The sequence below is a fragment of the Salmo trutta genome, chromosome 12, assembly GCF_901001165.1.
Source record: "Salmo trutta chromosome 12, fSalTru1.1, whole genome shotgun sequence".
Classification (NCBI taxonomy): Eukaryota; Metazoa; Chordata; class Actinopteri; order Salmoniformes; family Salmonidae; genus Salmo; species Salmo trutta.
The window spans coordinates 20,961,705-21,033,793 of record NC_042968.1 but is presented as its reverse complement, the minus strand read 5'-3'; the positions used below and the strand labels follow the sequence as shown (position 1 = coordinate 21,033,793).

The 72,089-nt window shown below is 45.6% G+C and overlaps 1 protein-coding gene, 1 non-coding gene and 1 pseudogene across 3 annotated transcripts; 1 reads left to right on the top strand and 2 right to left on the bottom strand.

The window, feature by feature from the left end:
* Positions 1-15,436: 15,436 nt before the first annotated feature.
* Positions 15,437-21,941, bottom strand: LOC115203163 (dynein regulatory complex subunit 4-like; annotated as a pseudogene).
* A 2,195-nt stretch (positions 21,942-24,136) lies between these two features.
* trnav-cac (transfer RNA valine (anticodon CAC)) lies at positions 24,137-24,209 on the bottom strand. The gene has a single exon. It is a non-coding gene; the product is annotated as a tRNA-Val (tRNA).
* Positions 24,210-29,464: 5,255 nt separating this feature from the next.
* On the top strand, positions 29,465-71,566 carry LOC115203162 (dysbindin domain-containing protein 1-like). 2 transcript variants are annotated; one of them, XM_029767585.1, is made up of 4 exons: positions 29,465-29,875; positions 37,154-37,309; positions 53,331-53,468; positions 70,416-71,566. In XM_029767585.1, the coding sequence occupies exons 1-4, from the start codon at positions 29,845-29,847 to the stop codon at positions 70,571-70,573; spliced, it is 483 nt and encodes a 160-aa protein (XP_029623445.1). In that variant the 5' UTR covers positions 29,465-29,844; the 3' UTR covers positions 70,574-71,566. The 2 variants fall into 2 exon arrangements, with proteins under 2 accessions (XP_029623445.1, XP_029623446.1); XM_029767586.1 differs by having other exon boundaries at positions 29,466-29,875; positions 37,154-37,297.
* The last annotated feature ends 523 nt before the right edge of the window (positions 71,567-72,089 follow it).

The window sequence follows — 72,089 nt, the reverse complement described above, 5'->3', positions numbered from 1 at the left end:
GGTGTCGTTATGATGACCAGTGAGATATACCTGCTGGAGCGCGTGCTACGGGTGGGTGTTATGGTGACCAGTGAGATATACCTGCTGGAGCGCGTGCTACGGGTGGATGTTATGGTGACCAGTGAGATATACCTGCTGGAGCGCGTGCTACGTGTGGGTGTTATGGTGACCAGTGAGATATACCTGCTGGAGCGCGTGCTACGGGTGGGTGTTATGGTGACCAGTGAGATATACCTGCTGGAGCGCGTGCTACGGGTGGGTGTTATGGTGACCAGTGAGATATACCTGCTGGAGCGCGTGCTACGGGTGGATGTTATGGTGACCAGTGAGATATACCTGCTGGAGTGCGTGCTACGGGTGGGTGTTATGGTGACCAGTGAGATATACCTGCTGGAGCGCGTGCTACGGGTGGGTGTTGTTATGATGACCAGTGAGATATACCTGCTGGAGCGCGTGTTACAGGTGGGTGTTATGGTGACCAGAGAGATATACCTGCTGGAGCGTGTGCTACGGGTGGGTGTTATGGTGACCAGTGAGATATACCTGCTGTAGCGCGTGCTACGGGTGGATGTTATGGTGACCAGTGAGATATACCTGCTGGAGCGTGTGCTACAGGTGGGTGTTATGGTGACCAGTGAGATATACCTGCTGGAGCGCGTGCTACGGGTGGAAGTTATGGTGACCAGTGAGATATACCTGCTGGAGCGCGTGCTACGGGTGGATGTTATGGTGACCAGTGAGATATACCTACTGGAGTGCGTGCTACTGGTGGGTGTTATGGTGACCAGTGAGATATACCTGCTGGAGCGCGTGCTACGGGTGGGTGTTATGGTGACCAGTGAGATATACCTGCTGGAGCGCGTGCTACGGGTGGGTGTTATGGTGACCAGTGAGATATACCTGCTGGAGCGCGTGCTACGGGTGGGTGTTATGGTGACCAGTGAGATATACCTGCTGGAGCGCGTGCTACGGGTGGGTGTTATGGTGACCAGTGAGATATACCTGCTGGAGCGCGTGCTACGTGTGGGTGTCGTTATGATGACCAGTGAGATATACCTGCTGGAGCGCGTGCTACGGGTGGGTGTTATGGTGACCAGTGAGATATACCTGCTGGAGCGCGTGCTACGGGTGGATGTTATGGTGACCAGTGAGATATACCTGCTGGAGCGCGTGCTACGGGTGGGTGTTATGGTGACCAGTGAGATATACCTGCTGGAGCGCGTGCTACGGGTGGGTGTTATGGTGACCAGTGAGATATACCTGCTGGAGTGCGTGCTACGGGTGGGTGTTATGGTGACCAGTGAGATATACCTGCTGTAGCGCGTGCTACGGGTGGATGTTATGGTGACCAGTGAGATATACCTGATGGAGTGCGTGCTACGGGTGGGTGTTATGGTGACCAGTGAGATATACCTGCTGGAGCGTGTGCTACGGGTGGGTGTTATGGTGACCAGTGAGATATACCTGCTGGAGCGCGTGCTACGGGTGGATGTTATGGTGACCAGTGAGATATACCTGCTGGAGCGCGTGCTACGGGTGGATGTTATGGTGACCAGTGAGATATACCTGCTGGAGCGCGTGCTACGGGTGGGTGTTATGGTGACCAGTGAGATATACCTGCTGGAGCGCGTGCTACGGGTGGGTGTTATGGTGACCAGTGAGATATACCTGCTGGAGCGCGTGCTACCGGTGGATGTTATGGTGACCAGTGAGATATACCTGCTGGAGCGTGTGCTACGGGTGGGTGTTATGGTGACCAGTGAGATATACCTGCTGGAGCGCGTGCTACGGGTGGGTGTTATGGTGACCAGTGAGATATACCTGCTGGAGCGCGTGCTACGGGTGGATGTTATGGTGACCAGTGAGATATACCTGCTGGAGCGCGTGCTACGGGTGGGTGTTATGGTGACCAGTGAGATATACCTGCTGGAGCGCGTGCTACGGGTGGATGTTATGGTGACCAGTGAGATATACCTGCTGGAGCGCGTGCTACGGGTGGATGTTATGGTGACCAGTGAGATATACCTGCTGGAGCGTGTGCTACGGGTGGGTGTTATGGTGACCAGAGAGATATACCTTCTGGAGCGTGTGCTACGGGTGGGTGTTATGGTGACCAGTGAGATATACCTGCTGTAGCGCGTGCTACGGGTGGGTGTTATGGTGACCAGTGAGATATACCTGCTGGAGCGTGTGCTACGGGTGGGTGTTATGGTGACCAGTGAGATATACCTGCTGGAGCGCGTGCTACGGGTGGAAGTTATGGTGACCAGTGAGATATACCTGCTGGAGCGCGTGCTACGGGTGGATGTTATGGTGACCAGTGAGATATACCTGCTGGAGCGCGTGCTACGGGTGGGTGTTATGGTGACCAGTGAGATATACCTGCTGGAGCGCGTGCTACGGGTGGGTGTTATGGTGACCAGTGAGATATACCTGCTGGAGCGCGTGCTACGGGTGGGTCTTATGGTGACCAGTGAGATATACCTGCTGGAGCGCGTGCTACGGGTGGGTGTTATGGACCAGTGAGATATACCTGCTGGAGCGCGTGCTACGGGTGGGTGTTATGGTGACCAGTGAGATATACCTGCTGGAGCGCGTGCTACGGGTGGGTGTTGTTATGATGACCAGTGAGATATACCTGCTGGAGCGCGTGCTACAGGTGGATGTTATGGTGACCAGTGAGATATACCTGCTGGAGCGCGTGCTACGGGTGGGTGTTATGGTGACCAGTGAGATATACCTGCTGGAGCGCGTGCTACGGGTGGGTGTTGTTATGATGACCAGTGAGATATACCTGCTGGAGCGCGTGCTACAGGTGGGTGTTATGGTGACCAGTGAGATATACCTGCTGGAGCGTGTGCTACGGGTGGATGTTATGGTGACCAGTGAGATATACCTGCTGGAGCGCGTGCTACGGGTGGATGTTATGGTGACCAGTGAGATATACCTGCTGGAGCGCGTGCTACGGGTGGATGTTAAGGTGACCAGTGAGATATACCTGCTGCAGCGTGTGCTACGGGTGGGTGTTATGGTGACCAGTGAGATATACCTGCTGGAGCACGTGCTACAGGTGGGTGTTATGGTGACCAGAGAGATATACCTGCTGGAGCGTGTGCTACGGGTGGGTGTTATGGTGACCAGAGAGATATACCTGCTGGAGCGTGTGCTACGGGTGGGTGTTATGGTGACCAGTGAGATATACCTGCTGTAGCGCGTGCTACGGGTGGGTGTTATGGTGACCAGTGAGATATACCTGCTGGAGCGTGTGCTACGGGTGGGTGTTATGGTGACCAGTGAGATATACCTGCTGGAGCGCGTGCTACGGGTGGATGTTATGGTGACCAGTGAGATATACCTGCTGGAGCGCGTGCTACGGGTGGATGTTATGGTGACCAGTGAGATATACCTGCTTGAGCGCGTGCTACGGGTGGGTGTTATGGTGACCAGTGAGATATACCTGCTGGAGCGCGTGCTACGGGTGGGTGTTATGGTGACCAGTGAGATATACCTGCTGGAGCGCGTGCTACGGGTGGGTGTTATGGTGACCAGTGAGATATACCTGCTGGAGCGCGTGCTACGGGTGGGTGTTATGGTGACCAGTGAGATATACCTGCTGGAGCGCGTGCTACGGGTGGGTGTTTTGGTGACCAGTGAGATATACCTGCTGGAGCGCGTGCTACGGGTGGGTGTTATGGTGACCAGTGAGATATACCTGCTGGAGCGCGTGCTACGGGTGGATGTTATGGTGACCAGTGAGATATACCTGCTGGAGCGCGTGCTACGGGTGGATGTTATGGTGACCAGTGAGATATACCTGCTGGAGCGCTTGCTACGGGTGGGTGTTATGGTGACCAGTGAGATATACCTGCTGGAGCGCGTGCTACGGGTGGGTGTTATGGTGACCAGTGAGATATACCTGCTGGAGCGCGTGCTACGGGTGGATGTTATGGTGACCAGTGAGATATACCTGCTGGAGCGCGTGCTACGGGTGGATGTTATGGTGACCAGTGAGATATACCTGCTGGAGCGTGTGCTACGGGTGGGTGTTATGGTGACCAGTGAGATATACCTGCTGGAGCACGTGCTACGGGTGGGTGTTATGGTGACCAGAGAGATATACCTGCTGGAGCGTGTGCTACGGGTGGGTGTTATGGTGACCAGTGAGATATACCTGCTGTAGCGCGTGCTACGGGTGGGTGTTATGGTGACCAGTGAGATATACCTGCTGGAGTGTGTGCTACGGGTGGATGTTATGGTGACCAGCTGGAGCGCGCGTGCTACGGGTGGGTGTTATGGTGACCAGTGAGATATACCTGCTGGAGCGCGTGCTACTGATAAGAGAATTATCTATTAAAGGTAAATGAATCAATAAACCATGATGAATTATTAGTCATACAGAATGGTTAATGAATAATCAATGTAATGATCAATGTAGGGATAGATAAGTTTCGATTAGTTCTGGAAAGTTCAGGAACCATGTGATAGGGAAAGGAATGTGTATATGCAATTACGAGGGACACCAGGAGACACATGGTCCTGGGAGTGAAAGCTTCAAAGCATTTCTTATCTTGAGGGAAAGGAACAGGCGAGCTCGGGAGAGTGATAAAGAGTGTGAGAAGTTTGTGGGGGAGGCAGGTCACCAACAGTTTGTGTGTAAATGCATGTTCGTAAGAAAGCAAGAACTATATAATAACTGTTTTGTTATCCTGACCTCAGAACGTTCTCTGAATAAAAGCTACAGATACCTTTTGCAGAAAGCTGAGTCCTTGCCTAATTATTTTAACCCATTGTCTTACAAACCTTGGGCATTAGTCAAGGCGAATTGATTCTTGATTATTATCATCAAAGATATAAAATTCCTTTAACAATTGGTCCTTCGAGACGGATCTCAAACTGCCCCTGTAGTTCCAAGGAGACACCGAAACCGTGCACGGGCGGATGAAAAATCCGTAAATCAAAGACCTGGCCCTTTTCTGTGGGTTCTTTACAGGCCGGTGGCAAACTGGTACGCGACAGAGGTGGTGACGAAATTCAACGAACATTGAAAACCTCAGCTGCAAATGATAAGGTTAGTAGACTTTATTCATGCTTTTGGGGAATAGCACCTGTATGATTACATTAAATAAGGGGTGAGTGAAATACCTATAGGTTTGCATTGCATAGTGATACACCTATAGGTTTGCATTGCATGGGGAAATGAGGAATACACCTGTATGTCTGCATTGCATGATGGAATAAGGGACACAATTGGGTGTTGGCATTTGATGAGAAAACGATTGTTGTGAGTGAAAGACGAAAGCAATTGTTGAGAGTGCAAGGCAAAAGCGATTGGTGTGAGTGAAAGAAAAAAACGATTGTTGAGAGTGTAAGACAAAAACGATTGTTGAGAGAGTAAGGCAAAAACGATTGTTGAGAGTGTAAGACAAAAACGATTGTTGAGAGAGTAAGGCAAAAACGATTGTTGAGAGAGTAAGGCAAAAGCGATTGTTGTGAGTGAAAGGTACTCTGGGTATGAGACGCTGAGATTGATGAATGTTATAGCTGGTGACCTGGGCTCAGAGGTTCGTGCGGAGAAAAATCGGTTTTAAAGGGAATCAAGTATTCTGCGCGAATAGAAGACAGGAATCAGTCGTAAATTCAAAATCTCATTGATGAAGAGGATTTTAATGTACTCTGGGTGTTAGACGCTGAAAGTCGGGGAGGTTGCAGCTGGTGATCTGGCTTCGGAAGTTCGCGTGGAGAAAAATCGGTTTTAAAGGGAATCAAGTATTCTGCGCGAATGGAAGGCAGAAATTAGTTGTAAATCCAAAAGGACGAATTCGAAAACGACGGAGGGTCCGAAATAGACCCTCGGCAACTGTGGCCACTGCATAAAACTAAACTAGGTCTTATGGTGAGAACCTGATAACGTAAAAGGGTTAATAGTCCATAGGGGGATAGTCGGTACCTAAATACGGCTTTGGGTCTGATATCTATGGGTGAGGTGAGACCTAATATGGTGGAGTGAGATACAGGTATTGGTGTCAAGAGTTACATGAAGCAACAGATAAATAGGCTGTTAACTAGGGCTTTACGACCCCTGGAAAGTAGTTTATAGTTGCATACGTATGCGACCTAATGTCTGATCGATAGTCCCCGCTGTAGATAAAGTTTCGAGAGAGATAGAGTGATTATGCTGTTATGAGGGATTGCGTGTGAGGAGAATTCTGTCGATAAATCGCGAGGAAAAGACAGACAGTAAAACCTAAATATAAAACGGGTTGCAGTGTTTGCCTATGAGCGAGATAAAGACCGGGTTAGGATAGATACGTATAAATCATTCTAGCAGAACTACTCTATAATTGAAAAGAAGGTTAATAACGAAAACATATTGTTAGAATCAACAGTCGCAAGAAAAAAGCCGTTTGTTCTTTTTGAGCGATGAGATAGAAGCAATTTGTAATATAGAATAATTATTCCCCAAATTGAATAGTTAATAACGAAAACATATTGTTAGAATCAACAGTCGCAAGAAAAAAGCCGTTTGTTCTTTTTGAGCGATGAGATAGAAGCAATTTGTAATATAGAATAATTATTCCCCAAATTGAATAGTTAATAACGAAAACATATTGTTAGAATCAACAGTCGCAAGAAAAAAAACGTTAGTTCTTTTTGAGCGATGAGATAGAAGCAATTTGTAATATAGAACGATTATTCCCCAAATTCTAGGTTAATAACGGTAAAATAGCATACACCTAAAGATTAACAACGAGTAGACACTGATCGTATTTGGTTCGGAGTTGTATAAATTAAAGCACATAGTTTAAGGTTCTTACGAATAATATTTCTAAAACTCTAGATTGGGAGAAGAAACAGAATAAATACGAGTGTACTTTAACAACATGGGTAGTAAATCCTCTAAGGAGATCCCGGTATTGACGGGAGTTGAACGTTTTATGCTGGGAAAAGATAAAAGGAACATTTATTTTGGGCCGAAATGGAGGAAGAAATACGATTTTGATGGATGTTTGAATGTTGAAAGATTGGAATTAATGTAAAACAAATACATAAGGTCAGCGGGGGTAAGACGGAGAAGCAGCGCACAGAGGGGCTTGACACCGCTCGGGTTTGGCTGGCAGAAGCTAGAAAGAGAGCGGAGGGGGCCAAAAGTAAGGGAGTTACTAAAATGAATGTTTGGGTAGCCAGGAGCAGACAGAGAGGAAAACAGGATTTAGCAAACTTATTGAGAAAAGTGGATAGAGACACTGTAGACAGAAGGGGAAAAACAGGGAGACGCGCTGACAAAGACGGAGAGAAGAGGTGTTTTAATTGCGATAGAACATGACATTTCGCCAGAGACTGTGAACATTGTAACCGAGCAGGAAAGTACTACCGAAATTGTAAATATGAGCAATAGCATTGTGGTTCAGTGGTAGAGTTCTTGCCTGCCATGCGGGGGACCCGTGTTCGGATCCCAGCCCATGCACCATGGAACTAAAATTAAATGTAATTATTGTTATGTTTTGACTGGAACGATACGGTTGTTAGTGTTTGTTTAAGATAGAAACCGAATGTTTTGATAGCTTGTTTAAATAGGAAGACAGATTCTTTCAAAATAATAGCGGAGCGAATTCGATAAAGTACGTTGTTTGTGGTCTAAATGGCCTGCTTAAATGATTTATAGAGAGAATGGGAGTTGTAATTGAAGGACGGAATCAAGGAAAAGGCAGTTACTTGAATCTAATGAATTATAAGGAGCGGAAATTAATACTTGCGACAGAATTGTGGCGATATACATGATATTTTTAAACCCTTGGACATTTCATAAGACTATAAACCAATACCTAGAGAGATTAAAGGACGTGTCCAACGCTAATATTGGGTTAATAGAACCCACGGTAGTGGATGGATTTGAAGCCCCGTATTATCAGCAATTAAAAATTGCTTTCCTCAGTGGAATGCGTCCCGCGATAAATCGTGCCACCAAACAGAACCTCGTAGGGTGGGGGCTAGCAGATCTGAGGGAAGTAAGAGAGGCCAGAGAGGGGGTCGAGACAAATACAGAGAGAAGGTCAGGCGCCCACAGAAAGGCATGTTCAATCACATAAACCATTGAGAAAGTTTAAAACTAATGATTGGGGGGAGTACAATGGAATTTTAAGTATTATTAGGTTTTGTTTATAGTCAACTTTTGGGTTTTTCAATCAGTGTGACAGGATGAAATGCTGACCAAGTGGTTATTTTATGGAAAAAGAAGCGCTTAGAGCTCTTTGGGAAAAGGAAATAAATAAAAAATTCCTAGGGACATGATATCTTAAAGGGGTATACACACATGGCATTTTGGAAGTTTTGTTTTCAGAGTTTTAATAAACACATTAAATTATTTTGATAAGGGATGTTCTGGGAACCTGGGATACAAATGTAGATAAAGTTCTTAGCTTTAATTTGTTTAATGTAGTAAGGAACACGGTTCTGAAAGGGTGGTATGACTTGTTGACCCCTCTGGTGACTTTTCCTGTGTGGTCTGATCAGCCACATTGAAAAGCCATTTGGATGGTGAATTAAGGTCATTGGTGATATTGATTTTAAGGGAATTTGGAGAACTGAGGGAGTTAAAGTTCTTAGACACAATTGACAATTTGAACCAATGAGAAGACTAAAAGGGCAAAGCCTTAGACTAAGGGTAGGCTTCCTTAAGTCTATTTTACTAGAACAATAAGGGTAAAATAATTTTTCTTGGTGGAGTAAATCAGATTAGTCATTTTGATCTGATTATGTGATTTGAAAATATTTTGACCAGTAGCAGGGGTATTTTTTTACATGATCTAGATACGTTTATTTTCCCTTAGGAAGTCAGCTGTTGTTGAATTCAGTGTAAGAGATTTAACACAACAAGGCTGTGGAATTGATATACTAGTATTACTATATTTTGTTGTGAAGAAGTTTAATAATGGTAGACTTATGTCAACAGGACAGGGATACATGACATCTTTAGGTGATCCAGGATTATTGAGGGTATCGAGATAAATTTAAGTAGATATACTTTCTGTTATGAGAAAAAGCTGGAGACAGATAGAAGGGCAGACAGAGAGATCCTCCCCTGCACTGCTGAAACCTTGAGCGTTGGGGAGTGGCCGGAAGAAAGAAGGGGGGCCAGCAGGAGTAGATAGGAAGAGAATTTGGTTCACTTAGCTTTAGGATATTAATTCATGGAGAGACTATCGGCTCCATTGGCAGGCATGTATTTTAGTTTTGATTTTAAGTTTATGTTTGGTAAAATCGCTAGGAGGAGATATGATCATTTTGTTGAAAGTAATTGTTACCCTAACTAAAAGAGCAATGAAAGCTTAGTTGGTTTCAGGGGGTAGACTATGAACCATTGCCCAGACACTATTCTGCACAGTAAGCCGAAATAGTAGCATTGACTAGAACCGGTGAAATAAGAAAGGAGAGATAAGTTACTATTTACACAGACAAGCACATAGACATTTAAAACCATACAAAGCAGCATAGATAAATCTTAAAGACGATAAGAAACTAGACAGAGAATTTTTACAGAATAGCCGAGGATGAAGGCCCCAGGGAGAATTGGACATGTGGAAAATGAAATGGGGCATCCTACAAGAGAAGATCTGACATAAGGATAATTTACTTATCCTACCAAAGAAATTGTATGGATACGCAGCAATATTGATACATAGGCTAAGCAATGTATCAAGGGGAAGGGAGTATAGTAGAGTAGTTAGGAAAGAGTGATGGCCTAGAGGATAATTACTTAAACACATTTTTTTTGTAAGAAGCTCCATTCCAACATTTGGAATTGGACTTATTGAAATATTCCGAAAGGAGGGGAAGAAGGGGTGTTTAACAAGAATAGATAAGTATAGCAAATGGGTAGAAGCGTTCCCAACTTACTTGGTGGACATGATTATGGTAGCTAAAATATTAAGTCAAGATATTATCCCTAGAGTTGGTTTACTAGGAGCCATCTCTTTAAATGATGGATGACAGTTTAGCTAATCAGGTAGAGCCTATAGAATGACAGAGTTAGAAATACCAGAACTGGTAGACATAGAAGTTGAAGAAATACTAGCAGAGCACATGAGAAGACTGTTTGTTAACCAAACCTGTATGTCCAAGATTTTGTGTCCAACAGGTGAATTACAGGAGAAGGTGATTCACTCAATCCAACTAGGAGACTGGGTGTGGATCCAGTCCCTGAGGAAACTGGAAGCAGTCCCGTTGGGAAGGCCCATACCAGGTTCTGTTAAACCACTGCCTTTGCCATTACAAAAGCTGAGAGAGTCACTTGGGTCCACGTTACCCACTGCAAGGAGGTATGTACACATATGAACACTGTTGATCACACAGAGAGTTAGGAGAAGAACCGATACCAACAGGGTCCGGGGGTTACCTCCTTAACGAAGATTTCCTATCCCGACCGTTCATCACTGTGTGTGCTCCTAGAGGTGTGAGTATGGGGTGGTACCTAGCAGAGAGACTAAGGGCAGGAGAGGGTTGGCGGTTTTTGGGAGGAGTAGAGACTCTGAGCTGCATCATAGTCTAATCTGACTGATACATTCAGATCCACCACCTTCTGGCACTAATCATACGATACCGTTGTCATTGTGAAGAAGTAGAAGATAAACTATATAATACACTGATGAGTGACATACAGAATAAGGAATCAAAGAAGAGCAAGATGTAGAATTTAAGGTAAACATTAAACAATTTCCTGGGGAAGCAGACGACTGTACAGGAATTGTGGTTGGCCAGATTGAAGTACTCAGCCAACCCACCTCGGTTCACCTAAATTCCGGATGAATACCAGTGTTATAGATACAAGAATGGCACCGAGAACTTTTATGATTTTAATGACTGAAAGGTAATTGGTAATGTGACTGACTTAGGTTTGAGAGATGAATAGAACATTCTTAACCTCACAGCACCTATAACTGATGTAGGGTGGGCTAGTACCAGCAAAAGACGCATACGACGGAAATTACCACAAAGGGTGGTTAGGAACTTGCGCCCTGGGGTTATAGGTCCAACCAGTTCAAGTTAGTCATCAGAGGCCAGTTAGAGGAGGCTAAAGTAGGCACAGAAGGAGTTTTGACCAGGATGGGAGTAGCTTTGTCTAGATGGATGCTATTGGCATCCTCAGGGAAGTTCCAGATGAATACAAAGCTATTAATCAAATATGTGAAGGCTTTAACACTACATTATTTTGGTGGTTGACAATAAATAAAAATGTGGATTGGATTAATAACATATTTTATAATCAACAGAGATTCATGAATGAAAACGGGGATGCAGTAGAGGTTCTCTGATCAATTATCCGTCACCTCCCTCATGACCTGGTAAAATAGACTGACTCTCGATACGTTATTGGCAGAAGAGGGCAGTGTAGGTAGAATGATTAGGTTCAGCGCTAAACGTACATTCTTGAAAACACATCCCATGTTTGGGAAATGGAAAAGTGTTGTAAGAACTGTATTATGGGCTGCTTTCACCTGTATGAGTGTGCTTGTGTTGTGTGGATGTTGTCTCGTCCCATGTGTGAGAGGTTTAATCACCAGGACTCTAGAGAGATCGATGACGCAGCAGATGGTGAGATATGGACCTATTCCGAGCTCCGATCAGTGGGATGGCGATTGCGGGCCTCCAGGCCAGGGAGATGATTCCGTCTCTTTCGACAACGAGGAGCCAATGTTTGATGAAACAATTTTCAACATTTAGATACACTGTTCCTTAAATGAAAATGATGATGAAAATCCTAAACAGAAGTGTCATAATTGGAAATAGGCCTAGGACAGTAATGGATGAATATGAGGAATATTCATGTATTGGACTTGTTTAAATCATTGTAGTGTGATGTATTGTATTTCCATATAGCGTGTGATGTATTGTATTTCCATATAGTGTGTGATGTATTTCCATGTAGCGAGTGATTATTGCATTTACATATAGCGTGTGATTAGTATGGTTCTCATATAGCATCTGATCAAATCATGGTGAATTATTGAATCATTTAAGGGTGGAATTGATAAGAGAATTATCTATTAAAGGTAAATGAATCAATAGACCATGATGAATTATTAGTCATACAGAATGGTTAATGAATAATCAATGTAATGATCAATGTAGGGATAGATAAGTTTCGATTAGTTCTGGAAAGTTCAGGAACCATGTGATAGGGAAAGGAATGTGTATATGCAATTACGAGGGACACCAGGAGACAGATGGTCCTGGGAGTGAAAGCTTCAAAGCATTTCTTATCTTGAGGGAAAGGAACAGGCGAGCTCGGGAGAGTGATAAAGAGTGTGAGAAGTTTGTGGGGGAGGCAGGTCACCAACAGTTTGTGTGTAAATGCATGTTCGTAAGAAAGCAAGAACTATATAATGACTGTTTTGTTATCCTGACCTCAGAACGTTCTCTGAATAAAAGCTACAGATACCTTTTGCAGAAAGCTGAGTCCTTGCCTAATTATTTTAACCCATTGTCTTACAAACCTTGGGCATTAGTCAAGGCGAATTGATTCTTGATTATTATCATCAGATATAAAATTCCTTTAACAGCTACGGGTGGGTGTTGTTATGATGACCAGTGAGATATACCTGCTGGAGCGCGTGCTACGGGTGGATGTTATGGTGACCAGTGAGATATACCTGCTGGAGCGCGTGCTACGGGTGGGTGTTATGGTGACCAGTGAGATATACCTGCTGGAGCGCGTGCTACGGGTGGGTGTTATTGTGACCAGTGAGATATACCTGCTGGAGCGTGTGCTACGGGTGGATGTTATGGTGACCAGTGAGATATACCTGCTGGAGCGCGTGCTACGGGTGGGTGTTATGGTGACCAGTGAGATATACCTGCTGGAGCGCGTGCTACGGGTGGGTGTTATGGTGACCAGTGAGATATACCTGCTGGAGCGCGTGCTACGGGTGGATGTTATGGTGACCAGTGAGATATACCTGCTGGAGCGCGTGCTACGGGTGGGTGTTATGGTGACCAGTGAGATATACCTGCTGGAGCGCGTGCTACGGGTGGGTGTTATGGTGACCAGTGAGATATACCTGCTGGAGCGCGTGCTACGGGTGGGTGTTATGGTGACCAGTGAGATATACCTGCTGGAGCGCGTGCTACGGGTGGGTGTTATGGTGACCAGTGAGATATACCTGCTGGAGCGCGTGCTACGGGTGGATGTTATGGTGACCAGTGAGATATACCTGCTGGAGCGCGTGCTACGGGTGGGTGTTATGGTGACCAGTGAGATATACCTGCTGGAGCGCGTGCTACGGGTGGGTGTTATGGTGACCAGTGAGATATACCTGCTGGAGCGCGTGCTACGGGTGGATGTTATGGTGACCAGTGAGATATACCTGCTGGAGCGCGTGCTACGGGTGGATGTTATGGTGACCAGAGAGATATACCTGCTGGAGCGCGTGCTACGGGTGGGTGTTATGGTGACCCTGCTGGAGCGCGTGCTACGGGTGGGTGTTATGGTGACCAGTGAGATATACCTGCTGGAGCGCGTGCTACGGGTGGATGTTATGGTGACCAGTGAGATATACCTGCTGGAGCGCGTGCTACGGGTGGATGTTATGGTGACCAGAGAGATATACCTGCTGGAGCGCGTGCTACGGGTGGGTGTTATGGTGACCAGTGAGATATACCTGCTGGAGCGCGTGCTACGGGTGGATGTTATGGTGACCAGAGAGATATACCTGCTGGAGCGCGTGCTACGGGTGGGTGTTATGGTGACCAGTGAGATATACCTGCTGGAGCGCGTGCTACGGGTGGGTGTTATGGTGACCAGTGAGATACACCTGCTGGAGCGCGTGCTACGGGTGGAAGTTATGGTGACCAGTGAGATATACCTGCTGGAGCGCGTGCTACGGGTGGATGTTATGGTGACCAGTGAGATATACCTGCTGGAGCGCGTGCTACGGGTGGGTGTTATGGTGACCAGTGAGATATACCTGCTGGAGCGCGTGCTACGGGTGGGTGTTATGGTGACCAGTGAGATATACCTGCTGGAGCGCGTGCTACGGGTGGATGTTATGGTGACCAGTGAGATATACCTGCTGGAGCGTGTGCTACGGGTGGGTGTTATGGTGACCAGTGAGATATACCTGCTGGAGCACGTGCTACAGGTAGGTGTTATGGTGACCAGTGAGATATACCTGCTGGAGCGCGTGCTACGGGTGGGTGTTATGGTGACCAGTGAGATATACCTGCTGGAGCGCGTGCTACGGGTGGAAGCTATGGTGACCAGTGAGATATACCTGCTGGAGCGCGTGCTACGGGTGGATGTTATGGTGACCAGTGAGATATACCTGCTGGAGCGCGTGCTACGGGTGGGTGTTATGGTGACCAGTGAGATATACCTGCTGGAGCGCGTGCTACGGGTGGGTGTTATGGTGACCAGTGAGATATACCTGCTGGAGCGCGTGCTACGGGTGGATGTTATGGTGACCAGTGAGATATACCTGCTGGAGCGCGTGCTACGGGTGGGTGTTATGGTGACCAGTGAGATATACCTGCTGGAGCGCGTGCTACGGGTGGGTGTTGTTATGATGACCAGTGAGATATACCTGCTGGAGCGCGTGCTACGGGTGGGTGTTATGGTGACCAGTGAGATATACCTGCTGGAGCGCGTGCTACGGGTGGGTGTTGTTATGATGACCAGTGAGATATACCTGCTGGAGCGCGTGCTACGGGTGGATGTTATGGTGACCAGTGAGATATACCTGCTGGAGCGCGTGCTACGGGTGGGTGTTATGGTGACCAGTGAGATATACCTGCTGGAGCGTGTGCTACGGGTGGGTGTTATGGTGACCAGTGAGATATACCTGCTGGAGCGCGTGCTACGGGTGGGTGTTATGGTGACCAGTGAGATATACCTGCTGGAGCGCGTGCTACGGGTGGGTGTTGTTATGATGACCAGTGAGATATACCTGCTGGAGCGTGTGCTACGGGTGGGTGTTATGGTGACCAGTGAGATATACCTGCTGGAGCGCGTGCTACGGGTGGGTGTTATGGTGACCAGTGAGATATACCTGCTGGAGCGTGTGCTACGGGTGGATGTTATATTGACCAGTGAGCTGAGATAAGGCAGAGGTTTACCTAAATAATTTAAAGCACTGTTTCTCAAATAAAAAGCCTACTGAGATAAAATTATTAAAAGCGTCACTTATCCAATTCTTCTCGGTTATGATGCCAGTCAGACAGAACTTGCTTAGGCAAGGAAGAAAAGGAATTTGTACGCTTTAGTCCATTTACTGTTTTCCAAAAATGTAGAAAGATCACAGGAGTCAGAGCTTAAAAAGTAGCTGATTTAGCTTTCTCACTTACATGTGTTACGTACCCCTCCTGGAGGAACACCCTGCTACATCTCAACTCCTTGTGGAGTGAAAAAGTATGTGATTGTAGGTGCAAGGAAGGATGACAAAAATACCATTTACAGGGAATGTATTATTCCTTAACACGGTAAGGTGGGGAAAAGGGGCTGGATGGAACCAAAGCAAAGAAGGTATAAGTTAGAGACCCCTCTCCTACCATACCACTACTTCCCTAACCTTTAGCATCACCTGGCACGCTAACCAAAATACTGGGGGTGGTCCACCCAGGTCTTACCTAGTGTGCATAGACAGATTAAATACTATGGGTTATGTATTCCTGCAGTCCTCTTGCCTAAACACTCCCAAGGTGCGTTCCCCTCCCCCCCCCCAGGAACAAATGAAACAGAATAATTACTTATACTTAGTGTTTTTGGTTATTGAAATTGTTCACTAAATCCTATTGGCATACACATACCTCAGAAGGAGCGGCTACAAAATAATATCCACAAAAGTTTTACTGACCGCCACAACAATCACCACAGGACATAAAAAGAAGCTCTCTTCTGACAAAGGAAACCAAGCTGGAGAAGGAGTTGGTAATTGAAGCTGTTTCCCCTAACGAGAGGGAGGGGTCAGAGGTCCAATCAGCGATGGGGCCGACCAATCAGTTGCTTTAGGATTCCAGGAAGCCATTTCCTGAAATACACACACATACAAACCCACAACACAGAAACTGGGGAACATGAGAATAAAAAAAACTGAGGTAGAAAGAAGAGTCACATTAGCACTGCAGTAAGTGATCGTCTGTGTGGGTCAGGGGAGTGTTTGTGTCTCTGATCCCAGCCTGGGGGCCTCTCATGTGGGGGCAGACACCAGGCCTGCAGGGCCCTGGCCCAGGGAGTGTCCAGCCACACTGCTCTCCAGGGGCTTGAAGCCCAGCTCCTCCATAGGGATCCCAAAGGCCTGCAGCTTGGCCTCATAGGTTCTCAGTAGGTCATTATGGGCCTGCCAATCAGACAGAGATGTTAACATTTTTATTGACAGACGCTATTATCACTTTTGCCTATAAAGATGAGAATGTATTGATTTTGGATTGGTTAGTTATTCTATTACATAGTTATAATCCTGTTGTTTTGCCCTTAATGTACAAAACTAAATAGGGTTCAGAACCAAAAGGCAATGTATTCAGCCAACATCCTCACCTTACAAACCCGCGCCAACTCGTACTGCAAGTCTTTGATCGCAATGTTCTTGGAGTCCAAAACTTCCTGCAAGGAAAAAACAAATATAGTTGTTTGGCTGCAGAATAGTCTACCGTAAGCTTCCACAAGTAACTACGCTCACAGGCAAGGTTTACAATTTGATGTGGTTGAAGCCACTTGATAATCAGCTTCTAGGACAGTAGAGTAGAGAAACCTGATAGCAAGGACTTAGCAACAGAAAACATACTCGCACGATGGAATGCGAGTGTTAAGAACACGTCTCTGTTTTAATCTTCAATGACAACTTGGCTTGTATCCAGTATCCACCACAAAGCAGGACTGGTGAGGTGTGGTGCTAGTTGTTTTCACAACTCTAAAGTGACAGCACCTTGTTGAACTGAGCCTCCTTCTCCAGGGTGTTTGTCAGAGCCCCCAGTTTCCTCTCCAACAGGAGGTTCTTAAAGCCACTCTTCTGCTGCACCTCCTGGATGAACTTCTTATACAGGTCATCAACGCTCCACCTGGACCTGCAGCACACAAACAAAAGGATTGGCTCAGCTCAGTTAGAAACACAGATCAGTTAGGCATAGATCAATTTGATAGAATTACATTTGATTCAATTCTGTTCCATTTTTTTGGGTGTGTGAGTGCATAACAGAGGGACTGTCCTTCAATAGTAGCCATTGTATGGGTGAAAAGTGTCCAGTTACTAGGAGGTTTTTAGTCAGCCTAATAAACGGTCTGTGTAGTTAGTTTGTGCTGTGGTCTCAGAAAAAGACCTGTACACAGGGTAAAAGGGCAGAAGGACTCATCCTTGAACTCCTCTGTAATCACGTCAAAGGAAACAATGGTGGGAAACTCCCCAATTTTTTTATAAGATTGGAACACAGATTTCAGTGTAGATGCCTTTTTAGTTCTAACCCTTAATCTCATAAACATAGTGCCAATTATTTTCTCAGATTCTTCCCTGTCCCAAATTTCAAAAGGCTAAACTTTCTGTTTGGCATGGGTCCACAAATCCTTAAAAGGTTCTACAGCTGCACCATGCGAGAGTATCCTGACTGGTTGCATCACTGCCTGGTATGGCAACTGTTCGGCCTCCGACCGCAAAGCACTACAGAGGGTAGCGCGTACGGCCCAGTACATCACAGGGGCCAAGCTTCCTGCCATCCAGGACCTCTATATCAGGCGGTGTCAGAGGAAGGCCCTAAAAATTGTCAAAGACTCCAGCCACCCTAGTAATAGACTGTTCTCTCTGCTACCGCATGGCAAGCGATACTGGAGCGTCAAGTCAAGGTCCAAAAGGCTTCTTAACAGCTTCTACTCCCAAGCCATAAGACTCCTGAACAGCTAATCAAAGGGCTATCCAGACCCCTCTCTTACGCTGCTGCTACTCTCTGTTTATAATCTATGCATAGTCACTTTAACTCTACCTACATGTACATATTACCTCGACTAACCGGTGCCCCCACACATTAACTCTGTACCGGTACCCCCTGTATATAGCCTCGCTTGTTATTTTACTGCTGCTGTTTAATTATTTGTTACTTTTATTTTCACATTTTTTCTTAACACTTTTTTTCTTAACTTCTTAAAGCATTGTTGGTTAAGGGCTTGTAAGTAAGCATTTCACTGTAAGGTCTACACCGATTGTATTCGGCGCATGTGACAAATAACATTTGATTTGATTCAATCAAGTGACAACAATTTATGTAACATGTGAGGACAAAAGCCTTTGTCATTACAAACCAGAGTTTGTGTGCATGTGTGTGTGCACGCTTGTACGTGTGTATGTGTGTGTGTAACTGTCGCTTCTCACCTTACTAAACCTCTGTTCCAGCACTTCGTGTTCCCACTTCAGGTCTTTCATTTCCTTCAGATGTGCTTTGGCCCCCTGTCAAGACAGGCACCATCACTCCTGTTTACTTTCACCAAGTACCCTACTACATTTCTATTCACTCTCAGATACACCCAACACAAACCATTCATCATAGAACATTTGAGTGAATTTTACTTTTCCATGTTGCTATATGAATATTTTTTATGCATATCTGTCATACTGCTACATTGTTGCTTTTTGCCATAAATCTTCTCTATAATTACCATATAACCAGATATCATGTATTCTATGTTTGTGTGTGTAACCCACCGCCAGTGAGGTCTTGTCCTTCTCGTAGTTGGCCAGTTGTTTCTGCAGCTCGGCCACCTCCTCCTTGGCCCTCTGCAGGGGCTCCGTCAGGCGCTTGTTCTGCAGCAGCACCTCTGCCAAGTCCTTCTCCAGACGCTCCTCCTTCCTCTTCATCTCCTCCATTTGTTCCTGACAGACACACACAGGCCATGTAAACAACTGGTTACTAGCTTGTATTGGATTGATGTTGATCTGGCTGTGTAACAAACAGTTTGCCCTCCAGGGCTCCAAACCTTGGCCACTGTCAGTCAGGCACACCACATAGTGAACCCTTCTGCTAAAGATCAGGACCTATCAGTAATCATACACCTCTCTGTTATTGTCTTGTAATACACAAGTGAGTTGTGAGTTGATGAAGCATAGGTTAGGTTAGATGATATTGTACGTTGAGGAATTTCTAATACTCAGTTAGTTGATTGGTCCTAGGTTATTGTTATTGAGTAGAACAAATACCTTGGTTATTAGCTGATATTGTTGTGGTATTGCTAACCTTAAGTGAGTTGATGAGGGCCAGGTTGTTGAGGGTGATGTCGTTGTAGTTGTTCTTGATGTCGCTGAAAGCCTTCTCGTGGTTCTTCATCAGCGTGTTGATCTGGCTGTTCTTCCTCTCCTCGATCTCGTGGATCTCGGTCTTCCTCCTCAGGTCCTGCTCCTGACGCAGCATCTGCATCTTCTTCTCATACTTGGCCTCAATTTCTACTCAGCAGGTCAGTCAAATGGCAATAGACAGAGAGAGATGGCTATGGTTCATATTTTGGGTATATGTACGCATGTGAGTACAGTTTAACGGCAACACAGGCACAGGCATAATCACCTTGCACTTGTCCCTCAAAGTCATTTCTCATTTTGGTAATTTCCTGGTCGTTGTTCTGTTGAAACAGAAATTGAAAGAATTTACAATCAATGCAATGTCACCATAGACGTGTGTGGAAAGCAAATATGATAAAATGGCAGAACATTGATCTGGATGCTGAGAAGCGCATATTGACAGAAAGAGCGAGGAGGCCACGCACCAGTTTGAGGCCCTTGATGAGGTTCTCGTTGGAGAGCTCCTGCTCCTTAATGTCCACTTTGAGGGTGCACATGCCCTTGCAGAGCTCGTTCTCCAGCTCGGCATGCTCTTTCTGCATCAGCTTGTTAGAGACCACGCCCTCTCCCTTCAGCTCTGAGATGCTGTTCTGGTGCTCATACAGGAGATGCTTCATTTTCTGCTTGTACACCTGAGGAACAGAACAGTAACAGTAAGGCCCCTGATAACTATTCTAATGTGGTTAAACACTGTTTGTGTGTCTGTTACTGTATGTGTGTGTAGGTGTGTGTGTACTATACCTTGATCTCAACTTGGTGGCGCTCCTCAGCCTCTTCCAGTCTCTGTTCCTCAGGTCTGCCTTCCTCTCGTCCAGGTGTCTCTTGGTGATCTCCCAGAAGGTGTGGATCTTGTCCCTCTCCAGCTGGAAGTAGTTCCTCTCCTCCCTCTGCCTGTCCAGCTCCTCCCGCAGCCGCACAATGTGCTCCTCCAGCTGACACAGAGAACATCATCATGTAGATTCAGATAAATATATGCTATGCAGCATAACCCATGGATTATCAAGCAAATAGTTGATTTGATACACCCTATCGGCAGGACAGAACAGCCTCTGGTAAGACACGGGGCGGGGGCCTATGCATATATGTAAACAATAGCTGGTGCACAATATCTAAGGAAGTCTCAAGGTTTTGCTCACCTGAGGTAGAGTATCTCATGATAAGCTGTAGACCACACTACCTACCTAGAGATTTAATCTGTATTTTTCGTAGCTGTCTACATACCACCAGACTGACGCTGGCACTAAAACCACACTCAATGAGCTGTATTCCGCAATAAGCAAACAGGAAAACACTCATCCAGAGCCAGCGCTCCTAGTGGCCGGGGACTTTAATGCAGGGAAACAAATTAGTTTTACCTCATTTCTATCAGCATGTTAAATGTGCAACCAGAGGGAAAGAAATTCTACACCACCTTTACTCCACACACAGAGATGCTTACAAAGCTCTCCATCGCCCTCCATTTGGCAAATCTGACCATAACCCTATCCTCCTGATTCCTGCTTACAAGCAAAAATGAAAGCAGGAAGCACCAGTGGCTCGGTCTATAAAAAAGTGTTCAGATAAAGCAGATGCTAAACTACAGGACTGTTTTGCTAGCACAGACTGGAATATGTTCCGGGATTCTTCCGATGGCATTGAGGAGTACACCACATCAGTCACTGGCTTTATCAATAAGTGCATTGAGGACCTCGTCCCCACAGTGACTGTACGTACATACCCCAATCAGAATCCATGGATTACAGGCAACATTCGCACTGAGCTAAAGGGTAGAGCTGCCGCTTTCAAGGAGCGGGAGTCTAACCCAGAAACTTATAAGAAATCCTGCTATGCCCTTCGACGAACCATCAAACAGGCAAAGCGTCAATACAGGACTAAGATCGAATCTTTCTACACCGGCTCCCATGCTCGTTGGATGTGGCTGGGCTTGTAGACTACAGACTACAAAGGGAAGCACAGCAAAGAGCTGCCCTGTGACACAAGCCTACCAGACGAGCTAAATAACTTTTATGCTCGCTTCGAGGCAAGTAACACTGAAACATGCATGAGAGCATCAGCTGTTCCGGATGACTGTGTGATCACGCTCTCCGCAGCCGATGCGAGTAAGACCTTTAAACAGGTCAACATTCACAAGGCCGCAGGGCCAGACGGATTACTAGGATGTGTACTACGAGCATGCACTGACCAATTATCAAGTGTCTTCACTGACATTTTCAATCTCTCCTTGTCAGAGTCTGTAATACCAACATGTTTCAAGCAGACCACCACAGTCCCTGTGCCCAAGAACTGCCTAAATGACTACCGACCCGTAGCACTCACGTCTGTAGCCATGAAATGCTTTGAAAGGGTGGTCATGGCTCACATCAACACCATTATCCCAGAAACAGATGCACAGATGACACAATCTCTATTGCACGCCACACTGCCCTTTCCCACCTGGACAAAAGGAACACCTATGTGAGAATGCTATTCATTGATTACAACTCTGCGTATGTAGAGGTGCATGAAATAACACCTACCTGCTCCTTCGACATCTCCTCCGTGGAAAGGCCATCTACTACTGTGGGCGTCTTCCCTTTGGCAGACTTGGCGGCGACCTTCTTTTTGGGTGGTTGCAATGCAACGAAATCTACAATTTTTACTTCTAACTACCGAGCTAGCTAAAATGTAGCGGATTAAAACCGCTCTGGGGTATGTGGGACGATTCAGCTACTGAAATTCCAGTGGCGCGATTTTTGAATCGTTAGAAATACTATTACTTCAATTTCTCAAACATATGACTATTTTACAGCTATTTAAAGACAAGAATCTCGTTAATCTAACCCCACTGTCCGATTTCAAAAAGGCTTTACAACGAAAGCAAAACATTAGATTATGTCAGCAGAGTGCCCAGCCAGAAAAAATCAGACAGCCATTTTTCAAGCTAGCATATAATGTCACACAAACCCAAACCATAGCTAAATGCAGCACTAACCTTTGATGATCTTCATCAGATGACACACCTAGGACATTGTGTTATACAATACATGCATGTCTGTTCAATCAAGTTCATATTTATATCAAAAAACAGCTTTTTGCATTAGCATGTGACGTTCAGAAAACGCATAACCCCCGGCAAACTTCCGTTGAATTTACTAACAGTTTGCTAAATTACTCACGATAAACGTTCACAAAAAGCATAACAATTATTTTAAGAATTATAGATACATTACTCCTCTATGCACTCGATATGTCCGATTTTAAAATAGCTTTTCGGATGAAGCACATTTTGCAATAATCTAAGTACATAGCCCGGCATTACAGGGCTAGCTATTTAGATACCCACCCAGGTCAGCCTCCACCAAAATCACATTTCCTATAAGAAAAATGTTCTTACCTTGCTTGTTCTTCATCAGAATACACTGCCAGGACTTCTACTTCAATAACAAATGTTGGTTTGGTCCCAAATAATCCATCGTTATATCCAAACAGCGACGTTTTGTTCGTGAGTTCTAGAATGCTTCTTCACGGTCCCGCGCATGGCGCATTGGCGTGTCAAAAATGTCTAAATATTCCATTACCGTACTTCGAAGCATGTCAACCGCTGTTTAAAACCAATTTTTATGCCATTTATGTCGTAGAGAAGTGATAATATTCCGACCGGGAGTATGCATTGAGCCTAAACAGCCGAATAAAATTTCTCCTCGGGAGCGACTCGTGCACGCGCCTCATTCAAAGGTCCTCTGAGCATCCACTTACAAAAGGCGATAATCTGTTTCAACCTGAGGCTCCCTAGTAAACCTTCAGGTTTTTCGCGGGCTCTGAGAGCCTATTGGAGCCCTGGGAATTGTCACGTTACAGCTAAGATCCTTACTTTTCAATAAAAAGATGCAAGACGCACGACTCCTTGTCAGACAGGGTATTTCCTGCTTGAAACCTTGTCAGGTTTTTGCCTGCCATAGGAGTTCTGTTATACTCACAGACACCATTCAAACAGTTTTAGAAAATTCAGAGTGTTTTCTATCCAAACCTGAACAATAATATGCATATTCTAGCTTCTGAGTTGGTGTAGGAGGCAGTTAAAAATGGGAACATATTTTTTCCAAAATTCTCAATACTGCCCCCTAGCCCAGACAGGTTAAAAGTCCTAACTAGCTAACGTTACATCGATTTGCTCAAGGTCAATAACGTTAACAGTAACGTTAGTTAAAAAATGAAACGCCCACATTGTACCTATGTTTTTCCTCTGACGTTTCGTGCCTTTCTTTGCTGAAATACATACTTTTTCAATAAACGTTAATCAAATACAACCGCCGACTGGTCTCGGCTCCACTCCGTGGTGAAGTTAATTCTAAACTTCCTTCACCATTGAGTGGAGTTCAGTCCGTTTACGTTAGCTAGCTACAATGCAGACATTGCATGTATTCATGAAGCTAGATTAACATTACAGTACTAGTAACGTTAGCTGGCTAACGTTACCACACTGCACTGTAGTGAGTCTAACTGTAACGCTTTATTATATTGTTGAAAATAGAATACACGTACTTACTATTCTGAAATACTGCTACCACGCACAGATATAGCTGAAAAGGGACTATCTTTGAAAAAGTAAACAGCTAGCACGCTGCCTAGCTAAACACGTCCATCTGCGATAGCTCGAACGACAACAAAGTATCGTCATGGTAACGTTGATGACCATCTCGCGAGACTGCTCTTTAACGTATCTTTTCGTTTGGATACTTTTGTAATATCTCTCAAGATTGCTTTTCCACTATGTTTTAGATGATCAGGTAATGTAACGTTGTCCGAATAAATTAAACCATTGAATTTTGTACCGATATGCATTAGAGCTAAAAATATGTTTCCGCCCGGTTTCGAACCGGGGACCTTTCGCGTGTGAGGCGAACGTGATAACCACTACACTACGGAAACAGTTATCATAACTTTAGCTTAATTCTCTTTTCATGGTTCCTCCTGTATTCTCTCACATCCAATGTGTTTATAGAAAGAGGCATGGAGGGAGGATGTGAAGAATCAAGGGACATAATTTGAGATTCACCCATGGACTGACTGAGGTATATCAGAAATCTGCACATAATGGCCAGGTGCTCATGTCTCCGCCCTGACAATGCGAGTCGTTAAGCGTCAGTGTAGATCTGCTTAAACCCATAGCCCATAGAAACGCATTGGGTTTATTTTAGGAAGATTTTTGTCGAGAGATAGCTAACCCTCTCGCTTCGCCTCTTCCTCTCAAGGTATTCTATTGACGATGGTAAATTCAGTTTTCAATGTAAATTCTAACTAAAATAATTCTAACAGATTAGGTTTCCATTGGCATGATGATGGGGGCTAAAATATTACACTTTTTTAATCAACATGACAAATAAATACTTGAACTTTATCTATATCGTCAACATCGACTTCGCAATGTGTGTTGAGAAATAATTCATTTAAGTTAGAATATTTGTAACATTTTGGCCTTACCCAGGAGGACCTCCTTTAAGGCTCCATAATGTTTCATATGTAAGTGCTACAAAGCAACAATTGGTGACATATGACGTTTACCTCTGTAAATATGAGTATTATTTTGATTTAAAAAAAAATATCTTACATTAATTGATGAATATTGAAAATATATCATCCTGAATATAAAAAATACTAAATTGGTGTGAATATATTGTTGAACATAATATACTCTACGGGAGTATCAAAGTTCCAGACGGGGATGTATGCAGAGAAAATATGATAATGGTTCAGAATGGTCGCCCTCTGCTGGTGATTTGCAGGACGTGCAATGACACAAGTAAAAGGAAGGTATATTATACTGAACAAAAATATAAACGCAACATGCAACAATTTCAAAGATTTTGCTGAGTTACAGTTCATATGAGGAAATTACTCATAGGCCCACCCGCTGGGGAGCCAGGCCCAGCCAATCAGAATGAGTTTTTCCCCACAAAAGGGCTTTATTACAGACAGAAATAAAATGTTATTTTTTCAATATTTATGTATTTCACTATATTTCTAAATTAATTAACGATTTCTTAATTGAAGTCAAAATACTACTAATATTACCGAGCAAACGGTAAAGCTTCATATGACTCACATTTCTGTTTTGTAGGACCTTGTAAGACATTATGGTCTTAAAGGATGTCTGCGTTTACACAGACATCCCGATATATTATTTTCTCTAATTGGTCTTTTAACCAATCATAACATCTCTGAAAAATATCTGATGTGAAAAGATCTGATGTGATCTGTCAAAAGACCAATTAGTGGAAAACATATCAGAATTGGGCTTCCTGTGTAAATGCAGCCAACTAGCGTTGGGGCGGCTCCGGTGCGGGACGTAGCACCCGCTCAGACCACAGATCCGGCCATGGAGCCGTGCTGAACGCCGTGCCCGGACTGGGCACCGGCGCAGAGGAAGGCTCCGGCAATGGAGCTAGACTGGACGCCGTGCTTGGACTGGGCACCGGCGCAGAGGAAGGTTCCGGTCATGGAGCGGGACTGGACGCCGTGCCTGGACTGGGCACCGGCGCAGGGGAAGGCACCGGCCATGGAGCGGGACTGGACGCCGTGCCTGGACTGAGCACCGGCGCAGAGGAAGGCTCCGGCCATGGAGCAGGACTGGACGCCGTGCCTGGACTGGGCACCGGCACAGAGGAAGTCTCCGGACCGTGAACCGTCACTGGAGGCTCTGAAATGTGAACCGTCGCTGGAGGTTCTGGGCTGTAGACCGTCGCTGGAGGTTCTGGGCTGTAGACCGTCGCTGGAGACTGGGCTGTACACATGCACTGGTGGACGAGTGCGGGGAGCCGGCACAGGTTTCACCGGACTGATGACACGCTCTTCAGGGTGCCTGTGCTGCAGAATACACCTAACCAACATCTCTCTCCAATATCCCTCCTCCAACTGCTCCATCGACTCCCAGACGGTCTCTGGCTCTCTCCTCGGCCGACCGCCCCTTGTGCCCCCCCCCAAAAAAAAATCTGTGGCCGTGGACCCCGGCGTCGTTGCTGTCCTCCTTTACTCCTCGGCGACCCTCCGCCAAGGAAGGGTCTCGCATCCACCTAGTGTCTCTTCCCATGTCCAACTCTCCTTCACCTCCGGGCACGCTGCTTGGTCCTGTAATGGTGGGATATTCTGTCACGACCGTCGTATGAATAATTAGACCAAGGCGCAGCGTGAGTAGAGTTCCACATTTTAATAATAGTGAAACTTAAAAAAAAAACAAAAATATAATGATCGTGAACCACGTAGCGCACATAGGCACTCACACAAAACAATATCCCACATAGCAGGTGGGAAAAAGGACACACTAAGTATGATCCTCAATTAGAGGTAACGATTATCAGCTGCCTCCAATTGGGAACCATACACACGCACACCAACATAGAAACACAATACCTAGAAACCCCCTCAGTCATGCCCTGACCTAAAACACCATAGAGAACCCCGAGGGCTCTCTATGGTCAGGGCGTGACAGGATTACATTTTGTGAAAATGCCCAAAAGCATGGTCTTTTTTTGTTCTAGTTAATCACCAATTAGCTTGCAACCCATAATAGGTAACATTAAAAAGCAAAACCCTCTGACCATAGCTTCATCTGTTATAAACATCTTCATTTGAAGCAAACTCGTTTTATTTGAATACTTCCTATAGAAGCATTAAAGCTACTCCTTGCATTTACCTACCTCACTTCTTCTTCTTTGGTATCATGGCATTCCCACATTTAGTTTGTGCATGTGTTGTGTGTGGTCAATCGCGTTACATTTTTGAACCAAAAATAAAAAGGAAGAGGTGAAAAGGAAAACATTGCACCATCAACTAATCCTCCACCTTTAAACCACTATTACATACCACCACTATTACCTACTCACTGACGAATTCTCACAAAACACCCAGACCTGCGTTAAAGAAAAAATCTTTGTCCAGTTCGAGGTGAGTAATCGTTGTTCTGATATCTAGAAGCTCTTTTCGGTCATAAGAAACGGTGGCAGAAATATTATGTTCAAAATAAGTTACAAACAATGCGAAAAAACACACAATATAGCACAGTTGGTCAGGAGCCCGTAAAACGGCAGCAACTCCTCCGGCACCATTCTATTATCCCTGGCAACTTCAGCCTATGTGAGAATCCTGTTCATTCCATTCAACACCATAGTGCCCTCCAAGCTCATCACTAAGCTCAGGACCCTGGGACTGAACACCTCCCTCTGCAACTGGATCCAGGTAGTGAGGGTAGGCAACAACACATCTACCACACTGACCTTCAATACGGGGCCCCTCAGGGGTGTGTGCTTAGTTTGGACACACCTACTCATTCAAGGGTTTTCTTTATTTTGACTATTTTCCACATTGTAGAATAATAGTGAAGACATCAAAACTATGAAATAACACATATGGAATCATGCAGTAACCCAAAAAGTGTTAAACAAAGATTCCTCAATGTTGCCACCCTTTGCCTTGATGACAGCGTTCCACACTCTTGACATTCTCTCAACCAGCTTCACCTGGAATGCTTTTTCAACAGTCTTGAAGGAGTTTCCACATATACTGAGCACTTGTTGGCTGTTTTTCCTTCACTCTGCGGTCCAACTCATCCCAAACCATCTTAGTTGGGTTGAGGTCGAGTGATTGTGGAGGCCAGGTCATCTGATGCAGCACTCCGTCACTCTCCTTGATCAAATAGCCCTTACACAGCCTGGAGGTGTGTTGGGTCATTGTCCTGTTGAAAAACAAATGATAGTCCCACTAAGCGCAAACCAGATGAATTGAGTAATGAGTAGGTGTGTCCAAACTTTTGAAAGGTACTGTATGTTAGAGAGTGATGTACAGATGTAGGATCTTAATTTGAGCCAGTTAGCTACAGCAGGAAAATAATCTTGCAGCAAAAGGAAATGTGAATTATTATGTGGATTATAATAAATTGACCTTTTTGTAGGGATTTATACAGTTTTTGTAAGGGAAAATCAAGTCTGAAATTTCTAAATGGAAATTACAAACTTCAGAAGCCTTTTCAAACCTCAAATACACAAAACGTTTTATAATTCCTACATTGCAGTGAAGTTCTCCTGCAACAGGGTGATTAAATGAAGATCTTACATCTGTATCCACATTTTCAAAGGTGAATGGGTATAGAGTCATCTCTCTCTGCCCCGTCCCTCTACTAGAGTAAATCATTTTCAGTACTGTTGTCCTGTGCTTATCATCCTATTTTTATGCTGCTGTGGGACAAGGCTTAAAACTGGAGTGTTAAGACGTTTACCTAATAAGGTGTATGGACATTCACATACACCAGTGGAGAACGACTGCCCCTCTCATTGAAGCCGCGGTTGTTCAAGGCCAACTGCGGTACTACAGGCATTGTTAGCAGAAAAATGGGAATCTTCGTGGTCAATCTTCGTGTAAAAAATAAATAAAAATGGATGACAATCATGGTACCAATAGTTGCCTTTAACACACAAGATGTACAGTATGTCCTTGAACCGATTATTTTAAAATCACACAGAGAAGAAAGTATAATTTAGTTGCTAATGGCAGCCTGCAGTCAGCCTGCAACTTAAGTTTCTCTTTTTTTTATTTAACCAGGCAAGTCAGTTCAGAACAAATTCTTATTTACAATGACGGCCTACACCGGCCAAACCCAGACAATGCTGGGCCAATTGTGCCACACCCTATGGGACTCCCAATCACAGCCAGTTGTGATACAACCTGGATTCAAACCAGGGTGTCTGTAGTGATGCCTCTAGCACTGAGATGCAGTGCCTTAGACCGCTGCACCACTCGGGAGCCCATTTAAAAGGGACAGCACTGAGTTAGCTGGAGTAGCTCAAACTGCACGTGTTATGTCTCCATGATACACCATCTTAACCCACTTCATTTGGCTATTGAGTCTTCACATAGGAATACATGGTGTCATGTGATCAGTGACTTCGTCCACTCATATATATAGTCATTGGCACACACAGACACACGCTCACACACATAGTGACTCTGTGATACTTCTCCACCACCCATGTGGTGTATCCAACTCTCCCCTTCCCTTTATCCAAATCCCCACCAACACCCCTCCTACAGCCCCCCCTCTCTCTCTCTCAATCTGGGCAGTCTGCCAGTGTGCCCATCCTGCTCTCTCTCACTTTCTCTCTATCCCCCTTTTTTGCTCCCTCTCTCTCTAGATCTCTCTGTATTCTGCATTCGCTGAGCTCTTTCACAATGTTATTATAGAACAAAGTGGTTCTGGGTTTTGCTGTGTTCTCTCTCTCTCTCTCTCTCTCTCTCTCTCTCTGTGAGGCAGGCAGGGCAGCAGAGCGGTGAACTCACTGTGTTCTCACGTCTGTATTGGGCAGGCTGGTGAGTGTGTGAGAGAGCACTGAGCAGGGATGAGCACCAGGCAGTGAGGAAGAGAACGACAGAGTAAAAAAGGAGTGCAGCTGGAGTCGGATGCTGTGGAGAACGAGAGCTGGCATACCTCTCTCTCTCCCTCCGTCTCACTCTCTCAGTCTTTCTCCCCACTCCCATGCTGTTGTGATAGACAGTACGGCACTCTCGGCTCGGCTGCATGGAGGCACAGGGAGGGGCAGGGAGCCCAGGTAGGTGCAGCTTCACATTATTCACTGTTAGCATAGAATCCATCAGCCTAGACCAGACTGTTCATCACCATGTCTTTCCAGACTGACTCTATGTTATGTCTATTCCATGGTAGTCTATCATACCAGCCTCTTTCACTCTATTGTCACATTTAAATTCTCTGTTAGCCCAGACTTGGTTTCTGAGAATAGGTGCTCTGTTTTCCCCCAGACATATACTCTAGCAGCCTAGATGGTTATGTTAGTTAAGTCATGTACTCTGCCAGCTTTGACTGTATATTAGTATATTAGTGTAGTAAATTCTCTTATCAGTGGTTTCTGTTAATCTATTAGCCCACATGCAGTGCACATCAGTGGACTGCGGATGATACTGTAGAGTAGAGGAAACAGTAGCCAATATTAAGGATGGAAATAAGATAGAGGTGTTAATGAATCCATACTATTCTTAGTATGTTTAGACTAAATGCATATGAAATATGTGTTGAATGCTTACATGTTGATGACATGGTTGGGAAAGAAAGGAAGAGGAACACATGTTCATGTTGCTGTTTTCAGATATGGAGGATGTTGTTGTGTGTAGAGCTATTTCAGTACCCTGTGTTGACACAATGTAGTTAATAAGATGTGATAAACAAGATATGATTCGTATGGTATCAATTAGACACAATACCTTAATGACATTGATATAACAGATCATAGCAACATCATTTCCTGTAGGATGGATTGTTATCTGTGATAAAGGGAAAAAGGATGGATGTTAGAAGAGAGAAATAACAGTGTGGTGGGAGAAGGGTGTGGAGAGACTTACTTCCTGTTGCCTTTACTGTTGAGAGAAGATTGATTTTATTGAACCGATATGTTGGGTTTGATTAAACTATTGTGGTGAATGCAATCACTGTGTGTGTGTGTGTGTGTGTGTGTGTGTGTGTGTGTGTGTGTGTGTGTGTGTGTGTGTGTGTGTGTGTGTGTGTGTGTGTGTGTGTGTGTGTGTGTGTGTGTGTGTGTGTGTGTGTGTGTGTGAACCGGATTCAGAGGAAGTCCTGCGTGATTGCTAGGAGCAGTGTGAGCCGAAACCTGACACAGCAGCCTTTCAAACAGCACACGCCAGTCCTTTCACTGTTGGCTGGTGGTATGTTCACCATGTTCCATTAAACACACTGTGTACGGATGGTCTGCTCATGACACACACACACACTGAGTGCTCAGTCAGTAGGCATTTACAGTAGGGCACACTGGGTCAAGAGGAGCATGAGGTAGTGTCAGCTCATTCATCACATTCAATGACCTATTAGAGACTGTCCTTGTGAATAAGACCACATCCAATTACTCATTTGATATGGCTTGGTTATACCAGAGATCTCTGCAGTAGGCTAGGTTAAGTTTATTGCTTTCATATGATCCGTAGGATTGTACATTAAGCCATTGCAGAGCATTGGGAAACAGATTAACAGTCCTCTCTTTTGAAAAGTGTCTCAGGTTGGGGGCACGTTAGGTGGCTAGGCTAGCTACCTGACTCACTGACACATTTACCCTAGACCATGTAGGACTGATACTTATTCATCTAGGATTTATGTCTGACCCACTAAGGATGAAGACACATGCAGCCTCAGTCCCCAGAGCCACATATGTATAGTAGCTGGTTTAGTCAATGAGTCTCCTCATATGTCACTATCACTGCACTACCTAGCAGATCCATCTCATTCTAGAGCATTCTTTACAGTACACATATTTACAGTATCAACATTGACATGTGCCATGTATAGTAATCCTTGGTGGCTTACAAAATAATGGAAGCAAGGCATTACATACTGTGATGTGCCTTTCATACTCTGATGTGCCTTTGTGTAATGGGAATATTTAAGATGTTTATGCTGGCTAACACATAAGATTTCCAGTGTTCTAATTCAGACACTCATTTGTGTATGGTTTGATGGTCACTAGACCTGATCCAGAATATTATGGATTGTTCTCATATCTGTTGATAGTGATTGACGCCAGACTGGAGGTACAAGGACAGAGTACACTGACTGTTATTGTATTCTGTGACACTGTGTGATCCTGTAGCAGCTGATTTTGTGACTTCCTACAAGCCTCTCAGTGGGTGTTTACGGAAAATTGGTGCTGTGAGATTAGAATATGTTATCTGCTTCTGTTCTGAAAGAGTTGTGTTAAACCAGATTGATTTTGATTGACGTCATCTGTGACTGCTCTTCTTTTTTATTCACCTTGAAAAATCCCTAGTACACTTTGATTGAATACTATGTGTGTGTCTATGTATGTAAAACATGATTGGCAATTGATTTAAGGTGTAAACCACAGGAGGTTGGTGGCACCTTAATTGGGGAGGATGGGCTCATGGTAATAGCTGGGGTGGAATGGGTGGAATGCTATCAAATACATCAAACACATGGCTTCCATGTGTTTGATGCCACTCCATTCACTCTGTTCCATCCATTATTGTGAGCCATCCTCCCCTCAGCAGCCTCCAGTGGTGTAAACATTAATTGTGTGACTATGAGGCAGATTGACAGACAGAGGGGGGTAACAGACATCGGAAATGAAGCAGCAAACGGTAAATAGTATCACCACCTCATTATAGAGAAGGGAAAGTGGAGCTGTATTCTCTCAGCTTGTTTGGACCCTCGCTGCAAAAATAAATCGATAGCCAACAGCAAGCCTTGTATCCAGGGTGAAATGGGAATCCATCATGTTTAGTCTGTAACTTGCTTTGCCAACCCTTTGAAATGCCACACCCTTCTCTGTGTGTGACACACACACACACACACACACCATCTGTGCCAAAGATGCCCTTCTCCATTCCTAAGGACATGGATGTTTCCACAGTGATTGTGCAGTCTGAGGGACAACATGATGATGATGTCCAACAGAGGGCTTGGGGAGGGCAGCCCAGCATGGAGGATGTTAACCTCTAGAACGCTCCTGCTGCTACTTTCTCATCTATCTATTCTAATCTCTTTCCTCTTTTCACCCACACCTTCATTCCGCTCTCCATCTCCATCCCCCTCTCCTCCCTGTCTGCTGTGTTCTGCTCTAACGCTTGTTGCTGCAGAGTCAGTGAGGTAGCAATGTGCCGCATGACTCAGAGGAATCTGGAGATCAAATCCATTTTTATTCCGAATATAATATAATATAACAGGTTGCCTTACAGTGCAATGCTTACTTACACGCCCTTAATGAACAATGCAGTTTTAAGAAAAATAGGTGTTATAAAGTTAAAAAAAATAGATAAGTAAAAAGACCAAATTGTTTTTTTTTTTTATTAAAGAGCAGCAGTAAAATAACAGTACAGGGGTACTGGTACAGAGTCAATGTGCAGGGGGACATGTTAGTCCCGGTAATATGTACATGTAGGTAGAGTTAAAGTGACTATGCATAGATTATAAACAGAGAGTAGCAGCAGCGTAAAAGGGGGGGATGCAAATAGCCATTTGGGTAGCCATTTGATTAGCTGCTCAGCAGTCTTATGGCTTGGGAGTAGAAGCTGTTAAGAAGCCTTTTGGATGGGCTAGAGTTAGTACAGGACACCACCCTGAGAAGTGTGTGTGTGTGTGTGTGTGTGTGTGTGTGTGTGTGTGTGTGTGTGTGTGTGTGTGTGTGTGTGTGACAGTTTGATCAAGTGTGTATGGATTTCTACTAGAGTGGGGTGTGTGCTTTCTACTAGAGTGGGGTGTTCGCGTGTACACTTACATGTGTGAAAATGTGCATGTGTGTGTGAATGTGTGACAGTTTGATCAAGTGTGTATGGATTTCTACTAGAGTGGGGAGTGTGCTCTGTAGATGACAGTGCATATGAGTATACTGAATGTTCAGGTGTATATAGGTATGAGAGAGACTAGAGGTCTCTGTATGTGGCTGTATGTTGGTTTGTGAGTCTTCAAAGATACACCTCAGCTCCCTGGATAATATTCCGTGACTCAGAGCCTGGTGGAATGTGGTCTTCCTCCAAGGAATATGTTGTCTCAGAACATCAGATGAGACAGCCGTTTTCAATTTAAACCTAATTGAATGTCCACCTCAGCCTAGTACACAAGCACATCCACATAAGTCTTTCCATCACTGTCTGTACATGACTCACACACACTGGAGGAGATCTAAATTACCTTTACACACAACTCCATACATTCAAACACACAGAACATAGATACTGTGCATACTACATTTATTTCTAGATATTTTTTTATTTGATTTATTTCACCTTTATTTAACTAGGTAGGCTAGTTGAGAACAAGTTCTCATTTGCAACTGCAACCTGGCCAAGATAAAGCGTAGCAATTTGACACATACAACACCACAGAGTTACACAAGAAATAAACAAAAACATACATTCAATAATACAGTAGAACAAAAGAAAACAAAAAAGTCTACATACAGTGAGTGCAAACGAGGTAAGTTAAGGCAATAAATAGGCCTTGGTGGCGAAGTAATTACAATATAGCAATTAAAACACTGGAATGGTAGATGTGCAGAAGATGAATGTGCAAGTAGAGATACTGGGGTGCAAAGGAGCAAGATAAATAAATAAATACAGTATGGGGATGAGGTAGGTAGATAGATGGTCTGTTTACAGATGGGCTATGTACAGGTGCAGTGATCTGTGAGCTGCTCTGACAGCTGGTGCTTAAAACTAGTGAGGGAGATATGAGTCTCCAGCTTCAGAGATTTTTGCAGTTCGTTCCAGTCATTGGCAGCAGAGAACTGGAAGGAAAGACGACCAAAGGAGGAATTGGCTTTGGGGGTGACCAGTGAGATATACCTGCTGGAGCGCGTGCTACGATTGGGTGCTGCTATGGTGACCAATGAGCTGAGATAAGGCGCGGCTTTACCTAGCAGAGACTTGTAGATAACCTGTAGCCAGTGGGTTTGGCGACGAGTATGAAGCGAGGGCCAACCGACGAGAGCGTACAGGTCGCAATGGTGGGTAGTGTATGGGGCTTTGGTGACAAAACGGATGGCACTGTGATAGACTGGATCCAGTTTGTTGAGTAGAGTGTTGGAGGCTATTTTATAGATGACATCACCGAAGTCGAGGATCGGTAGGATGGTCAGTTTTACGAGGTTGTGTTTGGCAGCATGAGTGAAGGATGCTTTGTTGCGATATAGGAAGCTGATTCTAGATTTAATTTTGGATTGGAGATGCTTAATGTGAGTCTGGAAGGAGAGTTTACAGTCTAACCAGACACCCAGGTATTTGTAGTTGTCCACGTGTTGTAAGTCAGAACCGTCCAGAGTAGTGATGCTCGACGGGCGAGCAGGTGCAGGCAGTGATCGATTGAATAGCATGCATTTAGTTTTACCTGCGTTTAAGAGCAGTTGGAGGCCACGGAAGGAGAGTTGTATGGCATTGAAGCTCATCTGGAGGTTAGTTAACACAGTGTCCAAAGAGGGGCCAGAAGTATACAGAATGGTGTTGTCTGCGTAGAGGTGGATCAGAGAATCACCAGCAGCAAGAGCAACATCATTGATGTATACAGAGAAGAGAGTCGGCCCGAGAATTGAGCCCTGTGGCACACCCATAGAGACTGCCAGAGGTCCGGACAACAGGCCCTCCGATTTGACACACTGAACTCTATCAGAGAAGTAGTTGGTAAACCAGGCGAGGCTATCATTTGAGAAACCAAGGCTGTCGAGTCTGCCAATAAGAATGTGGTGATTGACAGAGTCGAAAGCCTTGGCCAGGTCGATGAATACGGCTGCACAGTAATGTCTCTTATCGATGGTGGTTATGATGTCGTATGATGTCACCCATGACCAGCTCTGAAACCAGATTGCATAGCGGGGAAGGTACAGTGGGATTCGAAATGGTCGGTAATCTGTTTGTTAACTTGGCTTTCGAAGACCTTAGAAAGACAGGGTAGGATAGATATAGGTCTGTAGCAGTTTGGGTCTAGAGTGTCACCCCCTTTGAAGAGGGGGATGACCACGGCAGCTTTCCAATCTAAAACAGGGAGTGTATGTGTAAACCTGTCTATGGTAAAACCCACAGCATGCAGTGTTAAGGAAAAGGAACAGAGTTATTCAGGGGTTAATGTAGATACAGTAGATGATGTAATAACCTGGGGATTAATGTTACTGTAGATTATCATCAGTACTCATGGTTAACCTTCTGTTCAACCCCTCCTATTACACTAAATATTACACTAGATGCGAGGGAGTTATTCAATAGAAAGTGTCTCATTTAACTGTGTGAGCCTGGTAGAAGAGTAATATGAACTTTGATAATCTCATTTTGGTTCCATTTCATCCCTTAGCCTCTTTGAAAAGCTACACAGAATGACGGCCCTGTGGTAATTGTAGTCCAAAGGGATAAAAACCTCAACTCTGAAATGAGAGGGGAAATAAAGGGATAGAGAGCCACAGTAAAAAGGTTTAGTGAAGTGGATGAAATGAGAGTTTCAGAGTTTTAACTCTTTAAATAAAACATGTGAGTGAGTCTAGGGAGGCTCTGAGGCGGTGGTTCATTGAAACGGAGGTAGTGAAACTGAAACAGTAGAGCTACTGTCACAGGACAACCTTTTACATAACAACACACAATCTCTCTTTTCCCTGTGAGCAAAGCACAGCACAGGACAGTGAAACAGGCTCTGTAGAAAGACAGGAGCACCAAGATATCTGAAAATAGAACAAGTAAGACAAACGCTTTCTCATCTGACAGTTGAAATGCTATAAAAACAGAATTCTCCACTTTGATATGTACACTGTGGGGTTCCATTGCAGAAAACGTAATAATTATTGCTTTTTCAACACATTTTGAGATTCTAGATTGGTGGCTATACGCTTTCTGTTGCAACCCAAATGCCAATACTGGTATTTTATGCAGTGTTTATTTAGACTGTGTGTGTGCGTGTGTGTGCGTGTTTATTCATGTATGTGTGCACGTATGTGTGCAAGTGTGTGTGTCAGTGTTATACAGCATTGTGCACAGCAGGGTGGGTCCGTAAACAAATGTCACACAAGATGTCCTCAGGAGAAGATGGATGGGCATGGTCACCCAGAATAGCCTGCTAGTCACTCACTGTTTCCTGAGGCGAGACGCATAGTGGCTAAATATGATTACCAGCACACAGCGTAAATGCATCACAAAACACACCTGCCAAACATGAATACAATGAGATCATGGATGCAGGAAGGGCTAGACAATGACAACGAACACTCACTCTTACCTGTCTCATTTGCTCGCTCCCACTGTTCCTGTGTGTGTGCGTACGTGTGTACTTACATGTGTGTGCATGTGTGTATGTGTGTGTGTGTTTGCCACCACAGAGCCCAATAAAGACATCCAGAAGTTGCTGAAGCCTTCCAGCTCAGGGGACCTTTCCAAGGAGTTGTACCATCACCCAGTGGGGGAAGAGGAGGGAGGGCTTCCAGGACACACCGCTGGCCTGCTGCACGTCACCGAGAGGAGACGTGAGTACCGGGGTAAGGGGAGCGATGGAGGAGTGGTGGATGGATGGATGGAGGGTGGATTGGATGGATAGAAAAAAGGAATGGGGGATGATGGGAGGATAGTAATTAAGGAATGGCTAAAGGATGGTAGTGGGATGGCATTTCGGATGGAATTTTAACAATATAATATGGCTAGTAAACCAGAATAATGGAATTTTAACAATATAATATGGCTAGTAAACCAGAATAATGGAATTTTAACAATATAATATGGCTAGTAAACCAGAATAATGGAATTTTAACAATATAATATGGCTAGTAAGCCAAAATAATGGAATTTTAACAATATAATATGGCTAGTAAACCAGAATAATGGAATTTTAACAATATAATATGGCTAGTAAACCAGAATAATGGAATTTTAACAATATAATATGGCTAGTAAACCAGAATAATGGAATTTGAACAATATAATATGGCTAGTAAACCAGAATAATGGAATTTTAACAATATAATATGGCTAGTAAGCCAAAATAATGGAATTTTAACAATATAATATGGCTAGTAAACCAGAATAATGGAATTTTAACAATATAATATGGCTAGTAAACCAGAATAAGGGAATTTTAACAATATAATATGGCTAGTAAACCAGAATAATGGAATTTTAACAATATAATATGGCTAGTAAACCAGAATAATGGAATTTTAACAATATAATATGGCTAGTAAACCAGAATAATGGAATTTTAACAATATAATATGGCTAGTAAAACAGAATAATGGAATTTTAACAATATAATATGGCTAGTAAACCAGAATAATGGAATTTTAACAATATAATATGGCTAGTAAACCAGAATAATGGAATTTTAACAATATAATATGGCTAGTAAACCAGAATAATGGAATTTTAACAATATAATATGGCTAGTAAACCAGAATAATGGAATTTTAACAATATAATATGGCTAGTAAACCAGAATAATGGAATTTTAACAATATAATATGGCTAGTAAACCAGAATAATGGAATTTTAACAATATAATATGGCTAGTAAGCCAAAATAATGGAATTTTAACAATATAATATGGCTAGTAAACCAGAATAATGGAATTTTAACAATATAATATGGCTAGTAAACCAGAATAAAAACCACGCTACGGTTCAACAAAGAACCTTGAGATTGAGAAAGGTCCTTTTTTGTTGCTACTGTATATATAATTTTTTTTAATGGTTCTATATGAAACCTTAGGAAAGGGTTCTTTATAGCACCATGCAGGTTCCACTTAGAACCTTATGAGCATGGTTCTTTATAGAAACTTTTTTTAAAAAGGGTTCCGCTATGGTTACAACCCTTGGTTGGTTCTATAAAGAACTTTTCTCAATCTAAAGGTTCTGTGTAGAACCCTACAGGTTTTTTTTATTCTGGTTTACTAGCCATATTATATTGTTAAAATTCCATTATTCTGGTTTACTAGCCATATTATATTGTTAAAATTCCATTATTCTGGTTTACTAGCCATATTATATTGTTAAAATTCCATTATTCTGGTTTACTAGCCATATTATATTGTTAAAATTCCATTATTCTGGTTTACTAGCTATATTATATTGTTAAAATTCCATTATTCTGGTTTACTAGCCATATTATATTGTTAAAATTCCATTATTCTGGTTTACTAGCCATATTATATTGTTAAAATTCCATTGCAGTTATTATTGTGTTTTATTAACAAGTTAAATCAGGTGCACCAGCTCTGGAATGGCTGTGGGTCCCTGAGGAGATTATTGATAACTACTGATTTAGTCAATCATTCTGAATTGACACAAGGCCATATGTGAATGTTTCACAAGACAACATCACTGGCCGTAGTCATAAATAATATTTAATAGCGTAACACAACAGATTAGAACAACTGGAATTACACCCTCACTCAAAAAAGATCCCAAAAAGAGCTGTGAATAAACCACGCCCCAAAATATTTCAATGAGCCGCCGCAGGTACATTTTAATTATCACTAAAATAAAATAAAATTGAGCTGCAAAGAACCATTGAAAGACGCAAAGGGTTCTTTGGGTCAGGATGGTTCCATATAGAACCATCCCCCTTCCCATAGAACCCTTGAGAAACCTTCATTTTTCTTGTGTGTAAGAGGTGGGTCGTTTTTTTAGTTTGGCGTTGTGGCACAGGTGTACACTGTGGTCAGTTCATCACTTCCTCTGGGGTTAAATTGAGATACATTGCACCCATCTTCCCAGTTCCACTAACCCGACTTCCACCTTGTCCTGTACCCATCCCCACTTCCAATCCCCCAGCTAAAAGCCCTGTGTCACTGTATCTATCTACACCAGGCCCAGGGCTGAGCCAGAGGCCACAGACACGCACACACAGACACACAGACAGACACAGGCCTCACAAGGAAGTCTTTATCTACCCAACGACTAAACACCCATTCAGGGAGACGGCCACTACAGCCCAGTATCTGTGTACTTCTGCCTTAATGAGACACCTGGGGCACAGTTACCCTACAGACAGAGAGAGAAACCCTTTAGTTACATCATAAAACTAGTACATTTATTTTATACAACAGTTTATGTATTGTGGGCAGCGAATAACAATGGGATAAAGTTGTTAATAATAGCCCTTTTGCTGAGTTTGGCTGGACCCAATGACTTTATGTTACCTCTAGATAAGGTCAAGTCCAGTTTACTGGCTTTGAGCCAGCCAAGCATCACACTGTGCACTATAACCAATCCTACTGAGACACAGTGGAAGCCCCTGTTAAAGCCTGAGTGTATGAGAGTGTTTGGGAATCATTATAGCCTCATTACAGGCTGTTTGTTGAGACTGGCTGATCTATACTGTGCTCATTGTTTTGCTGAAGGGGGAGACCCTTACAACTGTCTTTCTAGCTTACCCCGTCACCCCCCTCGATCCTCATTATAGGCTGCTCTGGCTAGGCTAATGATCAGTGAGCCATGGGGTGGCTGGGGGGCCTTGGGGGGGGTCAGATACAGAGGTATTCTACTTTTTGATGGAGCCCCCAGTCTCTCCACCGCTCCCCTCAGCCAGACTACTGCTATAGACAGCCCAGCCTACCAGGCAATTATCTCAGTCTTCACTAAGGCAGATTAACCCTCTTCTCCCTCATCTTTCTCTCCCCAGATTTGTTATCCCAAACTCTTTCTTATCTCTCACTCGCTCTCAATTTTTCTTTCCAATTGAGTTTGTCCGTTCCTGTTTTCCATTACATGTATATTCTTCCCTCTCCCCTTATCTTACATTCTATTACATTTTCAATATACAGTACATCCTGGCAGAGAGGACAGACAGACAGACAGACAGACAGACAGACAGACAGACAGACAGACAGACAGACAGACAGACAGACAGGCAGGCAGGCAGGCAGGCAGGCAGGCAGCAGGCAGGCAGGCAGGCAGGCAGGCAGGCAGGCAGGCAGGCAGGCAGACAGACAGACAGACAGACAGACAGACAGACAGACAGACAGACAGACAGACAGACAGACAGACAGACAGACAGACAGACAGACAGACAGACAGACAGACAGACAGACAGACAGACAGACAGATCCCTGAGTACAACCACAGAGAGAACAGAGAGTGAAGGGCAGTGAGAGAAGGCAGAGACGAGAGAAGAAGGGAAAAGAACAATAACAAGGAAATACCTGAGGCTGCATTTAAGAAGGGGCCAAAAGCCAAAGAAAGAGCCAAAGTCATTTCTAAGTCCTCTTTATTTTTCTAATTTTCAATTTGTAACCGTCAGCCAAAAACAGCAGGAGGGGTCAGGACAACAAGGACAAGTGGTTGGTTGGTTTGTGTGTGTGTGTGCTTCACACGTGGGCTACTGCTTAGTATCCTTTAAACAGCTGCCATACAAGTCTAATGTATGAATGACACCTTTCATTCTCAATGTGAATGTACTATGGGTCTAGTCCCGCCAATGGGCTCCCAGAGAGACACTTCATGGGTTGAGAGAGAGCAACAACCGTTTCTCTCCAGCTCTCTCACCAACCTTGCTGGGAGGGAAAATGTGTTACTGATCAATTATTCAAGGAGAAGTGGGGGTGGGAGAAGACAGGAGAGGAGGAGTAGAGAGGGGTTAGAGGAGAGTAGAGGAGGAGTAGAGAGGGGTTAGAGGAGAGTAGAGAGGGGTTAGAGGAGAGTAGAGGAGGAGTAGAGAGGGGTTAGAGGAGAGTAGAGGAGGGGTAGAGGAGGGGTTAGAGGAGAGTAGAGGAGGGGTTAGAGGAGAGTAGAGGAGGGGTAGAGGAGGGGTAGAGGAGGGGTAGAGAGGGGTTAGAGGAGGGTAGAGGAGGGGTAGAGGAGGGGTTAGAGGAGAGTAGAGGAGGGGTTAGAGGAGAGTAGAGGAGGGGTAGAGGAGGGGTTAGAGGAGAGTAGAGGAGGGGTAGAGGAGGGGTTAGAGGAGAGTAGAGGAGGGGTAGAGGAGAGTAGAGGAGGGGTAGAGGAGAGTAGAGGAGGGGTAGAGGAGGAGTAGAGGAGAGTAGAGGAGGGGTAGAGGAGGGGTTAGAGGAGAGTAGAGGAGGGGTAGAGGAGGGGTTAGAGGAGGAGTAGAGGAGGGGTAGAGGAGAGTAGAGGAGGGGTAGAGGAGGGGTTAGAGGAGAGTAGAGGAGGGGTAGAGGAGGAGTAGAGGAGGGGTAGAGGAGGGGTAGAGGAGAGTAGATGAGGGGTAGAGGAGGGGTTAGAGGAGAGTAGAGGAGGGGTAGAGGAGGAGTAGAGGAGAGTAGAGGAGGGGTAGAGGAGGGGTTAGAGGAGAGTAGAGGAGGGGTAGAGGAGAGTAGAGGAGGGGTAGAGGAGGGGTTAGAGGAGAGTAGAGGAGGGGTAGAGGAGGGGTTAGAGGAGAGTAGAGGAGGGGTAGAGGAGGGGTTAGAGGAGGAGTAGAGGAGGGGTAGAGGAGAGTAGAGGAGGGGTAGAGGAGGGGTTAGAGGAGAGTAGAGGAGGGGTAGAGGAGGAGTAGAGGAGGGGTAGAGGAGGGGTAGAGGAGGGGTAGAGGAGAGTAGATGAGGGGTAGAGGAGGGGTTAGAGGAGAGTAGAGGAGGGGTAGAGGAGGGGTTAGAGGAGGGGTTAGAGGAGAGTAGAGGAGGGGTAGAGGAGGGGTAGAGGAGGGGTAGAGAGGGGTTAGAGGAGAGTAGAGGAGGAGTAGAGGAGAGTAGAGGAGGGGTAGAGGAGGAGTAGAGGAGGGTTAGAGGAGAGTAGAGGAGGGGTAGAGGAGGGGTTAGAGGAGAGTAGAGGAGGGGTAGAGGAGGGGTTAGAGGAGAGTAGAGGAGAGTAGAGGAGGAGTAGAGAGGGGTTAGAGGAGAGTAGAGGAGAGTAGAGGAGGGGTAGAGGAGGAGTAGAGGAGGGGTAGAGGAGAGTAGAGGAGGGGTAGAGGAGGAGTAGAGAGGGGTTAGAGGAGAGTAGAGGAGGGGTAGAGGAGAGTAGAGGAGGGGTAGAGGAGAGTAGAGGAGGGGTAGAGGAGAGTAGAGGAGGAGTAGAGAGGGGTTAGAGGAGAGTAGAGGAGGGGTTAGAGGAGAGTAGAGGAGGGGTAGAGGAGGGGTAGAGGAGAGTAGAGGAGGGGTAGAGGAGGAGTAGAGGAGGGGTAGAGGAGGGGTTAGAGGAGAGTAGAGGAGGGGTAGAGGGGGTTAGAGGAGGGGGGGTAGAGGAGGGGTTAGAGGAGAGTAGAGGAGGGGTAGAGGAGGGGTAGAGGAGAGTAGAGGAGGGGTAGAGGAGAGTAGAGGAGGGGTAGAGGAGAGTAGAGGAGGGGTAGAGGAGGAGTAGAGGAGGGGTAGAGGAGGGGTAGAGGAGGGGTAGAGGAGAGTAGAGGAGGGGTAGAGGAGGAGTAGAGGAGGGTAGAGGAGGGGTAGAGGAGGGGTTAGAGGAGAGTAGAGGAGGGGTAGAGGAGAGTAGAGGAGGGGTAGAGGAGAGTAGAGGAGGGGTAGAGGAGGGGTTAGAGGAGAGTAGAGGAGGGGTAGAGGAGGGGTTAGAGGAGAGTAGAGGAGGGGTAGAGGAGAGTAGAGGAGGGGTAGAGGAGGGGTTAGAGGAGAGTAGAGGAGGGGTTAGAGGAGAGTAGAGGAGGGGTAGAGGAGGGGTAGAGGAGAGTAGAGGAGGGGTAGAGGAGGGGTTAGAGGAGAGTAGAGGAGGGGTAGAGGAGGAGTAGAGGAGGGGTAGAGGAGAGTAGAGGAGGGGTAGAGGAGGGGTTAGAGGAGAGTAGAGGAGGGGTAGAGGAGGGGTTAGAGGAGAGTAGAGGAGGGGTAGAGGAGGAGTAGAGAGGGGTTAGAGGAGAGTAGAGGAGGGGTAGAGGAGGAGTAGAGAGGGGTTAGAGGAGAGTAGAGGAGGGGTAGAGGAGGAGTAGAGAGGGGTTAGAGGAGAGTAGAGGAGGGGTAGAGGAGGAGTAGAGAGGGTTAGAGGAGAGTAGAGGAGGGGTAGAGGAGGGGTTAGAGGAGAGTAGAGGAGGGGTTAGAGGAGGAGTAGAGAGGGGTTAGAGGAGGAGTAGAGAGGGGTTAGAGGAGAGTAGAGGAGGGGTAGAGGAGGGGTAGAGGAGAGTAGAGGAGGGGTAGAGGAGGGGTTAGAGGAGAGTAGAGGAGGGGTTAGAGGAGGAGTAGAGAGGGGTTAGAGGAGAGTAGAGGAGGGGTAGAGGAGGGGTTAGAGGAGAGTAGAGGAGGGGTTAGAGGAGGAGTAGAGAGGGGTTAGAGGAGAGTAGAGGAGGGGTAGAGGAGGAGTAGAGAGGGGTTAGAGGAGAGTAGAGGAGGGGTAGAGGAGGAGTAGAGAGGGGTTAGAGGAGAGTAGAGGAGGGGTAGAGGAGGAGTAGAGAGGGGTTAGAGGAGAGTAGAGGAGGGGTAGAGGAGGAGTAGAGAGGGGTTAGAGGAGAGTAGAGGAGGGGTAGAGGAGGGGTTAGAGGAGAGTAGAGGAGGGGTTAGAGGAGGAGTAGAGAGGGGTTAGAGGAGGAGTAGAGAGGGGTTAGAGGAGAGTAGAGGAGGGGTAGAGGAGGGGTAGAGGAGAGTAGAGGAGGGGTAGAGGAGGGGTTAGAGGAGAGTAGAGGAGGGGTTAGAGGAGGAGTAGAGAGGGGTTAGAGGAGAGTAGAGGAGGGGTAGAGGAGGGGTTAGAGGAGAGTAGAGGAGGGGTTAGAGGAGGAGTAGAGAGGGGTTAGAGGAGAGTAGAGGAGGGGTAGAGGAGGAGTAGAGAGGGGTTAGAGGAGAGTAGAGGAGGGGTAGAGGAGGAGTAGAGAGGGGTTAGAGGAGAGTAGAGGAGGGGTAGAGGAGGAGTAGAGAGGGGTTAGAGGAGAGTAGAGGAGAGTAGAGGAGGGGTTAGAGGAGAGTAGAGGAGAGTAGAGGAGGGGTTAGAGGAGAGTAGAGGAGGGGTAGAGGAGGGTAGAGGAGAGTAGAGGAGGGGTAGAGGAGAGTAGAGGAGAGTAGAGGAGGGGTTAGAGGAGAGTAGAGGAGAGTAGAGGAGGGGTTAGAGGAGAGTAGAGGAGAGTAGAGGAGGGGTTAGAGGAGAGTAGAGGAGGGGTAGAGGAGGGTAGAGGAGGGGTAGAGGAGGGGTAGAGGAGGGTAGAGGAGGGGTTAGAGGAGGGGTAGAGGAGGGTAGAGGAGGGGTAGAGGAGGGGTAGAGGAGGGTAGAGGAGGGTAGAGGAGGGGTTAGAGGAGGGGTAGAGGAGGGTAGAGGAGGGGTAGAGGAGGGGTAGAGGAGGGTAGAGGAGGGGTAGAGGAGGGTAGAGGAGGGTAGAGGAGGGGTTAGAGGAGGGGTAGAGGAGGGTAGAGGAGGGGTAGAGGAGGGTAGAGGAGGGGTTAGAGGAGGGTAGAGGAGGGGTAGAGGAGGGTAGAGGAGGGTAGAGGAGAGTAGAGGAGGAGTAGAGAGGGGTTAGAGGAGAGTAGAGGAGGAGTAGAGAGGGGTTAGAGGAGAGTAGAGGAGGAGTAGAGAGGGGTTAGAGGAGAGTAGAGAGGGGTTAGAGGAGAGTAGAGAGGGGTTAGAGGAGAGTAGAGGAGGGGTAGAGGAAAGAAATGAACAAAGGGGACTGGGATGACTGTAACTAGTTTAGAGAGAGAAAAAAAAGAGCTATAGGAGATGGAATTTATTTATAACCCCTTTCTGTCTTCATCTCCCCTCCCTCCCTCTTTCTCCTAACTAATTTTAACTACTTCTCTTCCATCCATCCCTCCTCTCTCTCTTTCTCTCTCCTTCTCTTGCTGGGAGATTCAAAGAGGCAGACAGCCGTGGGCAAGCCTATTCCGGGCCTCTGGGGAGAACTAATCCAGTAGAAGCTATTCTCACAGTCTGATCTTAGTCCCCCCCCCCCCCCCCACACACACACACTGTACCCTACATTCTTCTTCCATATTCACACTTTCCCTCCATCCCTCAATACATTCTTAAACCAAAATAATTTTGTCAGGGAGGGGTTGCACCTGACGCAAGCCCTGAGGGTGTGTCGGCTTAGAGGATTGATGAAGTAGAATATAGTATGGGGTTATTAGAGTAGGACAGCACCCCCCATATAATAGATTTTGTAGATTTATTAAAATATGCATGGGCACATTTCATTATCCAGCTTGCTCATGGTCTAGTCTAATGGCTAGAATATAGCCTAAACCATGGAACATACCAGGGCTTCATTCACAATCAGAGCTGTTCTGCTGCTGTGTGAGACTGCTGACAGCTGTGGACACAGGCTCTTTCATTCCCCCCATCAAAACCAATATGGGGCAGGTGTTGCTTCTTTCAGGTCCGTTACTATGGCTATCATGACCCTGTTAACAGGGTAACTAAGGTTATCACCGCGTGTAGCTCAGTTGGTAGAGCATGGTGTTTGCAACGCCAGGGTTGTGGGTTCGATTCCCACGGGGGACCAGTACGGAGAAAAAAAATGTATGAAATGTATGCATTGACTACCGTAAGTCGCTCTGGATAAGAGCATCTGCTAAATGACGTAAATGTAAAATGTGTGGCTCAGTTGGTAGAGCATGGTGTTTGCAACGCCAGGGTTGTGGGCTCGTTTCCCACGGGGGGCCAGTATGGAATTTATTTTTAATAATAAAAAAATGTATGAAATGTATGCATTCACTACTGTAAGTTGCTCTGGATAAGAGTGTCTGCTAAATGACGTAAATGTAAATCATGACCCTTTAACCTTGTGTTGTCTCAGCCCCAGAGTCTGAGCGAGGCTAATGTCATGCTGTTACGCCTGACAGACTAGGGTAATGCCTTTTATTAGAGTCGTAACGTGGGTGACCGGACCAGCTTTATATCTGGTGAGGTAGTTGAAGAGACTGGCCTGCACAGATTTAATGGCTCTACTTACAGTTATTTACAATCGCTAGGACCCATTTCTCAATACTTAGGCCACTTTTCAAAACTCTTCACACAGTGAACACAACAGTAGTCTATGTGGGCTGAACTGTGGATCATTTTTCATTGCTTTGGCACAAAATGCATTCAATGACTAAGTCTTTCAAATTTCATGAATTATTTTCTCACCCACCAAAACTCTATGTACCTACAGGCCAATTTGCACGTTTACATACTCTTTTCAAAACTGTTAAACTTAAGTTCAAAACCTAACATAACACAAAATTGAATAAGACAGCAATATGCTGCATTTCTACAGTAATACCGTATTTAAATATATTCCAAATCTAAAAAATGAAATACTATCAAAACAATTAGACCAACCACAGCTGATTCCCATTGTAGCTGAACACCTGCCCAGGTGTTAGTCTGTCAATTACATTACCATCTATACAAAAGGGGACATCTTAGGAATAATGCTGTACTGTAATGTAAACATGGACCCAGCCAGAGATAGAGAAGTGGCTGACAGAGGAAGAAGAGTGGCTGGGAGAGGGAGAGGAGTACGTATACATGGTGGAAGAAGACTGAGAGGAAGATCAAGAGCTGTAGTCTGAGATGAGATTACTATAATTGATCATGTAATAAATCATGGTCTATCAATGAGAGAGGCTGGTCTGAGAGCGCAGCCAAATCTGCAACGCTCAACAGTGGCATCTATTGTGAGAAATTTCCGGCAAAACAACAGGTAAGATGTGCATTCTGCAAGGGCATCTGACTGAACTGCACATTACAGAAGTAAATTGAGCAAAGCCTCCAAACCCACTTGTGTGTAATTGTTTTTGTATTTCTGCTTAGGACCCAACAGTTACCTACCACTGGCAGGAGAGGTAGGATTTTCACTGCTGTGCAGGAAACTGCAATCGTTGATATGGTCATCATAAACAATGGCATAAAACTCACAGAGATTCGGGACAGTGTTGGCAGACAACATTACATTTGGAAATATTCACAATGTAAGCATAACAACTATTTCTAGAGTCCTGAAACAACATCAAGTCAGGATGAAGCAGTTGTACGCTGTCCCCTTTGAGAGGAACTCTGAACGAGTCAAGCAACTCAGGAACCAATATGTTCAGGTAAGATGTCTATAAAATACAGAACTGGTTTTGAACAAAACCAAGCAGAGGCACACAATGGCATGTTTTTAGGTATAATGTAAACTACCATAATAGCCTAACTCTTATGTTGTCTTGTGGATTTATTTTAGAGAGTCATGGAGATTGAAGCCAGGCAAACAACCCACATATTCATCTTTGTGGATGAGGCTGGTTTCAACGTGGCCAAAACACGGCGGCGAGGAAGGAATGTGTTTGGGAAAAGAGCCACAGTGGATGTCCCGGGCCAGAGGGGTGCCAACATCACAATGTGCGCAGCAATATCCTCTGATGGATTGCTGTTTCACAAACCGCTAATTGGGCCATACAACACCGAGTGTCTCATTTCATTTTTGGGTGACCTCTATGGAAGGGTTGTGCCAGGTGAGGAAAGGGTTGCAGTGAAGCGAAATCGGCCAACGTTTGTAATTGTATGGGACAATGTGGCATATTCACCACTCCCGTGCAGTCACAGAGTAGTTTGCAGCCCATCCTAGGATGGTGTCACTTTTCCTCCCACCTTACTCTCCATTCCTCAACCCCATGGAGGAATTATGATCAAATGTCCCTCCTGGACGCAGTGAATGCTGGATGCCTGGACATTTCTGCAGAAGATTGCCAGGGATGGACCAGACATGCCAGAATATTCTTTCCTAGGTGTACTGCCCAAGATGACATAAGATGTGATGTGAATGAGAACCTGTGGCCAAATGCAGAAGACAGGGTTGACAAGCAAATCAAAATCAAATCAAATGTATTTGTCACATACACATGGTTAGCAGGTGTTAATGCAAGTGTAGCGAAATGCTTGTGCTTCTAGTTCTGACCATGCAGTAATATCTAACAAGTAATATAACCTAACAATTTCACAACAACTACCTTGTACACAGAAGTGTAAAGGAATGAATACGAATATGTACATAAAAATATATAAATGAGTGATGGCCGAACGACATAGGCAAGATGCAGTAGATGGTATAGAGTACAGTATATACATATGAGATGAGTAATGTAGGGTATGAAAACATTATATAAAGTAGCATTGTTTAAAGTGACTAGTGATACATTACATCAAGATGGCAAGATGCAGTAGATGGTATAGAGTACAGTATATACATATGAGATGAGTAATGTAGGGTATGATGAGTAATGTAGGGTAAGCATTGCTACTGTCTCTGTATTGGTAGATGGTGTATATACAAATGATTGTATTTTGGAATCTCTCAATGCCAAAAAATGACATAAAACATATTGAGTCATATTGCATCATGTCTGATTCATTCCTGTAACATATACTGCAGTGAATTCTAAACAGTAGAGAGGTTTCATTATTGTTTTGTAAAGAAATTTAACAATAGAAAACATTGTGTAATGCTACCTGTTGGTAATGTTGTTTAGGTCATTGTTTTATGAGTGACAAAGTGTGCTTGTTGGGTGACAACCTTTGCTAGTGTTATGGAAGAATCAGTTGATTTGAGACATGTATGAAGTGTTTTGGTAGTTTTAGTGCATTTTGGATGTGAAATTAACTGCTGTGCCAAGCTAAAAGTTGGTTTGAAGAACTGTGTGAAGAGTTTGGAAAAAGTGACTTAAGTATTGAGAAATCGGTCCTAGCGATTGTAAAAAAAACTGCAATACGGTCGTGTCCAATTCAATTCCCTGTGTACCGTGTTTACGCTAGGCTAGTCAAACCATTTCACACCATTATACCAAATTGACCTTATAAGCCCATGTCATCCACGCTGGTAAATATTGCTACATTAATGCATGTCACAACCAGCTAAATACTAAAGATTGTTTACAGAGATGAGCTTTTTTTGATGCAGTGCATCTGAAGCATGGTAAATGGATTCCGTTGATTAATAATATATTTATTTTATATAGCGCTTTTCAAACAATCTCGCTTCAAAAAAATATTAAAAATAATTTAGGGAGCTGGCAGTTCATTGAGCGCTTCATCAGGCAGCTCTGTCTCTGAAGTTCAAATCTACTCCTCCTGTGGGTAGGCTGGAACAGATCCACCGCCCAAAAGTGTAGCACTCACCTGGGTGTAAGCACCTGAGTAACCACCACACCTCAGCAGTAATCAGCAACAGCCTCCTACGAGGCGAGCCTCTGTCATCCCCTCACACCACAGTCTACATACTTCTGGAAACCAGGTGGAACAAACAGCCGGTGAATCATTCAAATTTAGATTGGCTAAGTGAACCAAGCAGGCCTGTAGAGATTTGCTCTAAGGGAGGAAACAGCTAGCACACCATGGAGACAGAGCTCTTGACATCCCATAATGCTAATCAGGCCTTTATCACTGCATATGGTTCAGCTGATGCTGTGGAGTTCAGTTAACCCCTCAGACACACACTGACTGACCCGCAGTCTCCCCATCTGTACAGAGATCTGTACAGCAGGCTAGCCCAAAGCCCTAGGGAGGTAGAAGTTGCCCTTAACCAAAGATTGAGGATCAGCTTAACCTCCCCAAATCCTGGCCTTCACCATTAAGGTTGGATAATGTAAAACTAACCTTAGATCAGTGTCTAGTGGCAACTTCCTCCCATTCAGTGAGGGAGGAGTAGTGCAATGGGGCAGCCTGAGCCTCCCACGTCGTTAAATGAGTGGCTCATTAAGCGAAGGTGAGAAAGGAGTGTCTGTTTCTCTGTCTCTGATCCTCTACGGCTGCAGTTGTCTCATTAGAAGACTTTAAACGACAGCGGAATGTCAACCCGCAATATCTTTACCTTCCTCTCCTCTCAACTCTCTCCTCACTGGCGTTCCTCTCCTCTCAACTCTCTCCTCACTGGCGTTCCTCTCCTCTCAACTCTCTCCTCACTGGCGTTCCTCTCCTCTCAACTCTCTCCTCACTGGCGTTCCTCTCCTCTCAACTCTCTCCTCACTGGCGTTCCTCTCCTCTCAACTCTCTCCTCACTGGCGTTCCTCTCCTCTCAACTCTCTCCTCACTGGCGTTCCTCTCCTCTCAACTCTCTCCTCACTGGCGTTCCTCTCCTCTCAACTCTCTCCTCACTGGCGTTCCTCTCCTCTCAACTCTCTCCTCACTGGCGTTCCTCTCCTCTCAACTCTCTCCTCACTGGCGTTCCTCTCCTCTCAACTCTCTCCTCACTGGCGTTCCTCTCCTCTCAACTCTCTCCTCACTGGCGTTCCTCTCATCTTGACTGTCTCCCACTCCTTCTCCTCTCCTCTCTCGTTCCACTTGTCCCCTCACATCTCCTCTCATCTTGACTGTCTCCCACTCCTTCTCCTCTCCTCTCTCGTTCCACTTGTCCCCTCACATCTCCTCTCATCTTGACTGTCTCCCACTCCTTCTCCTCTCCTCTCTCGTTCCACTTGTCCCCTCACATCTCCTCTCATCTTGACTGTCTCCCACTCCTTCTCCTCTCCTCTCTCGTTCCACTTGTCCCCTCACATCTCCTCTCATGGGAGCTAGTGCCTGGAACACACAGGCAGATGTAATCAGTATTTATACTGTCTGTGGACAGGTCTGGTACAGAGGAACAAGACAATAGAGATTGATGGTGGATTTTTTATTGTACTTTTCCGCAAGTACTGTACAAAATGTCTCTTGTTGTAGACGTGTGTTGTTGTGAGTAGAAAGGTATCCCAGGCAAAGCAAGGCCACCACTCACTGTAAGAGCCAAAGGTATACAGAGTTTGGCAAACCATCATCCATGTTGGCACCAAGCATTCAGTGACAATAATACAGTAATCCACAGAAGGGCTTACCAGGAAGAGCTTCCAAATTCAAGGCGGAAAGGAGTTGGAGCAGAGATTGATTTATTTGAGCTCACTTTAATCCATTGTCAGGACAATTGTAAAATTCAATTGGCTGGGAACTTCTAGCACCCAATGAAATTCTCCGTCTCAAATCGTCAGTGTAACTCTGCCCATGTCTCCTCACAATGTGTGAAATACAGCAGCGCCACCACCAGGATTATGATTTAGCATGATTATCAACTCTCTCTGACTTATAATAATATGGTTAAAGGTTTTTATCTTCTTAAATCAATGTCTGTGCTATATTTATCAGGAGAGTGAGAGAACAGCGAGAGAATGGGGCTGTGCAGCAGCGGAACAAAGGAGTGTTGAGGAGAGGGCTGTGATCCACCCTGTGGCAGTATACTGCCTGGCTGGTAGAGAGAAATTAGCTGGGAAACGGTATCCTTAAAAACCATCCACCCCCGCTCTCTCTCTACACTCAGACACAGCTATATACACCCACTCACAAGCCAAATATACTGGAAAAGTGTTCACAGAGATATGCCTCCACAGCACATACATAAACACACACACATACATGAAGTACATACAGTCCCTTACTATTAACACCACATAGAGCACACGGTCAGCCGTTATGCCTCACCCATGATTGCTAAAGAGTGCCAGCTCCACCCAGCCCAAAGCATTGTGTCAGACAAGCATGGGGCTGTAACACTCCATAGATGCTTAGCAAAGCATGAGTGACGCAAATATACATTTAACTGCCATACTGCATGAATGCTGCCAGTGTGGAATGTTGGGACTGTCATGGTCTTATTTTAACGTGAATAAAAACGGTACATGTTAACGGCACAGTCGTGCCGCTCTGGTGTATCAATAGACATTGGAGCAGGGTCTGGGGTATCGGTGACTTTTGGAATCAAGAACAGGTGCCATACACTCAGGACAGAGGGCGAGGAGAAGGAACAGTCTAACCATGTTGTTTTAATACCCTCTATTTCTAGCTTCTCTGGCCCTTGTCCTGATGCTCCAGTCAAACATTGGCACAGAGACCCATATCTCTTCCAAAGGACAGTTCAGCACACCAAGCCAAGCTGTCTCTCTGTGAAACAGATAAAAGAGAGCCTTTCTTTTTATCTTTCTATTACAGTATGGCACAGAGCATCAACACAACACGAGAGATAACTTCCATACCAGGCGTACTGAGAATGAGAGGGAGGGTCAAGAGGGTGTGGAGGGTTGTGTATGTGTGTGTGGGGGAGGGGGTGTTCTGGGTGAGTTGTGTAGACAACATTGAGTTGTAGTGAGATATTAAAACATCTACTGGGTTATTATTGAGTTTATCATAAAACCCACCAGCTGCTCCATATCAGTCTGTAACGGCCGTCGTATGAAATGGACCAAGGCGCAGCGGGTTGAGTGCTCATTTTAACTTTTATTTAGAACACTAAATAAACAAAACAAGAAAACATACGAACGAACAGTATTGCAGGCTAACACAGCAGTGCAACAACAACTTCCCACCAGGGACAGGTGAAAACAGGGCTACCTAAGTATGACTCTCAATCAGCAACAACGATGTACAGCTGTTCCTGATTGAGAGCCATACCAGGCCAACACAAAGAAATACACAACATAGATAGAGCATCGAAATACACAACATAGAACATAACCAAAACCCCGGAATACTCTAAACAAACACCCCTCTACATAAACACATATATCAACAAACCCTGAACCACATAAAACAAACACCCCCCTGCCACGTCCTGACCAAACTACAATAACAAATAACCCCTTTACTGGTCAGGACGTGACACAGTCCATAACAATGACCTTACTAATTTCCTCTCTCTCTGACCCCGCAGAGCCTCTGAGCAGCGTGTCCTCCCTGGAGGTGCACTTTGACCTCCTGGACCTGACAGAGCTAACCGACATGTCTGACCAGGAGCTGGCTGAGGTGTTCGCTGACTCTGATGAGGAGAACCACAACGAGTCCCCAGCAGGTTAGACCATTTTCAGATACTCAAGATACTCAGATGGCCGCCTCGCTTCGCGTTCCTAGGAAACTATGCAGTATTTTGTTTGTTTATGTGTTATTTCTTATATTGTTACCCCAGGAAATCTTAGGTTTTATTACATAGAGTCGGGAAGAACTATTGGATATAAGATCAACGTCAACTTATCAACATTACGACCAGGAATACGACTTTCCCGAAGAGGATCCTCTGTTTGGTCCACCACCCAGGACAATGGATCAGATCCCAGCCGGTGACCCAAAACAACGGCGCTGCAGAAGGGGCAGACAGAGCGGTCTTCTGGTCAGGCTCCGTAGACGGGCACATCGCGCACCGCTCCCGAGCATACTACTCACCAATGTCCAGTCTCTTGACAACAAGGTAGACGAAATCCGAGCAAGGGTTGCCTTCCAGAGAGACATCAGAGATTGTAACGTTCTTTGTTTCACGGAAACATGGCTCACTCGGGATACGTCATCAGAGTCGGTACAGCCACCTGGTTTCTCCATGCATCGCGCCAACAGAAACAAACATCTCTCTGGTAAGAAGAAGGGCGGGGGTGTATGCCTTATGACTAACAAGACGTGGTGTGATCATAACAACATACAGGAACTCAAGTCCTTTTGTTCACCTGACCTAGAATTCCTTACAATCAAATGCCGACCGCATTATCTACCAAGAGAATTCTCTTCGATCATAATCACAGTCGTGTATATCCCCCCCAAGCAGACACATCGACGGCCCTGAAAGAACTTCATTTGACTCTATGTAAACTGGAAACCACATATCCTGAGGCTGCATTTAGGCTAATCTGAAAACAAGGCTCCCTAAATTCTATCAGCATATCGAATGCGCAACCCGGGCTGGCAAAACCCTGGATCATTGTTATTCTAACTTACGCGACGCATATATAGCCCTCCTGTCACAACTTCCGCCGAAGTCGGTCCCTCTCCTAGTTCAGGCAGCGTTCGGCGGTCGACGTCACCGGCCTTCTAGCCATCGCCGATCCACCTTTCATTTTCCAATGGTTTTGTCTTGTCTTCCTTCACACCTGGTTTCAATTCCATCAATTACATGTTGTGTATTTAACCCTCTGTTCCCCCCATGTCCTTGTCCAGAATTGTTTCTTGTAGTGCTTGTGTACGTTATGCTGGTGGATACCGGGTTTTGTTTGACCCATTCATTTGATTGTTCTGTTTACGGTGGTTTTTATGTTTAGTAAACGACACCGTTGTAAATCAGTTTTCGCTCTCCTGCGCTTGACTTTTCTGCCGCCAGTACGCACCCCGTTACACCTCCCCCGCCCTCCTTTCGGAAAATCTGACCACGACTCCATTTTGTTGCTCCCAGCCTATAGACAGAAACTAAAACAGGAAGCGCCCATGCTCAGGTCTGTTCAACGCTGGTCCAACCAATCGGATTCCACGCTTCAAGATTGCTTCGTTCACGTGGACTGGGATATGTTCCGCATAGCGTCGGACAATAACATTGATGAATACACTGATTTGGTGAGCGAGTTTATTAGCAAGTGCATGTTGTACCCAGAGCGTCTATTAAAACATTCCCCAACCAGAAACCGTGGATTGATGGCAGCATTCGCGCAAAACTGAAAGCGCTGTTTTTAATCAGGGCAAGGTGACCGGAAACATGACCGAATACAAACAGTGCAGCTATTCCTTCCGCAAGGCAATCAAACAAGCTAAGCGTCAGTATATAGACAAAGTAGTCGCAATTCAACGGCTCAGACACGAGAGGTATGTGGCAGGGTCTACAGTCAATCACGGACTACAAAAGGAAAACCAGCCCCATCGTGGACCACGATGTCTTGCTCCCAGACAAACAAAACAACTTCTTTGCTCGCTTTGAGGACAATACAGTGCCACTAACACGGCCCGCTACCAAAACCTGCGGGCTCTCCTTCACTGCAGCCAACGTGAGTAAGACATTTAAACGTGTTAACCCTCGCAAAGCTGCCGGCCCAGACGGCATCCCCAGCCACCTCCTCAGAGCATGCGCAGACCAGCTGGCTGGTGTGTTTACGGACATATTCAATCAATCCTTATCTCAGTCTGCTGTTCCCACATGCTTCAAGTGGGCCACCATTGTTCCTGTTCCCAAGAAAGCTAAGGTAACTGAGCTAAATGACTATCGCCCCGTAGCACTCACTTCCGTCATCATGAAGTGCTTTGAGAGACTAGTCAAGGGCCATATCACCTCCACCCTACCTGACACCCTAGACCCACTCCAATTTGCTTACAGCCCCAATAGGTCCACAGATGACGCAATCGCAATCACACTGCACACTGCCCTAGCCCATCTGGACAAGAGGAATACCTATGTAAGAATGGGTCTCGACCCCGCCCTGTGCAACTGGGTCCTGGACTTCCTGACGGGCCGCCCCCAGGTGGTGAGGGTAGGTAACAACATCTCCACCCCGCTAATCCTCAACACTGGGGCCCAACAAGGGTGCGTTCTCAGCCCTCTCCTGTACTCCCTGTTCACCCATGACTACGTGGCCATGCACGCCTCCAACTCAATCATCAAGTTTGCAGACGACACTACAGTGGTAGGCTTGATTACCAACAACGACGAGACAGCCTACGGAGAGGTGGTGAGGGCCCTCGGAATGTGGTGTCAGGAAAATAACCTCACACTCAATGTCAACAAAACAAAGGAGATGATCGTGGACTTCAGGAAACAGTAGAGGGAGCAGCCCCCGATCCACATCGACGGGACAGTAGTGGAGAAGGTGGAAAGTTTTAAGTTCCTCTGCGTACACATCACGGACAAACTGAAATGGTCCACCCACACAGACAGCGGGGTGAAGAAGGCTCAGCAGCGCCTCTTCAACCTCAGGAGGCTGAAGAAATTCGGCACTCACAAACTTTTACAGATGCACAATCGAGAGCATCCTGTCGGGCTGTATCACCGCCTGGTACGGCAACTGCTCCGCCCACAACCGTAAGGCTCTCCAGAGGGTAGTGAGGTCTGCACAATGCATCACCGGGGGCAAACTACCTGCCCTTCAGGACACCTACACCACTTGATGTCACAGGAAGGCCAAAAAGATCATCAAGTACAACAGCCACTGCCTGTTCACCCTGCTATCATCCAGAAGGCGAGGTCAGTACAGGTGCATCAAAGCGGGGACCGAGAGACTGAAAAACAGCTTCTATCTCAAGGCCATCAGACTGTTAAACAGCCATCACTAACATTGAGTGGCTGCTGCCAACATACTGACTCATCTCTAGCCACTTTAATAATGAAAAAAATGGATGTAATAAATGTATCACTAGCCACTTTAAACAATGTCACTTTATATAATGTTTACATACCCTACATTACTCATCTCATATATATATACTGTACTCTATACCATCTACTGCATCTTGCCTATGCCGTTCGGCCATCGCTCATTCATATATTTGTGAAATTGTTAGGTTAGATTACTTGTTAGATATTACTGCATGGTCGAAACTAGAAACACAAGCATTTCGCTACACTCGCATTAACATCTGCTAACCATGTGTATGTGACAAATACAATTTGATTAATCATTCTACTCATTTTTTTTAAACCTTTATTTAACTAGGCAAGTCCGTTAAGAACAAATTCGTATTTCCAATGACAGCATAGGAACAGTGGGTTAACTTCCTTGTTCAGGGGCAGAACGTCAGAGTTTTACCTTGGGGAGTCGATCTAGCAATCTTTCGGTAACTGGCCCATTGCTCTAACCACTAGGCTACCAGCCGCCCAATTCATTAACCATTGAATGGTGGATTTGACAACCCTCTTTTTCTCCAACCAAGACAACCCTAGTGTGATGGACTGGCTGAAACATTGTCTTTTTTCGCCTTGAGAGAACCATTACCCAAATTGAATTTCCTCCTACTTGGTTGAACACAGTTGGATGTTAGAGTGTATGTTTTGCTCTCTGCAGGAGACAAAACAGAAACACTATCTCTGTTTACTCTGTTCTCCCTCTAAAAACTCTGTCCACTAGACAGACTCATTTACATATCACTCCATTCTGTAGCATACGACCCCATTACATCAAAATCTAAAAGGTTTAGCTGATCACAAATGTGTGTGTGTGTGTGTGCAGAGGGTCTGTAGAGCAATGAGCACTCTAATAAAAAGCTTACAATTGTGTTCTCTTTGGCTGCAGGGAAAGGGACACATGGGAGAACCCAATAAAACTGCAGCAGCACATTGGATTGAACATTCCTCTGAATTCTTACTGTAATTCAAGCAGTTCTCTATATTTTGTGATAATGACCAAGATACAGTATATTCCTGTTATGCGTCTCTGGGAGATTCTCATTTCAGTTTGTGTCCATGTCAATGTTGATAGTTATTGGCACCAGATCCCAGGCTGGGTGTCTGATACAGCACAATAGACTACCGTAGCATAGCTCTAATTAGCATTAGTTAGAGGGGAGTCTGATTAACCTGTGATCAGGCCCAGCAAACAGGCAACCAGAGGAAACAGGAAATCCATCCCATGTATTATTTATGATCCATAACCCCATGTTTCCTGCTGAGAGGGAGAATGATCCTCATGGAGCTCCACATCATCACTCCATTCAGCTGCTTTACGCTCACACTCTCACCTCATCTCTATTAAGAAGAGATATGCGTGACTTGGGAACGGTACTAAGATGTTTACTTTACAATACACCTGTTCTAAACTCATGTACGTTCTCAGCATGGGGAACCACAGAGCTATGTTCAGCTCTATGTGTGGGATATTAAAATAACCTTACAAAGGTGCACTTTAAGAAATACAGCAATCTTGCTTAGATATCACCCACGCTCCTTCTCCTTATTGCCCCCAGGAATGAACCGTGCCAATTGATCACATTACTCCCCATAAAAAGGCATTGCGTTGCTCCCTTGTCTGACCTTAGCCCGTAAGTCAGGGTTTCCAAATTTTTTTGGCCCACGACCACATTTTGATACTGGAAGATTTTCGTGACCCCCAACCATGTGAAAAAAAATGATGTAATTAACAGCCAATGTTAACTTTTTTATTTGGGGCTGTGGCAGTCAATTGAAAACATTCGAACAGTATTTTTGATTGTCTTCTCAACTCACCATCACATACTTTTAATGTGGAGCTATGACAGTCAACTGCAAATGAGTCTGACATAATGTATCTTTTCTCAACACCACTAATGAGATGGGTGTACTTGATGCATGTGGCGTCGGAGCTTCTCAAAGTCCGGGGACACGTTCGATAGTGCGCACCTCATATCTGCTGTCGCATCCAACCTGGACCGATATTTGGTTTTAATGCAGACGAGAGCATTGAATGCAGCTTCATACAGATATAAGCTGGCAAAGGGTACCATGAGTTTCATGGTGCTTTTAAGACAACTGGGAACTCAGTCAAATAATGATGTCAGTGATCTTCAGGAAAGTCGGAGCTCTAAGAGGCCCGAGTTCCAAAGTTGGATGACCATTCAAAACGATTTTTTCCAGTCGGAGATAGTTTTTTTCAGAGTTCCCAGTTCTCTTGAATGCACTGAAGTCAGAAGTCAGAAATTGCTGAGTTCCCAGTTGTTTTGAATGCGGCATTAATGTCAGAGGGAGACAGCAGAGTATTCCCTTTGAGTTAGGAACCAAAACTCCTCTGTAGTGATCTGTGAATGACAGCTCAATCAGCTATTCAATTTCACTTACCAGCATGTCAATTGACCCAGGATCACAGTCAAATGGATTGGAAAGTAGGTGCCAAAGTGCTCTTCCAAGCGTTGGAGGTGAGCAGTCATCACTCGTGTGGGACACTTACTGATGCTGTTTTCTGTTAGAAACATGCACAGCCGAGGGAAGGGGGCATGGTTCACTTTTGAATGACTCTCTCCAATAAGAATCCTTTCCTATGAATCCACTGATTCGGTCACTCATCTGTAGGTTTTTGTATTTCCCCTGCATGCTTGTGTTCAGTTTCCCAAATACGTCTGTTACACTGGCAAGGAGACACATTTTATTTTCATTACACAGAAAGTCAACCAAGTCTGTTTTTTTACATCCATTGTGAATGACAACAGTTCCTCTCTTAAAATCTTTCCAACACTCCCCCTTGATAACCACCAAACCTCGATGTGAAATAGAACATTGTCATGCTCTGATCCCATATCTCCACATAGTTTTGCCAACAGGCATGAGTGCAGTGGATGTGGTTTGATATAGTTTACAATCAAAGTTACCTGCTGCAGTAAATCTCTGAGTTCTGTAATCAACTTTTTTGCCCCCAATTGCTCTCGGTGTGTCATACAATGCGTCCATATGGCAGAGGGAGACATTCATAACTAGAGTGTGACGGCCTGCCTGCCGTCCTGCCATAGATGGAGCCCCATCTGTGCAAAAGCCCACCATTTGATCCCATGGAATCAGTTTTTCATCAATATAGCCACACAGCACACTGAACATCCCCTGTGTCGTTTCATGCTCGGGAATCATGAGACAGAACAGTAAGTCCTCGTGAATAGTATCCCCCGACATATACAGCGAACAAAAGTCAATGCGTGGGCATCTCGGCCTTCACAACTAACGTCCATTTGGAGAGCATAAACTGGGGAGTTTTTGAGTCGTTCAGTCAGAGTTTCCTCTTGTTTGCTAGAGATAGCACCAATTCTTTGTTTAACAGTGTTTTCTGACAAAGGTATTGATGTGAGTTTCTGTGCCTCTGCCTCCCCACGCATTGTTTTCACCATATCAATAGCGGACGGTAATATCAACGTCTCTGCAATAGTGTGTGGTTTCATAGCATAGCGGGCCTAGTCATTCACCGTGGGAACGATTCAAGTGCAACGGTGAAGTGCAGCCTATTCGCATGATCTAAGGGAACTCTCTAGTTGAATTTAATATTTGAATAATTTTCATTTAGATTTTAAAGGTTAACCACATTTCAATGATTTTGAGACACAAAGACGTTGTTATAATATATAAATATACTTGCCGGGATTTTGGAAATTGTCCCGCGACCCCATTTTCATATCAGGCAACCCCATACGGGGTCGCAACACTTAGCTTGGGAACCGCTGCCGTAAGTGCATGCATGTATCTACACAGCCTTAATATATCTCTGTTTCTATGTCATACACACACACACACACAGACACACACACACACACACACACACACACACACACACACACACACACACACACACACACACACACACACACACACACACACATAAACACACACACAACTCAGGCTGCTTTAATCACTGCATTGTGCTGTACCCCATAACCTCCTCCCAGATTATAACCCCACTGCGGGGGAGGAGGAGGGGGCACCTGACTAGGTAGATCAGTGTGCTGGGGACCCCTAGTGACAGATAGAGAGATGAAGAGAGAGGCGGGAGGCATTAAAAAAGGGGAGCGGCAGAAATAGAGGGAGAGAAGGAGCATTAAAAAAAGAGAGAGAGGGAGAAACATGAAATAGAAATACATGAGAGGTGGGGATTTTCCCTCCACCCCAGCAAGGTTTCCCGTTTCTCCACAAGAGACTTATGGCTCCCTGAGCTCCAGTGAATATGCCAGATATCCTGGTCCTGACGGCAGAACCTCACCACAGGGCTCGTATAAACCAACCACAGCTGCTGCTACCGGAGCACCACAGCCATAAAACTCACAGGGAGAACAACAGACTGTCCCCAGCCATCCAGCTATAGCCTCTGATATAGTGCAGCAGTTTTACTGATGAATCGGACAATAAAAAGCCCAGTAGAAGGAATAAGCAGCGTCGTGTGATGACCATAATCTCACTCAGTGGGGTGATACTGTCGAGGAGGTCAGGGATCGTGCGGAGATTTTAAGTGTCGTATTAAGACCTATGGCTGGTGAAAGGGAGTCAGGACTAGGGTACTAAGATAGCAGAGTGGTGGTAAATGTGATCAAAACATATTGTCTCACTGTGTAATACAGACCCTGATAAAAGTGTTTCTTTTCACATCCATACAGTGCATTCAGAAAGTATTCAGACCCCTTGACCTGTTCCATATTTTTTTGTCACAGCCTTACTTTAAAATGGATTCAACTATTTTTTTCTTCATCAATCTACACACAATATCCCATAATGACGAAGTGAAGACAGGTTTTTAGAAATTTTGGCAAATGTATATAAAAAAAGACGGAAATACCTTACTTATTTAGATAAGTATTCAGACTCTTTGCGATGAGACTCCAAAATTGAGTGCATCGGTGCATCCTGTTTCCATTGATTATCCTTGAGATGTTTCTACAACTTGATTGGAGTCCACCTGTAGTAAATAATACTGATTGGACATGATTTGGAAAGGCACACACCTGTCTATATCAGGTCCCACAGTTGACAGTGCATGTCAGAGCAAAACCAAGACATGAGGTTGAAGAAATGGTCCGTAGTGCTCAGAGACAGGATTGTGTTGAGGCACAGATCTGGGGAAGGGTACCACAAAATGTCTGCAGCATTGAAGGTCCCCAAGAACACAGTGGCCTCCATCATTCTTAAATGGAAGTAGTTTGGAACCACCAAGACTCTTCCTAGAGCTGGCCGCCCAGCCAAACTGAGAAATCGGGGGAGAAGGTTCTTGGTCAGGGAGGTGACCAAGAACCCGATGGTCACTCTGACAGAGCTCCAGAGTTCCTCTGTGGAGAGAGAATAACCTTCCAGAAGGACAACCATCTCTGCAATCAGGCCTTTATGGTAGAGTGGCCAGATGGAAGCCACTCCTCAGTGAAAGGCACATGACAGCCCACTTGGAGTTTGCCAAAAGGCACCTAAAGGACTCTCAGACCATGAGAAGCAAGATTCTCTGCTCTGATGAAACCAAAATTGAACTCTTTGGCCTGAATGCCAAGCATCACATCTGGAGGAAACCTGGCACCATCCCTACAGTGAGCTCCAGAGTTCCTCTGTGGAGACTAGTCAGCGGCAGGGACTGGGAGACTAGTCAGGATTGAGGGAAAGATGAACGGAGCAAAGTACAGAGAGATACTTGATGAAAACCTGCTCCAGAGCGCTCAGGACCTCAGACTGGAGAGAAGGTTCACCTTCCAACAGGACAACACTCCTAAGCACACAGACAAGACAACGCAGGAGCGGCTTCGGGACAAGTCTCTGAATGTTCTTGAGTGGCCCAGCCAGAGCCCGGACTTGAACCTGATCGAACATCTCTGGAGAGACCTGAAAATAGCTGTGCAGCGATTCTCCCCATCCAACCTGACAAAGCTTGAGAGGATCTACAGAGAAGAATGGGAGAAACTCCGCAAATTCAGGTGTGCCAAGCTTGCAGCGTCATACCCAAGAAGACCCTGGCTGTAAACGGTGCCAAAGGTGCTTCAACAAAGTACTGAGTAAAGGGTCTGAATACTTATTTGAATGTGATATACCTGTTTTTGCTTTGTCATTATGGGGTATTGTGTGTAGATTTATGAGGGGGAAAAACAATTTAATCAATTTTAGAGTAAGGCTGTAACATAACAAAATGTGGAAAAAGTCAAGGTGTCTGAATACTTTCCGAATGCACTGTATGTAACTGTATGTATGCCCCTTTACATTATGTTGAATTGGATAAAGTTGGTCTTCCTCCACTGTGATCTATCTGCATTCAGTAGATGTATGCTGGTATGCTGGTTTGCATCTTATCTTTATTGCCAAGTAGCTTGAAGTGCTTTGTCATTGGCTGGTGTTCTCCATTTCCCACTCATAGATCAGACAGTGACACCCTGACTCACTCCAGCAGTGGCACGCTGTGCTCAGATATGAGTGTGTTTTGTGTTCGGACTCAAGACGGGATACAGAGATACACATACCCATGCAAACACGCACATACCCATACACACACACTCACACACACATGCATGACTAACGACTAAAGCTTCTCCCCAGTGTCCAGGCCAGACTATCCAGACTGTACAGCTTCTCCCCAGTGTCCAGGACAGACTATCCAGACTGTACAGCTTCTCCCCAGTGTCCAGGTCAGACTATCCAGACTGTACAGCTGCTCCCCAGTGTCCAGGCCAGACTATCCAGACTGTACAGCTTCTCCCCAGTGTCCAGGCCAGACTATCCAGACTGTACAGCTGCTCCCCAGTGTCCAGGCCAGACTATCCAGACTGTACAGCTGCTCTCCAGTGTCCAGGTCAGACTATCCAGACTGTACAGCTTCTCCCCAGTGTCCAGGCCAGACTATCCAGACTGTACAGCTGCTCCCCAGTGTCCAGGCCAGACTATCCAGACTGTACAGCTGCTCCCCAGTGTCCAGGCCAGACTATCCAGACTGTACAGCTTCTCCCCAGTGTCCAGGCCAGACTATCCAGACTGTACAGCTGCTCCCCAGTGTCCAGGCCAGACTATCCAGACTGTACAGCTGCTCCCCAGTGTCCAGGCCAGACTATCCAGACTGTACAGCTGCTCCCCAGTGTCCAGGTCAGACTATCCAGACTGTACAGCTGCTCCCCAGTGTCCAGGACAGACTATGCAGACTGTACAGCTGCTCCCCAGTGTCCAGGCCAGACTATCCAGACTGTACAGCTGCTCTCCAGTGTCCAGGCCAGACTATCCAGACTGTACAGCTGCTCTCCAGTGTCCAGGACAGACTATGCAGACTGTACAGCTGCTCTCCAGTGTCCAGGCCAGACTATCCAGACTGTACAGCTGCTCTCCAGTGTCCAGGCCAGACTATCCAGACTGTACAGCTGCTCTCCAGTGTCCAGGCCAGACTATCCAGACTGTACAGCTGCTCTCCAGTGTCCAGGCCAGACTATCCAGACTGTACAGCTGCTCCCCAGTGTCCAGGCCAGACTATCCAGACTGTACAGCTGCTCCCCAGTGTCCAGGCCAGACTATCCAGACTGTACAGCTGCTCTCCAGTGTCCAGGACAGACTATGCAGACTGCACAGCTGCTCTCCAGTGTCCAGGCCAGACTATCCAGACTGCACAGCTGCTCTCCAGTGTCCAGGCCAGACTATCCAGACTGTACAGCTGCTCTCCAGTGTCCAGGCCAGACTATCCAGACTGTACAGCTGCTCTCCAGTGTCCAGGCCAGACTATCCAGACTGTACAGCTGCTCCCCAGTGTCCAGGCCAGACTATCCAGACTGTACAGCTGCTCTCCAGTGTCCAGGACAGACTATGCAGACTGCACAGCTGCTCTCCAGTGTCCAGGCCAGACTATCCAGACTGCACAGCTGCTCTCCAGTGTCCAGGCCAGACTATCCAGACTGTACAGCTGCTCTCCAGTGTCCAGGCCAGACTATCCAGACTGTACAGCTGCTCTCCAGTGTCCAGGCCAGACTATCCAGACTGTACAGCTGCTCTCCAGTGTCCAGGCCAGACTATCCAGACTGTACAGCTGCTCTCCAGTGTCCAGGCCAGACTATCCAGACTGTACAGGCTCTAGAGGAGCCAGAGTCAAGAACAGGCTCTCTCTCCACATCTTTCTCCAGCAGCGTCTCTCTCTCTCTCTCTCTCTGGCTGCCTCAGTAGTGAGAATAGTGAGAATAGTGAGAGTGGGGTAATACCTCCAGGTGGAAATCAGACCAGGCTGAGGCTGGTGTATAGATGACCTCGTGTGATAGATGACAGAACCACAGGGCCAGGCCAGGTGTTCTGCTCAGTGGGGATTCTACTGCCACTGGACTGGACATACTTCAGATGTGTGTGTGTGTGTGTGTGTGTGTGTGTGTGTCCTTTCATGTGTGTCTGTTCATGTGTATATGAGAAAGAGTGAGCTGTTTATCAGGGGTTAGTGTTACCTTACCCAGGGAGGACTTAGGACACACCTCAGTTGTGAGATCCAGCTGTTCTGTTACTTCCTTGTTATATCTGTGTTCCCTTATTAAAGCTCCTTCAGTATCACCACCTGCTCTACTAATAAATAACAAGCTCTGTAGCCAGAGGTAAAGAGTGTATTACAGTGAAAGAAGAGGGTGGCTTGCTTGTACAGTAAATGTATTGTCTAACTGCGTATCAAGGTGAAAGGATCTAAAGACCTTGACATGGCTACATGAAGGGAATGTATGGGTGGATAATGTGCATATTATGTATGTAGACTGTAGTCTGTAAAGGTCAGAGTGGCTGGGTTGTGAACCTAGGTCAGTAGGCGGGCGGGAGTTAGTTCAGTCAGTGTAAAGCCGTGGGGAAGTTGGAGGTAAGAGTAGAATGGCTGGGGAAAAGCGAGGAGAGGAGAAGGTGAGGGAGGGTGTTGGGGAAGAGGGTGAATGGAGGGTTAGTCAAAGGTAAAAGGAGAGAGGGGAGGAAGAGGAGGGGAAGGCCAAGGGGAGAGTGGGATAGTGAGATTGGTTTGTGTGGGAAACGGAAGGGGAGGAGGAAAGGAAGATAGGGGAGGCTGAGGGAGTTCACTCTGAATACAGTCCTGAATTATTCACTGTTCTCAGCTGGATACAAGGCCAGGACTCTCCTGAGCTGTAGATACTGACTACACACTTACACATTATTTATGTATCCCTCTTATTTTCTTCTATTTTTCCTCTCTTTTCCTTCCCTTTCCTTTCTTTTCTTTCCATTTTGTTTTCTTTCCATTTCTTCCTCTCCTCTCATCTCCTCTCCAACTGTATATTGGACAGACGGGGGTAATGAAAGCTGTGTGGGCACTTATGTTTTGGACACCTGCCAGTCAGGACAGCCCAGGGATCAGAGGTGGCAGATGAGATGTTCAGGAGAAATTGAGGGGATGGGGGGGATGAGGAGGAGATGGAGGGATGAAGGCCAGAGAGGGTTAGAGGAGTGAGGGAGGACCAGAGGAGAATTGGAGGACAATAAATTAGATTAGCTAAATGTGTACAGCTGCATTGGTAGGCCCCCACCCAATCTCACCCCTCTGTACAGTCAGTATCTGCATCTGTTCTGTGTATGTGAAATAGACGGATAACAAGAGATGACATACCAGATCTCTACAGAGACCATTATCACCTCAGCCTTTTTAAACTACAAACCCCAGGATCACTTTCACCACATTAAAGCCCATTTGAGAGAGGAGGAGTGAGGCAGTAGGATGGAGTTGCCCCTAGACACTGATATAGTATATGGTACATTTTGTGTTTCCCCCCCAATGGTTAAGATTAGTATAGGGGGAGGGAAAGCTGATCCCAGATCTATGTGGGAGTGAGTCATCTCCTCTGCAGTGTTCTCCAGGAGAGCCCAGGCTCTGACAGTCACGCCCTGTGATGACACAGGAGGACAGAGGGAGGACACTGCAGCTCTTACTGTCACCACTTTACCCGAGAGAGTCACAGGCTAGGTGGTCTAATTACCATATAGCATATACCATTTGCTGCCTTCAAATCTAATACCATTGAAGGGGGATGGGCAACGCATGGAGACGGGGCTTGGTGATGTTCTCAGATCAATCCAATCTGTGTGTTTTGATGCTGTGGTTCCTCAGTGTTAACAAGGCAGGTTGAAGCTTTCCAAGCAGACAAAAATAACACTGCTACCCCCTATACTGTAGCAGCAGCTATGGGCAAGACTGCGGGGAAAACATTTCCATTCAGGGTAACTGTAGTAGTCTTGCTCATAAATCTTTAGGAGTCCACTGGGGCCTCTGAAAGGACTGCACAAAGAGGGGTCCCATAATTGATGTCCCAGTCCCAACATTCACACACACACGCACGCACACGCACACGCACACACACACACACACACACACACACACACACACACACACACACACACACACACACACACACACACACAGTAACCAGGTGTAACATACATGGTACACACAGCGTGTTGGCACCATACTAGCATTGTGTTTCCCTGTGGTTTAAGAGCCTTTGTAAAGCACAGGCTGGTATTTTCTGTGGACTTTGTTTTCACAGCAACACACTGGTTGTGGAATCTGATGGAGCCAACAGCACAGAAGGGCTTCTGAGACAGAGAGGTTTAGTACAGCTAGACACTGCAGACATGGTGGCTGGGAGGGAGGGAGGGAGGCAGGGAAGCAGGGAGGCAGGGAGGGAGGCATGGAGGCAGGGAGACAGGGAGGGAGGCAGGAAGGGAGGGAGGGAGGGTGGGGCAGGGAGGGAGGGAGACACTACAAGGATGTGATAGAAGGGGGGGTCCTTTGTGGGCTGATGGTGGACTGAGTTAAGGAAATTGGAATTTGATTGTTCCTGATATTTGTTCTGAACTAAATGGGACTCTCAAGGGAGTTGGTTATGAGTAGGTCCTGAGCAATAAGGAAAGGGGTGGTCGGTGGTCCTGATATGAAGGTCTGAGGGTAAGGGATGTTGAATGAGAGATAGATACAGGTGTGTGTTTGTGGGGTGAGAGTCTCATCCTCTGATCCGTCTCTGTCAGAACCCTGCAGGGAGAAGAGCCTGCATCCATATTCATAGAGCTGTCAATCACAAAACCCTGACCAGGGATGGGCTGACTCATACTGCAACTATAGCATTCTAGTCACACACAGAGATTGACAGGGATACAGATAGAGACATGCTGGTAGAGATGCAGAGACACATCATGAAGGTAGGGACATACAAACACAAGGACCAGCGGTGGCAGATACAAAGTTGAATTAACAAGCACTCACTCAAACAGAGCCTTTCAGGATGCTGAGGAGGCTCTTGTCCCTCCCATTAAAATCCAATGGAAGCACCATCAATCTTCAGGGATCAATACCATCAATGTTGTGTGTGTGTGTGTGTGTGTGTGTGTATGTGTGCGTGTTTTCGTGTGTACGCTTGTGCAAACATACATCACTGCTGGTTGATCTATAGTTACAGCATTTCACTTATGGAGAGTGAGAGCTGGGACTTGCCTTATCATTAGACGGTAATTGCATTGATATGTGTGCAGTAAAGGAGGGTTAAAAAGTGTGTCCAGCTACACCTATTAATCCTGTGATCTCTGTGGTAGTGAACAGCACCACCAAGTGGTGTAAACAGACAGTGCCTCTTCATTGCCTCTTTCTACGACCAATATTCGTGTGAACCTGCTTGACAATGGTCCCTTCTGTGCACTCAAGGACATGCAGATGAACACATATGAGGGGAGGGGATTGATTCAAGATTAAAGAGAGTGGGGAGATGGACACAAAGAAAGAGAGGTACAGGGAGAGGGACAGAGAAAGAAAAGGGTGTAGTAGGGGAGAGAGAGAGGGAGAGAGAGAGAGATTAAGTGCAGCATCCTATTTGCCAAAACATTTCACAAACACATTCCTCTGATGTCATCACCTAAACACCAATCAGCTTCTCATTTCTACTCACCCTAGTAGTTAGCGAACCAATCATATTCTCTATCCATGATATCACCACTCCACAAAACTGAAGTAGAATCTCTATCTAGCATGCTGATGGCTATAGACCGAAGAGACACCGGAGAGCTGTGTAGTGGTTTTGAGAACTGAAGAACAAACAGACAGGCATGATGAATGGTGGAGTTCTGCTGCCTCGAGACACCAAAAAATAAGTGTGAGACAAATGTCTGTGACAGCTAAATCAAGCAGCCATTGTGAGCATAATGAACTGGAGAAAACAGCCAGCAGCTAAATGCAGCTGATGATTGGAGGAGAGGTGACCATGTGACTGTTTTAGATCAATAACAATGACATGAGAGGAGATGAGAAGCAGAGACATCATACTAAAATGATCTATCATCTACTGCACACGTAGGCACGCGCACACGCTTACACATGCACACACACGCACGCACACACACAGCGCTCCTAGTTTTCTAAACTCCTCCATTTCTCTTGGGATTCGGTGTCCTTGAGACACATACATGTATAGGCTCCACATTAACATACACTAACGCATACTCAGCTCACTGCCTCTCTGACAGAGTACTTCATAGTTTCATCTGCCTCTATATTCAGAGCAACTATATCATGCTGTAAGGACCTTTGCTGAATCCCAGAGGAATAGGTCATGTGGAGCTGCATAAACTAAATTCTATTCTGTTCTTTACTGTGTTTGCGATCGGGATGCCTTTCAACCATAGCCAATTGATCTATTCTACATTAGGGAAACAAACTGCACTCACTGTACCACTGCATGCTGTTCTAAACTATTTTTGGAGAACCTTGGGCAAACATAATTGACTGAAGTGGCATAGAGAAAGGAAGCTTTTAGAGGCATTAGGTTACTTCAGGGAGTTGACAGCCCCTGCTGACTTGATTTACTTTGTTAAATGAGTTACAGTATGGTGACCATTGGTGGAGGTGGCAGGTAGCCTAGCGGTTAAGATCGTTCCACAGGAATGCTGGCTCATGTTGACTCCACTGCTTCCCCCAGTTGTGTCCATTTGGCTGGATGTCCTTTGGTGGTGGACCATTCTTGATACACATGGGAAACTGTTGAGTGTGAAATACCCAGCCGCTTTGCAGTTCTTGACACACTCAAACCAGTGGGCCTGGCACCTACTACCATATCCTGTTCAAAGGCACTTACATATTTGGTCTTGCCCATTCACCCTCTAAATGGCACACATACACAATCCATGTCTTAATTGTCTAAAGGCTTAAAAATATTTGATATTTATTTAACCTGTCTCCTCACCTTCACCTACACAGATTGATGTAACAAGGAATAACAATAAGGGATCATAGCTTTCACCTGGAATCACCTGGTCAGTCTATGTCATTGAAATGTTCCTAATGTTCCACTCAGTGTATACTGTATGCTATCCATGTGACCGATGGGAAGTTGCGGAAACTTAATCCAGGGCCTCTGGGTTACGTGGTCAGCATGTTTGAGCTGTATAGAGCGCTTCACAACATACATGTCCCCTAGGCTGTTTTTGTTCCATAAACATATCAGGATACGTGAGAGGCGTGCACCTTGACCTCACCTTGAGTGTACATGAGTTTTATGTGTGTGGTCTGTATGTCTGTATGTGTGTGATCCATAACTTACCCCTCTCATCACATGTATGTCATGTGCATAGCTTGACCCTTCTACTCATTATCATCCCCAGGCCACCACCAGCCACCCCTGCCCAGAGGAGGCTACATGCGCTCCCCCTCGTGGACCCGTTGCAGCAAGGCTGAGCTCCCCAGGGAGAGGAAGCACCACAGTGACTCCGACACCACCGCAGAGCCCTTAATGAAGCTGGAGAGGCCTAAGCAGCCCTGAGAGCCCACGGGTCTGGCCCGGAAAGAGAGAGGCCCAGAGCGGACACACCAAGAGCGGGCACAGAGACCACACCAACTGCCCCAACCCCTGCGCCGGGCACTGAGGCAACCATGGTGCTGAAGACACTACAGACAGACTGAGCTCTCGACGCTGTGCACTGTATTATAAACTTAACATGAAACAACGGCTGTGAGTGAAATACACACAGACACAGACACAGATGCAAACACACACAAAATGACACACGGACATCTGCAAAACCACACACAAGTACACACATGCTATTTATTGTGTTTTCCATGCAAGGGGTTCCTCTGGCACAAACACTGGAGGGCCACTGTGCTTTTTGAGGCTTTGTTTGGGGTGAACATTAGGGTATAAGGCTGTCCCAGTGTGGGGAGAATGCTTGGCTAAATGCCTCCCCATCCCTGCAGCATCTTAGGGGTGGAGAGTGGGCTTGGAGGGGTGGGACGGACCCTGAAATCTGACAACCTCAGCTACAAAATATCATCTGGCGAGGTTAAGGAGAATACCCACTCCAGTCAAATAAATTACTGGAAAATGGTGGTCATTATGCGATAGTACAGCAGGCAATCTGGAAGTCTTCTTTGTAATTAGAATAAGAGTCCAACCTGAATCTATTGCACAATGTTCTTCCTTAAAGTGCCAGGGCCATCTGCTCTCTCTGAATGACTTTCTGCAGGCTTTCTGTAGGTTGTAACTAACAGGAGACAATGGGTAGCGTTTCAGTGGGGCCACTCTCCATCGCTCTCTTTTCTTTCCTTCCTCTCCCTCTCTCTTCTTCTACCTCTCTCTACCTGAGAGGAAACCTGTGTGGCCACAGTAAACTAAATGTATTTGCAGATATGATATGAGATACGACAGCAGCCCTTCTCACCAACATTACATTCAACACTGTGGATCTTGTCCTTTGCCAAACCAAGTGATGTGGGGATGGGTGGTGAAAAAAATAAAGAATTTCATGCAAACAAAGTGAATTTTCTCTGTGGGGGATTTTTGCATTAGAGCACTAACCAAACATTGTGCAGCTGTAGGTTGTCTGATAGGGTATTACGAACAGCAGTCTGAGCTTTCCATTATTTAGGCTCAACAGACCAAACAAACAAACTCTCTCGGATTCCTGCCAGGAACACTGTGGAAGAAAACCAGCATCAGCAACATGAAAACAGTTCAATTGAAACCACATTGAAATACTTCAGAGAACACACTTAATCACACAGTGGACAGAGAAGTATTGAAAAGCAATAATGTTTAAACTTTCAAAGGAATAACTTTAATTTACTCTCGTCAGCTTCGCCAAAATCAATGGGCTCTGGCACCTCTGTAGAGATTTTAAAATGTCTGCTTTTTAAATGGTGACTGCAGGTTCCTAACTGTGAAAATAGAGGGCAGAACAGAATAAAGTGGGGAATGCAGATAGACTTACAGTATACAGTCATACACATATCCATAAACAGCTTTATACCATGGCATTGTTGAATACTTGTTTTTGATT

Excerpts from the sequence above, each read along its gene's own strand:
- LOC115203162 (XM_029767585.1), top strand. The coding sequence starts at position 29,845 with ATGGAGGCACAGGGAGGGGCAGGGAGCCCAG. Across the intron at positions 29,876-37,153 it reads GGGAGGGGCAGGGAGCCCAG|AGCCCAATAAAGACATCCAG; the intron begins GTAGGTGCAGCT and ends TTGCCACCACAG. Across the intron at positions 53,469-70,415 it reads CCACAACGAGTCCCCAGCAG|GCCACCACCAGCCACCCCTG; the intron begins GTTAGACCATTT and ends TATCATCCCCAG.